The sequence below is a fragment of the Muscardinus avellanarius genome, assembly GCF_963383645.1.
Source record: "Muscardinus avellanarius genome assembly, chromosome: 3".
Lineage (NCBI taxonomy): Eukaryota > Metazoa > Chordata > Mammalia > Rodentia > Gliridae > Muscardinus > Muscardinus avellanarius.
Window position 1 is genome coordinate 173600 of NC_137788.1, and position 67640 is coordinate 241239.

Here is a 67640-nt window from a genome sequence, read left to right on the forward strand (position 1 = left end):
ACACTTGCTGACCATGTGTTTGGGGGGTCATCGGCTATGCAGCATTAGTAACTGAAACATCGGGATGGTCCGAGAGCTGGGCCAGGGACAGTGTCCCTTCTCCCACTCCCCACACCTCCCTTTAGTGACTCCTGGCTTCCCCAGCCACTGTAGGGGCCCAACACCTCCCTTTCCACCTGACACAGCACTTCTGGGAGCCATCAAGGACCAGCTGCTCCCACCTTGGTGGACCACGTCCCAGTGTCCAGTGACCTCAGGAGCATCTCTAGGGTCTACTGATAACTACAGAGGAGGAGGGAACATCCACATGGTGGCTGTGGGGGATAAACAGGGTGTCTTCTGGGCCAGGCATGGGGCTCCAGCCTCATGGGGGTCTCCTCATACTTGGTCCCCACAGCCACATGCCCTCTCCTCCCTCTCAGACCTGTGACCTGGAGGTGGTGACAGCGTCCTCACCTGGCCCCTCACAGTCCTGAAATGCGGGGGGAGGGGAGGTGGCTCCAGAACACCAGAGAGCAGTGAACCCTCATGCCCACTGTCCCTTGTGTCTGCCCTCAGCTCCCCTAGGGCACAGGCTGCTGGGATCCACACTGTAAGATGGCTGGGTTTAGGGTCATCGAGGGTCCTCCACTGGACACTGAGCCTTGGCTGGTGTTTCTTAGAGTCAGGGCTGAAGAAATCTGGGTGTAAGGGAACAGCAGCAGCCAGTGCAGAGGCAGGAGTGCAGGCTGCAGACACTGGTCCCGGGGCCCCAGTGGGGGTGAGGGGCGGGAGTGCAGGCTGCAGACACTGGTCCTGGGGGGGGAGGGGCAGTGGGGCTTGAGGGGCGGGAGTGCAGGCTGCAGACACTGGTCCCAGGGCCCAGTGGGGCTGAGGAGCATGAGTGCAGGCTGCAGAAACTGGTCCCGGGGCCCAGTGGGGCTGAGAGGCGGGAGTGCAGGCTGCAGACACTGGTCCCAGGGGCCCAGTGGGGCTGAGGGTATGTTTCCCGCCTCTGGCCTGAGGTGGAAAGGCCCTCTCAGCCACTGGCTAGATGGTAGGCAATCTGTGCCCTGCCTGCCAGCCAGCCCATGGGTGCCGCCCTCCTCATTTGACCACATCTGTGCAGAGGCAGGTGTGTGGGGCCTCCGTTGACACCTCCCCGATGACTACAGCTTTAAGCGCTGTCCTTAGCCCTTTCCCTTCCTGGGGGTTCTCCTGCCTCCAGTCACTTCTCCCCACTACACCTGTCGTCCAGGGACACTTCAGAGCCCACACGGTGTCTCCTGACCTGGACCTCCTCCCTCGGGTTCCTGTCTCCCTGCTTGGTTGCATGCTCTGCCCTCCCAGGTCTTCTGCCCGTGGGTCCGCCCAGGCCCAGGATCCTCCACATCTCCAGCCTCGCAGGTCACCACCAGCTCCAGGGTCCTGGCACAGGTTCACTCACCCTTGTGCCCCATGTATCTGCTCCCCCATCAAGAGCACCTGTCTGGCAGCCCTGTGGCCGGCGCTCCGGCCCTAACCCTCCAGCTTCACCACATCCACCACCGCCCACAGCAAGCCCAATCCTCTGTGTCCCGGCTGCCGCCTTCCTTCCTCACAGTCGATAGACCTGCCATTGGCCAAGTGTCAACTGAGCTGGCAGGCCCAAAGTGGTACCATGCTGGACACCCTGCCCACTGGGCCCCTGGGCTCTCTGCCCGCTAGCCTGGAATCCTGTCCAACCTAAGCTGCCTTCTTCAGGCTCGGACAACATTCCAGGAGGGTGAAGTGGAGGCCTGGGCTCTGGAATGCATGTAGTGAAACTTCCAGCACATTCCATCAGCCAAAGCAGGTCACAGACCAGGCAGATTCAGGGGCAGGCCCCAAAAGATGCCAAGGCTGCGTATCTCTGCTGCAATGTCCGGCAGCTGCATATGGGAGAAGGGCTGGAGGCTGCCGCTGGCCATCCTCCAGAGGCACAGCAGGAGCCTCAGATGGCCCGACCTGCCCAGGTATCCACCACCCACCCCTGACCAACCCTAAAAGCCTCCATCCCTCTCCTCAGCCTCCCTCTCCAGCGCTCAGCTGACAGGGAGCCAAATATGGGGCCCCAGGTCAGAAGGCCCTCCCGCCAGGCCCCTGTACCCTGCACCCTGCAGCCTCCGCTCTGCGCTCCCTGGCCACCGTGTAGTGGCTCTGGCAGGCTGTGAGGCTCCCTGTACATCTACCCACCCCCTGCATCACGGCTCCTCCTGGGGATCATTCCCATCAGGCAGCTGCTCGTCTTAGGAGAACACAGCAGAGCGCCTGTCCTGAGCAGAATACAGTCGCCTCTGCTGCCACCAAAGGCACTGTCCACCGATCTCCCACCACACACCATCAAGTGCAGGCCCCAAGCCAGGCTGAGCCTGTGGACCAAGCACACCCCAACGAGCTGTGCCCAAGCCTCTGCCAGACGTTCCTTCGCTGAGCTCCCCCTCCAGGACCTCCCCTCCTCCCCAGCCCACTCAGGCTTCCCCTTCCTGCTCCTTCCAGTCTCTGTACTTTCCCAGCAGCTCCAGGCTTTGTGCCTGCCTACCTTCTGTTTCATTGTCCTGGACTGTCTACTGTGTGTATTCTGTCTGCATGAGCCATGTCCCCGACGTCCAGGCCATGACATGCAGGCCATGACACCACCTTTCCACCAAATCCGGGTTGTGACAGCATCTACCAACATCAGGATAGCAGTGCCTGATGCCAAATGTGATTTTCAAAGCAGATGTAATCCTAGTACTTAGGAGGCTGAGACAGGAGGATCACAGATCTGCAGCCAACTTCAGCAACTTAGTGAGGCCCTCTGCAGCTTAGTGAGACCCTATTTCAAAATAAAGAATAAAATAGGGCTGGGGGTGTATGCCAGAGGAATAATAAAGCTGAGTTCAATTGCCAGTATATACACATGGAAAAACAAACTAAAAATAACCTAAAAAACAGAGCTGGGAGCTGGGCATGGTGCCACATGCTTGTAATCCCAGCATTCAGGAGGCTGAGACAGGAGGATCACGATTCGTGGACAGCCTCAGCTACTACTTAGGGAGGCCCTTTGCAATTCAGTGAGACCCTGTTTCAAAATAAAGAATAAAAAAGAGAGCCGGGCGTGGTGGCAAACTCTTGTATCCCCGCGCTTGGGAGGCTGAGACGGGAGGATCGCACAGGTTCGAAGCCAGCCTCAGCTACTTAGTAAGGCTCTCAGCAACTTAGTGAGACCCTGTTTCCAAATAAAATATAAAATAGGTCTGGGAGTATAGCCCAGACATAGAAAAGCTCCTGGGTTCCATCCCCAGTACCACACACACACACACAAAAAGAATAAAAATAGGTCTGGGGGTGTAGCTTGGAGATAGAATGCCCCTGGGTTCCATCCCTAATACCGCAACAACAAGAACAAAAATTAGGGCTGGGGATGTAGTTCAGAATGCTCCTAAGTTTAATCCCCAATATTACAATAATTAATCATCAATGAATAATTATTAATTAATTAATGGAGTGGGAATGCTTGAGTGAGTGGGGGCCACAGTCAGCACTGCTGGGAAGAAGGTTCCAGACTTGGATTTCTGGGCGGGGCCTGCCTGATCCTCTGCAACACAGGGAAGTTGGGCTCCGCCGTGGGAGTTCAGCCTCTGTCCTGGTAACTGAGGGTCTTGTTGCCCCCGAGTCCTTGCGGTCTCGTTTCTGCAGCCCCCGTCCCTTGGGACCTGTGAAGACTGTCCCCAAGTGCCTTTACGTTGGCCAGTTTCCTGGTTCGTGAGCAAAAAACACTCAAGTGTGCACCTTTCCTAAGAAAGTCTTGTTTTGACCTTGAGAATAATTTTATTTTTATTTATTTACTTTTCGGCAGTGCTGGCATATCCTATGCCTGTAATCCCACTCCCCAAACTATTTTATTTTCTATTTGGAAACAGGGTTTGCTAAGTTACTGACAGCCTCTATATGTTGCTGAGGCTGGCTGTGAACCTGTGATCCTCCTGTCTCAGCCTCCCAAATACTGGGCTCACAGGCATGCGCCTCCCTCCTTCCCACTCCTGGAGCCCCCAGGCTCACCTCTGACCTGAAGAAATGAGTGTAGGTCCTTTTCTCTGGCTCAGACTCCAGCACTGGTCCTGGGCAAGTCCCCCTCCGAGGAGGGCCAGGAGGGGTGGAGGGTGGCTGGTCCCTCCTCGTCCCTCCCCTCCTGGCTCTGCCCTCAGACTTCTCTGCTTGTGTCCTTGCTGGCCATTTGGGGGCTTCCCAGTGTCTGAGGGCCAGAGGCTTGCAGCGGCCCTGCTGGAAGTGGCCAGAGGTCTTAGGAGCCTGGTCCGGGCATGGCCCAAGCCCCAGCTGCCCATGGCCCTGACCCCAGTGCATCTGGCCCTGGGTCTCCAAGGGCATCTGAATTCAGGAGACAGGCTAGGGGCAACCAGCTAGGGCTCATGCTGCAGGCAGGCCCGCATGGCCCTCTCAGGCCTGGGGCCAGGTCTCCCGCTCCAGGTCTTTGCTCCAGGGCCTGCTCAGTCCCTTCCCGTTCTTATCAGCTGCCCCTTCTCCCTCACCCCTGCATAGGTCTGAACTTGTCCAGTGCCCAAGGCCTGCTCGGCTGACCGCCTGCCCCAGAGGAGAACAGCAGAACCCCACATTGCAGCCTGCCTCACTCAGGCCTCCCAGCAGACAGCACCCACCCACCCGCAGGGCCCCCAGCCCATGATCTGTTTGGCAAGAACCAGACTGGGAGGTTCTGAGTGGCCCGCTGCCTGCAGAGTGGTGAGGGAGAGCCCTCCTTTGCTTGCTGTTTGTTCTAGGTCCTCCTCTCCCAAGAAGCCTACTCCCAGGAGCTGCGTCTAGGAGGGGTGTGCCAGCCCAGCCAGGGCTGAAGCTCCAGCAGAGAAAGGGTGGGGCCCAGGCAGGACTGGGAAACCGCTCCGGTTCGGGGTAGCAGCTGCTGCGCAGCCTTCCTGGTCACAATGAAGGATTCGGCTACTTTATCAGACCGGCCTGGAAACCCCACCCAGGTCTCTGCACACACCTTCCTGACTGACATCTGCTGGCCACAGCAAACAGTGCGCTCTGGCTACATCTCAGCAGCCGTAATGCACCTGTGGCCTCCGCATGGTCCTGAGGCCTGTGGGGGAGGCCCCACCCATCCTGCCCCAAACTGTAACCAAAGACCACAAAGGCTAGGTGCCTGAGCCAACCAGAGGTCCTCCAGCATGACCCAGTGGGGAGGTGGGGAAGAGGGTCTAGAGCTGAGGCTGGTGGACTCCACTGGATGGGAGAATCTGGTGCCTGGACTTCCGGCCCTGATGCCTCGGTGAGGTGGGGTCCCTGCATGGTGTTAGAGGAAGGCTCTGGCGCCGTCGGAGAGCAGCGAGCACCCAGCCCTGGTGAGCCCGCCTCAGGCAGCTTGTCAGGAGGCAGAACCATCGTTCAACAGGCAAGAAAAGGCCAAAGCAGACCATGTGGCCCGTGGTGACATGGCCCAGGCTGCCCAGCTGAGGGGACTCAAGGCCTGCCCTCTCATCACACATTGCACACCACAGAAAGAAGCCCCCGCTTCAAACTGGGTGGGGCCTGAGGTTTAAATTCAAATGCACGGTCAACAAAATATTCACATTTGTGATTTTAGGCCGAAAGATGGGAAGATGCTATCAAATTTGTTAAGAAGTCAGAATGAGCCACGTGTGAGGGTGCACGCCCTCAATCCCAGTGCTTGGGAGGATGGAACAGGAGGATCTCAAACTCAAGCACAGCCACAGCAAATAGTGCGACCCTCAGCAACCTAGCGATACCCTGTTTCAAAACAAAACAAAAAGCCGGGCATGGTGGGCATGCTTGTAATCTCAGCGCTTGGGAGGCTGAGACAGGAGGATCACACAGGTTCAAAGCCAGCCTCAGCTACTTAGTGAGGCTCTCAGCAACTTAGTGAGACCCTATTTCCAAATAAATCATAAAATAGCTTTGGGGTTGTAGCACAGAGGTAGAAAAGCTCCTGGGTTCCATCCCCAGTACCACACAAAAAGGAAAGAAAGAAGAAGAAAGGAAGGAAGGAGGGAAGGAAGGAAGAAAGGAAGGAAGAAATTGAGCTGGGGGGAATGTAACTCAGGTAGAATGCTCCCAGGTTCATACCTCAGTACCACAATAAATAATTAAATAAGTTTTACTTAAAATTTTATTTATTTATTATTCTTAATATTTGTTTTGGGTAATTTTACCCGATACGTACTATTTATAACAGAAAAAAATTTGGTCAGGTGTGGTGGCACATGTTTGTAATCCCAGCATTTGGGAGGCCGAGACAGGAGGATCCAGGTTCACGGCCAGCCTCAGCTACTTAGTGAAGCCCTTAACAACTCAGTGAGACCCTGTTTCAAAGTAAAAAATAAAAGCTGGGCGTGATGGTGCATGCTTGTAATCCCCGCACTTGGGAGGCTGAGACAGGAGGATGGCGCAGGTTCGAAGCCAGCCTCAGCTACTTAGTGAGGCTCTCAGCAACTTAGACCCTGTTTCCAAGTAAAATATAAAATGGGTCTGGGAGTATAACCCAGAGGTAGAAAGCCTCTGGGTTCCACCCCCAGTACCACCAAAAAAAAAAAAAAAAAGTAAAACATAAAAGATAGGGCTGGGGGTGGAGCTCAAGGGTAGAATGCCTCTGGGTTCCATCCCCAGTACTGCAAAAATAAATAAATAAATAAATAAATAAATAAATAAATAAATAAATAAATGTAACAATAACCTAAATATTCAAGTGCTATTTTTATATATAATGTCCCCTGAAGAGCTCATGTACTCATGTTCAGAGCTGACATAAGTAAGTCAGGAGGGCCGCAATCTCATCAGCAGATAAATCCATGGTGATGAGTTTACTGGGGGTCACCTAGGCAGGTGAGTGTGGTTGGAGAAGGTGGTCCCTGGGAATGTGGCCTGTGCGTTTCCTTTGAGTCCCCTCCCTTGCTGGCTCTCTCTGATTCAGGCCTCCATGATGTTAAGGCAGAGCCCTTCCTCCCTCCCTCTCCCTCCCGCTCCCCCTTTCCCTCTCTCTCTCTGTCTCTCTCTCTGTCTCCCTCTGTCTCTCTGTCTCTGTTTCTGTCTCTCTGTCTCTGTCTCTCTATCTCTCTGTCTGTGTGTCTCTCTCTGTTTCTCTCTGTGTCTCTCTCACTGTCTGTCTCCCTCTCTGTCTTTCTCTGTTTCTGTCTCTTTCTCTTTCTTCCTTTCTCTTTCTCACTGTCTCTATTTGTCTCTCTCTGCTTCTCTGTCTCTCTTTCTGTTTCTCCTTCTCCCCCTGTCTCTCTCACTGTCTCTCCCTCTCTGTCTCTCTGCTCTCTGTCTCTCTCTTTCCTTCTTATCGCCATACCCTGAGCTTCATGGACACCAGCCTTCCCATGGACTGAACCACAAAAATCTCCAAAAACTGAAAAAATAACCCTTCCTCTAATGGTGTGGTTAGTTGCTCTGGATTATAGCAGTAAGAATGTAAGAATGTTGACTGAGACATCAACAGTATGAAATTGGTTAACCAAATTACATTCTGTGCTATAAGGGAGTCACTATTCCAGGAGGAACACATGTAGCCATTAAAATAGTTTGCATAATGGATCTCTAACACCCAAAGATATTGTATGAATGAAGCAAGTTATAAAATCCTGAGAATAATATGTGTGTGTGTGTGTGTGTGTGTGTGTGTGTGTGTGTGTGTGTGTTACTGGAGATTGAACCCAGGCATCCAGAGGCAGTCTTCCTCCAAGCCATACCCCCAGCCCTATTTTACTATTTTATTTATTTTGAAACATAGTCTCACTAGGTTGACAAGAGTCTCACTACTTGTTGAGGGTGTCCTCTAACCTGTAATCCTTCTGTCTCAGCGTCACTAGGATGAGGTGGCCTTTTTTGGGAAGGAGGGTATTAATGATTAAACCAGGGATGTTCTACCTCTGGGCCACCCTCCCAGGAATTTTATTTATTTATTATTTTTTTATTTTTTGGTGGTACTGGAGTTCCTGGAAGCCCTTCTACCTCTGGGCTGCACTCCCACGGGCTACACTCCCAGACCTATTTTTTAACCTTTTCATTTGGAAACAGGGTCTCTTAAGCCAGCGAGGCTGGCTTCGAACCAGCGGGATCCTCCTGTCTCTGCCTCCCAGGTGCGGGGATTACAAGCGTGTGCCACCACGCCAAGCATACCCTCCCAGTAATTTTAAAATGGTCTCGGTAAGTTGCTGAGGCTAGTCTCGAAACTGCGATCCTCCTGCTCGGCCTTGCAAGCACTGAAATGACAGGCCCGCACCACCACATCCAGTCTCACTTTGGGTTTTTATTGAGGTGAAAATCACATAACAGTAACCACTTCAACCACTGGCATCAAGTCTATTTGAGATGCTAACCAGCCATCTCCTCTACCTAGTCTCAAACGTCACCACCTCTCAGAGGCACACATGCACTCAGCAGCCCCGATGCTCCCTCCTCACAGCCCTGCAGCGTACTCTCTGTGGGTCTTCCTGTGAGAGCTTTCCACCCTGTGGCCACACACCTGAGATGAACACCTAAGAGGAGGGAAGGCGCACACAGGTGTGGTGGCACACACTTGTCATCCCAGAACTTGGGAGGCTGAGACCGGAGGATCGCAGGTTCATGGCCAGCCTCAGCTACTGAGTGAGGCTCTCTGCAACTTAGTGAGGCTCTGTTCCAATATAAAGAATAAAAAAGTAGGGCTGGCCGAGTGTGGTGGCGCACACTTGTAATCCCCGCGCTTGGGAGGCAGAGACAGGAGGATTGCGCAGGTTCGTAGCCAGGCTTGATGGCTTAGGAGACCCTGTTTCCAAATAAAAATATTAAAAGATAAGTCTGGGAATGTAACTGAGGTAGAAGGGTTTCCAGGAACCACAGTACCACCAAAAAAATAAAAGTAGGGCTGGGGTTGTAGCTCAGAGGTAGGATGCTCTTGAGTTCAATCCCCAGAACTGCAAATAAATAAATAAATAAATAAATAAATAAATAAATAAATAAACAAACTGGGCGTGGTGGCACACGCTTGCAATCCTAGCATTTGGGAGGCGGAGACCTGAGGATCGCGGTTCGCGGACAGCCTCTGCTACTTAGTGAGGCCCTCTGCAACTCAGTGAGATCCTGTTTCAAAATAAAGAATAAAAAAATAGGGCTGGGGGTGTAGCTCAGAAGTCGAATGCCCCTGGGTTCCATCCCCAGACCCACAAAAAATAAATAAATTTATTTATTTATTTATTTATTTATTTAAATAAAAAATAAAAAAATAAAGCAGTAAACCCAAACCCTAACAACGCTATTCCAGGCTTTTCGTAGACGTCGGCTCCCACACTGCGCGTGCTTTTGCGTTTGGCTGCTACCACTCACCTGCTTCTGGGTTCCTCCCTGCCGCAGCGCCTGCTCTGCGTGGCCTTCTTTATTGCCTTGGATAACATTCCCCTAAATGTGTTCCCATTTTTTACCCATTCATCTGTTGAAGGGCACTTGGGTTGTCCCCACCTTGCCTGTTGTAAATAGTGCTGCTGGGAACACTGTTTCCACAAGTATTTGAACACTGTTCTTCATTCTTTCCGGACTATACGGCAATTCCGTTGAACTCTTTGAAGAGCAGCTGAGCTGTTTTCACTGTGGCTGCTCCTCCTTTCATCCCAGCAGCAAGAATTCCATGTCCCCATGCCCTTGCCAAGACTGCTATTGCCCTTTCTCATCAACTTGGTTGCTCTACTAGGGTGAAATGCTATCTCAAGCTGTTCCTCTTGTGTGTATTTTGGTGGGACTGTTCATTGAGCCCAGGGGCGCTCTACCACTGAGCTATACTTCCAGCCCTTTTTGTTGTTGTACCTCCTGCCTTAGACTCCCAAGCGCAGGGGATTACAAGTGTGTGCCACCACGCCCGGCAGCTTATTTATATTTTGAAACAGGGCCTCATTAGGTTGCTGAGTCTCACTATTTGTTGAGGCTGTCCTTGAAACTGAGATCCTCCTGTTTCAGCCTCCCAAGTACTGAGATCACAGGTGTGTGCGTGCCCTTTTTATTTTGAGACAGGATCTCCCTAACTTGCCTGGGCTGGCCTTGAACTTGTGATGCTCCTGTCTGTCTCCCAGTCTGCTCAGATTACAAACATGTGCCATTGTGCCAGGCTTGAAGTGGTTTTAATTTTCATTTCCCTAATGACTAATTATGCTGAGCATCTTTTCATTGATTCTTGACTATTTGTAGATCTTCTTTGGAGAACTATCTACTGAATTTGTTTTCCAGCAGGGCATGGTAGTGCATGCTTGTAATGCCAGTACTTGAGAGGTTGAAACAGGAGGAGAGCGCAGGTTTCAAAGCCAGTCTCAGCTACTGAGTGAGGCTCTCAGCAAGTGAGACCCTGTTTCCAAATAAAATATAAAATAGGTCTTGGAGTATAGCCCAGAGGTAGAAAGCCCCTGGGTTCCATCCCCAGTACCACAAAAATAAATAAATAAATAAATACACAAGCTGAACTGAATTGGGCATGCTGGCACACACCTGTAATCCCAGTACTTGGGAGGCTGAGTCAGAAGGATCATAGGTTCAAAGCCACCCCAAGCAATTTATCCAGGCCCTCAGCAACTTAGTGAGACACTGTTTCAAAAAATACAAATTAGTATAGGTCAAAGGTAGAACAGTCTTGAGTTCAATCCCCAGCACCCCCTCAAAAAAAAATCTGAGAAAAGCCTGGCACAGTGGCACACACTGGTAATTCCAGTACTTGGGAGGCTAAAACAGGAGGATTGAGGGTAGGAGGACAGCCTCAACAGTGTAGCAGGAATCTCAGCAACTTAGCAAAACTGCTTCAAAACAGCTGGTTCAATCCCTAGTTACACATGTGCCCGCACACACTCTAACGTAAACAAATATTGTTCTAAACCAATGATGGTTATCTCTGGGCAGTTGGACTGTCCCTGCTTTATGGGGTTTTTCCCTGAATCAAACGTGGTGAAACTTCCCAAGTTAATTAGTTTGCAAACTGGTAATGGAAAGTGAAAGTTGCTATCCACTAGTTCCCATCACTGAGACATGTGTGACTTGTCAAGGACCTGGGTCCTGGGGCTTTCTGAGCACACTCTGGCTGGGCTCTGGCGGGGTTGGGTGGCCTGAGCCTGAGCACCTGGGAGCCTGGCCCTGGCCCCTCTGGCTTTCCCCTGGTCCCTGCCACTTGGTTTCGCTTCTTGCCACTCATTCTGGGTCGTGCTTTGGGAAAAGGAAACTGAAACTGACGGCACTAGGCCATTGGTGCAGGCTGTGAGACACCGCCCCCTGACGTACTCAGCCCAGACTCATAAAGGGCTCTGGGAGCAGAGGGGCCAGGGACCGAGGCAGCCTACTCCTCAGTGCTTGCAGTGGACCGAACGCCAAACACAGCCTGCAGCCATGGTAAGCGGGCTCGGCAGGTGTGGGGCAGGGGGGTTGCATTCCAGGAGCCTTTACCCCCCCCCCTTGGTGGGGTCTTGGAGCAAGCAATTGTACTGAGAGAACAGAAATGATCCGAGCCTGGGACTCCCAGGTGTGAGAGGTGGGGAAGGGGCCCAGGTCTGCTCAGTGGCCAGCCCCGGATCCCTTGGGGAAGGGCCCAGAGGGGCGTCTTGGTGGACCTTCTAGAAAAGCCCCTTTCTGTGCCTTCAATGCCTGGGTTGCCTCCCGTGGGGTGGTGAGGGCAGACAGGGGTTCAGAAGCCTGCCCTGGGCCCCGTACCCCGTGCTTTGAGTGGAAAGCTGCGAGCTGTGGTCTGATGGGGGTCTGAGCCTGCCCATGTGATGTCTGCAGGGCTGGGACCTGAAGGTGAAGATGCTGGGGGGAGAGGAGTTCCTGGTGCCCCTGAGCAACTCCCTGACTCTGGCAGAACTGAAGCAGTGCATCAACAAGAAGACTGGGACGCCCACCTTCCAGCAGAAGCTGGCCCTGCAGAGCGGCCAGGTGCTGCAGGACGGGTGCCCCCTCACCAGCCAGGGCTTGGGCCCTGGCAGCACGGTCCTGCTGGTGGTACAGGACTGTTCCAGCCCCCTGAGCATCCTCGTGAGAAATGACAAGGGCCGCATCCAGGAGTACAACATCCTGCTGACGCAGAGGGTGGTGGAGCTCAAGCAGCAGGTGTGCCGGCGGGAGAACATACAGGAAGATATGTTCTGGCTGAGCTTCCAGGGGAGGCCCATGGAGGACCAGCACCTGCTGGGGGAGTACGGCCTCGAGTCCCAGAGCACCGTGTTCATGAATCTGCGCCTGCGTGGGGGTGGGGCAGGTCCTGGGGGGCTGGCTGAACCCCCCAAAATGAAGTGCTAAGAATAAATGACATGCAAAGAAAAGCAGCTGCTTCTGGTCTATGCCGCCTAGATTCCTATCCTGTCCCCAGCTGCTGAGCTGGGGGGCCACCAAAACCCACAGCCTCCATGGTAACCAGGCTTGAGTTGAGGAGCCCTAGGGGGATCCCAGGCATTGACTTTTCTCCCAGAAATTGAAGAGTGACACACCTCCACTCACCGTGGGGAGTCTCATCTAGAGAAGGACAAGGAGACACACTTCCCGGGGGCCAGGCAGGAGCCACTGCAGCCTCCACGACTAGCCTCACCTCTACTTCTGGGTCCAGGCACTTCGCGGGGACTGGCCAGGCCAGGTCCCCAGGGCCCAGCATGAGGCTCCATGAGACTAGCCCCTGCTCAGCCCCTGGAAGCCAGGGAAGGAGGGTCCCTGGGCCTGGGCTGGATGGTCACCTACTCATCTGCTGGAACTGGTCCAAGGAGAGGCGGGGATACAACCTGATTCTTGTCACCATGAGGAGCTGGTGCACAGAGCTTGGGCCAACTTGTAAAACTGCTCCAGGGCTCTGCCTCACCAAGAGGCTGTGGCTAGCGGTAGGGGCACTGGAATTGGGGGCCACCACCACGAAAGAGGGCATTCCACGGGGACACCCAACTCCAACCAGCGCCCCTTCCTCTCGGGTGCTTCCTTTTCTATCTTTCCTCCTATGCCAACTTACCCAGCAGGGCTCACAAGAGCCAGGCTGAGGGATGAGGACACAGGCCAGATGGGCAGGAAGTGCCCCTCTCAGGCCCAGAGACCGCTGCCCATTTCCAGGCTCCTCGGGACGATGCAGTTGTAAACCCCAACGCCCCCCTTCAGGTGTGTGAGATGCCTTCTGGACGCCCAGGGCCAAGAACTACCGCCTAGACGTGGAATGCGAGCAGGGTCGGGACACCACTCCCTCCCTGGTCAAGCCGCGACAGCAGGTGCGAGCACAGACCCTAGGTGCCTCTCCTCCCAGAACGCCCACCAGGGTGGGAGTGGGGCAGGGGTCCTCCCCTGGGGGAGGTCTGCCGCCCACTGCTCCTGGCTCGGCGATCTGCGGCTGGCACACAGCAGACCCCTCCCTGAGAAGACAGCGGGGTCCTCTACCTCTACCTTGGGCCAAGCCGGGCTCGGGCATGGACCCTCTGAGGCTCCGGGACCCCCACACCCAGCCGGCCGGCCGGCCGGCCGGAGCACCTGGCGCAGGCCGCCAGGGGGCGCCCGCTCCGCGCGGCAGGAGGTGGGCGGTGAGCGCGGCGCCCTGGCCCCCCGCGGGCCACCAGCTGGGGGCGCAGCCCGCGCGGTGGGGTCCCGGCCGGCCCGCGGGGGCAGCTCCTGCGCCGGGCGGGCTTGGGGGCCGGCCGAGCCGGGTGCGGCGGAGCTGGGCCCCGGCGCCCCTCCCACGGCCCGGCGCCGCGGAGCCCTTGGGAATTCCCGTCACGTCGCTCTAGATTATGCATTAACCCGACTTCAGCCGCATTTCCTGGGGGGACGTCCGCGCGGGCGGGAGGGGCGTCCGCGGCAGTGCGGAGCGGCGCAGCCCGGCCCGCCCCCTCCCGGCCCGGCCCACCGCCACTGGCCCGTAGCAGCCCGGCCCGCGGCGCGCCGCTTTGTTCGCGCGGCGCGGGTCGGGGTCGCGGGGGCGGGGACTTCGGGGCGGGGGCGGGGCGGGCGGTGGGGGAGGGGCGGCCGCCGGCCCCGCCCCCGCCGCCCGCGCTCCCGCCGCCTCCCGGGCTGCGTCCCGTCCTGTCCAGTCCCGTCCCCGGCGCGGCCCGGCCCGGCCCGCGCGCTCTCCCGGCCGCCTTCCGCCGTCCCCCCGCGCCATGGCCAGCCTGCGGCCGTCCGGCCCGGCCCCGCTGCGGCCGCTGCTGCTGCTCCTGGTGCTGGCCGTGCGCGCCCTGCCCGGCGCCGGCGGGACGTGCCCCGAGCGCGCGCTGGAGCGGCGCGAGGAGGAGGCGAACGTGGTGCTCACCGGCACGGTGGAGGAGATTCTCAACGTGGACCCGGTGCAGCACACATACTCCTGCAAGGTGGGCCCCGCCGGACCCGGCCCGCTCTGCGGCCGCCCAGCCGAGACCCCCGACCCGGGGCGTGGGAAAGCCCGACGCTCCGCTGCCCCCGCGCCCGCGCCCTTGGCGACCGCCAAGCTTCGGGTGGGGCGCCAGGTCCCGGAAAACTCCGCAGCGCCAGGAAAGTTCCTGTGGTGCCCAGCCAGCCCCGAGACCCGGCGGTGGCCGCCCCTCGGCCCAAAGCCCACTCGGTCCTCAGAAACAAGTGCACCTCCCTCCGGAGGAAGAGGGCTGCCGCACCCCCTCCCCATCAGCCAAGGAGAAAGAACTGGGACCCCCGGGGGGGCACTCTTTGCCTGGGGTGGCTGCTACCAGGACGAGAGGGGTGGGCTGGAGAGGTGGCGAGGGAAAGGGCTGCAGAGCTTCTTCTCCCCGGCCAGGGAGCCAGGGGGAGGGGTGCCGCAGCTACTGGGTGTGGGGGCAGGAGCCGGGAGTGGGCGGGGTCGCTGCCAGCCTCGCGTCCGACGGGCAGGTGCTGTGTCCTGCTCCTGGAGGCCGGCCATAGGGTGGGGGAGCTTGCCCTGCTCCTCCTTCAGTTGGACCCGGTAGCCCCTGAAATAGTTGTGGAGGGTTTTTCCCACTGTCTGGCAGGGAGGGATGGAGGACCCAGGGCGAGGCCTCCCTCTGGCCCCCCAAACCACCTCCCTGGAACAGAAATGGAATCATTGCTGTTCTGGGGACACGGAGAGGGTGGTGGCTTCTTTCTGAAGTGGTCTGTTCGGGCTACAGCCAGGATCCCTCAGCGGGGTCCCCTCCCTCACCACCGGGGCACTTTGCCAAGTCCCTGCAGGATTTTCCCGACTTCCTCCCCGCTGCTCCTGGGTGTGGCTGGGGTAGGGGGAGGCGACGACGCCAGGGGCTGGGGGCCTGCCGGGTCCGACCTGCTGGAGCCTACTGTGTGTGCAGGGGAGGCCAGGCTCTGCCCGCTGGTGGAGGCGTCCCTGCAAATGCTGCAGTCGTGCAGTGGACAGGTGGAAAGGCGCCCCATTGTCTTCACCCCCTTCCCAGAAGCCCAGGCCCCGCTCTGGACCTCTTCTGGAGAGCTGCCCTGGGTGGGGGCTGTGTGTGTCAGAGCAGGTGCCCTCAGGGCCCTAGGCGAAGGTGGAGGGTGGGGCCGCCTGGTGCTGCCCAAACTTGACTTTGTGGTTCTTCGGCTGCTTTGACTGCACACTGCAGAGCCCGAGAAGGGGGCTTTCACTTCCTGGGGGGAGGGTGGCCTGGCCCACCCACAGGGCTTCAAGAATCTCAGCTGGCCCCTTGCCTTGTGCATCCCCTTCCCTGCCCTGTGGCTGGCCCTGGCTTTGCCCTGGTGGTGTGGGTGGAGGGAGAGAGATTTGGGAAGGTGGGCCAGAGCTCAGGTGGACACTGGCTCTGGAGGGCTGGCACTGGGTGGATCTGGGGTGGGAGCTGCTTCCTGGGGTGGGGACATGTTCATAGGCACAATGGCGACCAGCACGGTGCTTCCCCACGGCTTCTGCCCAGGAGCCGACCCAGAGATCTCTGTACATCTCTGCCCAGGGCGGCCAGGAGACAGGGAAGGCCCCAGTTCCGCAGTCTGGCACTCTTCCCCCAGCAGGAAGAGGACCAATGACACCTGCTCTGTATCCACCCTAGGTTCGAGTCTGGCGCTACCTGAAGGGCAAAGATGTGGTGGCCCAGGAGAGCCTGCTGGACGGTGGCAACAAGGTAGTGATCAGTGGCTTCGGAGACCCACTCATCTGCGACAACCAGGTGTCCACCGGGGACACCAGGATCTTCTTTGTGAACCCTGCACCTCCCTACCTGTGGCCAGCCCACAAGAACGAGCTGATGCTCAATTCCAGCCTCATGCGGATCACTCTGCGGAACCTGGAGGAAGTAGAGTTCTGTGTAGAAGGTGTGTGGCGGGTCCCTGCAGGGGCGGGGGCAGGGGGGGGGGTTGGCAGTGGTGGCCGAGCCATGGCCAGTGGTCCCCTGGTGGGGCGGAGGGGAGTTTGCTGTGGGCTGGAGCACACACTGTGGCCGTGGGCCCGCCTCTTTCCCTCTTCTGGGCTCCACTGCCTCTTGGCTGCGTTTCTAGGGTCGGGCAGTCAGAGCCCAAAGCCTGGCTTCAGCCATCTTCCACTTTGGAGTGGAGATAAGCCCCAGCCCTGGGAAGGGACTGGCCACCTCCTCTTTCTCTGCCCCAACCCCGTACCCTTCCAGCCTGCCACACTCCCCGTGGAGGGCCCTTTTCCAGGGGAGGGGCAGGACCAGGTGAATGCTCACCAGCTGTCACACTCCCTAGCACCCTGAGCAGCACCTGTGCACCTGGACTGGACCCGTGCCGCTTTAGGGCATAGGGATTGGAGGGCGGGGGCTGCGTGCCCCCGGATGTTGTAGAGGCCTGTTGTTTCTGGGACCAGCTGCTCTCACCTGTCCTTTAGGACAGCCAGGGATTGTGGCAGGCGATGTCGCCCCCACTTCCTGTCTCTTCTCTCATGGTCTCCTGGAAGGGGATGTAGGCTGGGGGACAGACGCTTCCTCCCTCTCCCGGGGCAGTGGGGGGGGTCCTGATTTCCTGTCCTCTGATGTGCTCTGTTCCCAGTGGGGAGCCCTGCCTCCCCTCTGCCTTTGTGCCTTTATGCTGACTCGGACCCTGCCTCATGTGCACCTGGGGGGCACTATGATGGGGAAGGGGCAGAGCTTGGCTCTTCCCGGCTGTGATCAGCTGCTCCTGGGCTCCCCTGCTCAGCACAGGCTCAGCTGCAGGCGTCCGGCCAGGCCATTCCAATGGGCAGAGAGCCTGGCCCTGCTCTGGAAGCTGTGGTGGGAAAAGGCAAGGCAGGGTTTGGAGGCCATGCATTTGGGGTGGGTGGGCTGAGGAGGAGTTGGAGAAAGAGGGTTAGTGCTCAGGCCCCACAAAGAGCAAGAGAGTAAATCATTAACCTTAGGGCGGGGAGGGTCCAGCCCTAGGGGCCATGACTCAGTAACCGAGTTTACTTGGGGTCAGAGGTCAGACAGAAGGAGGGTCACCTGGGCAGATCAAGGTTCTGCAGGCTCTGCCATGCCAGGCCCTGGCTTTGGTGCAGTGAATGCCCAGGCTAAGCAGAGGGTCAGCTGGGAAGGAGGGTCCACAGGGAGAACCCCCCAGGGACTGGGGGTGGCTGGTGCTCAGGGGCCAGTCTGGGCCCCACAGCCCGCATGCAGGCAATGAAGGATTCTGTGAGCCGCTGGCCAGGGGGGACATGAGTGGGGCCTTGCAGGAAGGGCCAGGGGCCTTGGGGAAGCCCCCTGGGTAGAGGAGGCAGAAGGAGGAGTCTGGGTTCCCCTGTAAAGTGCTGGGGGGCCTGGAGGCTTTGAGCAGGGGCCACCTGAATCTCTATTTTGGAAGCCCAGCCCAGCCCTGGGTGGACTTTACTCAACAAAACCCATAAGACCATTGCCCGGGGGTATGCTGGGAAAGGAAACCATGCATTCAGGAGCCAGAGTGAGACCGGTGAGCCTCCTCGAGGTCCTCCCAGGTCTGAGGGTCTAGAGAAGAGAGACTCTTGCTTACCACTCTCAAGCTGGACCAGAGGGTGAGCCGTTGGCTGTTCTGCAGGAGAGTCCCTCCACCCCAGGCCTTTCTCTACGTGGTGATGGGTGAGCAGATGGAGATGGACCAAACTGACCTTCTCTCTGACCCCCATCTCATGCTACCCACCTCTGCAGGGCACAGGGTTCGCCCCAGTGTGGGTAGCCCCTGGTCCGCCTTGGTCACCCTTGTGATTTCTGGGTCCCTCATCTTGTGGGAATCTGGTCCTGGATCATTCCCTCCCTGGGCATTGTCCTGAGGGCACCTGCTGCTGGGCCACACACCTGGCCCCCCTTCTAGAGCCTATCCTCCCTCAGTTTCTCCCCTGGGCTCCCTTGGACTTCCTGGCCCTGTCCAGTCAGCCCCTCCCCCAGTCACAGCCCCCGGGAAGGCTCCTCCTCCCTGTCCTCTGCCTGGGGAGCCACATTCCTGGCATAACTGAGACAGGTATGTGCCCCTCCCTCTGCGTCACCTTTGGGGCCTCCCCTGCTCCTCCGGAAGGAGACCCCCACCCCCTGCTTTGTCTGGGAGTTAGCCTAGCCTCTCAGAGCCAGCTGCTCCCTGGAGCTGACCTGCTTGGGCAGCCCTCTGCCACCTGGGTCTGGTCTGGACACTGCCCCACACTCCTCCCACCCCACCTCTCCCGTGCCTCTCCCCATCCCACCCTGGGAGGGCTGTCTAGGCACCGCCCTGAAGCCCCCCTGAAAGGACACAGGCTAGCCTTCCCCTCTGGGAGCCAGGGGCAGAGAAAGGACGTGTTGTCTGCCCCTGCAGGGCCTGGCACAGGGACAGGGCAGGGGGCCAGGGTCGGAGTGAGCCTGGCGCCTACCCAGTCCTCAGGCTGGGGTCCTGACTGACATGTTCCCTGGGCCAGCCTGGCCAGCCTCTCCTCCCTGCCGGGCCAGCTGTTCAGCCTTTGGGAGGGCAGTTCTGGGCAGGTTAGGGACGTGCTGGGTCCCTGGCTGTGAGGGAGGCATGCTGAGCCCACACCAGGGCCCTAGGCTCCCGGGAATCCTTGGGCCACAGGAGGACTGCCTTCCAGGGGGGCTGGCTCCCTCTGGTCTGCTCAGCTCTGTCCCTTAGCTCTCCCCACTCCTGCTCATGGCCTGTCCTGGACTCCAGGTTCCAGCCTACCCTCGGCCCCACCTAGTCCCCTGAGGGCCCTCCCTCTGGCAGGTCAGGGCTGGAAGCTGCCTCTTGCAGCTGGGCGGGGCTTGCCCAGGTGGGGAGGGGCCTCCTTCATCCCACCTAGGTGCTGGTAGAAGCTGGGGCTTGGTGCCTCCTAGGGTGGGTTATCTGGCCTTGGGTTCCCTCTGGGCCCCTCCCGCAGCCCTGAGGTGGGCTTTGCCCAACAAAACCAGGGAAGCACAATGGGGATGGGCGGGGCGTGCCAGCCACTCTGGGGGGTTGGCTTCCCCTTAGGCTCAGGACTGAGCTGGTGGAAACAGCTCTTGGCTTTTTCCAGCTCCACCCCACTCCCCCAGCCCCACCCAGAGAGGAGCCCCAGCCTCCATTCTCTGCAGATTAGAAGTGGAAAAAACTTGTTTTGAAACTGCCCTCCCCTTCTTCAGCTGCTGGGGCCTCCCCCAGTGGGTGCTGGACCCACAGACTCTGTTGGGGCCTGCCCCAGACCTCACCAGCGCCCTTGTGGGTGTGGGACCCGCATCCTAAAGCTGAGGAGCTATGGGGCCAGGGAGGCGGCATTTGAGGCTGGAGGTCAGCTGGTCAGGGCACTGGCCAGGTCTGAAGCTTACCCCCAGGGCCCCAGCCATAGAAGCAGAGGGGAGGCCCACGCTGTGGCCAGGGGGCCAGCCACAGCTTGCTTCTGGTCTCCATGCAACCCCCTTTCTGAAGGACTAGTCCCAGCAACCCCATGAGGACCAAAGCCTGCCCCCCCCACACCACAGGGGGGTGGGAAACAGCTGTAGAACTACACACACACACACACACACACACACACACACACACACACACACACACATACACACAGCCCTTTACCTCCACTTGTGGGACCCAGGCCAGCTGCTGGCTTCAGAGCTGTGAGGCCTGATGGGCTAGGGTGGACCCCCTCCTGCCCATGCTGGGCTGGGGCCACTGCAGTCACCATCGTAGCCCCGCTACCTAGCAGTTGACCCCCCAGCGGCCACCTGGAGGAGGGCTGGGTCCCTGCACCTCTTGCTTACAAGAGCCTTGGCTGGAGTGGCCAGAGCTGGGAGTGGAGAAGGAGGGAGGCTCCCCTCCAAAGGCCCCTCCTGGCACAGATCCTGAGAACTTCCTCTGAGGAAGGCCCCCTGCAGGGGCTGCTTACAGCTGGACCTGGGAAAGGGGAGAATGCTCCTCCCCTCAACCCCCTGTAGAGTGGAGGCGTGGGAGAGGGGAGCCTGCTCTGCCAGGCTGCTTCCAGCTGTGAGGACTGACTTGAGCTCTTAGGCTGGCTGGCTGCAGCTTCAGTTGTATCTGTGCCCTGGGGTGTGCCAGCGCCTGGCTGGTGGCCCCAGGGTCAGCCTGAGGGTGGGCTGAGGGCAGGGCGCTGAGGTGTGGGTGCTGGGGAGCCTGTGTTGGTGGCTACAGGGCCAGCCTGCCTGTCCATGCAAAAGGAAGACTCCTCTTGCTGACTGCTCTGCTGTGTGAGGTCTCAGCACCTTCTCCTTTGGGGCTCTGTCTCTGGGAGTGCTGAGGTGGTGTGCCCTTCTGAGATGGGGGCACACTTGGTGAGCCTGCTGCCAGGGACAGGAGAGCCCTGGGGCCAATGGATCTCACTGACCTTTATGAGCCCCGAGGGAGGCCAACGCAGGGTTCTCCTTGACCTCTGGACCACCCACGCTGGTCCTAGGAGAAGCATCAGCCTGGTGTGGCTTTGGAGCCCCTGCCTCGTACCCACAGGGTCCGTGCACAGAGGGGAAGTGGCAAGGGGAGGAGAGGAGATGTTAGCCCACTTCTGGGGCAGGAGCGGGGCCAGGCAGCTTCACTCCAGTGATTAGTCCTTCCTCAGGTACACAGCCACTCACCTGGCCTCCAGGCACTGCCACCATCCCCTCCACAGGGCCCTGCGGGGGTGTGGGCTCCCCAAGGAGCTAGGTGTGAACCGTAGATTGAGGGGTGAAGGTGGACATAGATTGAGGGGTGAAGGTGGATGGGGAGCCACAGGTGGTCCCTGCAGCTAGGGGGAGGGATGGAGGAAAGTGCTGTGGGCCTGGCCGAGGGGAGGGCTGGAAGCCAGTGGCTGTGACCCCTGGCTGGAGAGAGCGCTGCTCCTCCCCCACTTAACACACCTCTGCTCTCCAGCAGAGAGCCCCTCCCCAGCCCCCTCCTCCCTGCACCCTGGCCCTTTGGCCCTCCCTCTGCCTTTCCTGAGTACATCACCTCCCCAGCACCCCCAAGTCATCCCTAAGGCCTGTTGTGCCCTCCCCTGTCCCATCTGGTGCCTCTTGCCAGGGTCAGCATGGCTGGCTGGACTGAGCAGGGACTCCCGAGTGGCTTGACCACCCTGTGGGGGGGCACCTGACACCACAGCACTCAGGGCCTGGCTGAGCCAGGTCGGGTGTGCCTGGAAGGGGCCTGCAGAGGACACGGATGGCCGCCCCTTGCCGTCCCTGTGCTTGGTACCTGCTCAGCTCATCCCCTGGCCCCTATTGCAGAGGACCAGGTGGTCCCCAGCAGGTGAAGTCCAAGGAGCTGCCCTGCTGGATCCCCTCACTGCACATGCAGCCTTCCAAGCCCGCCCCATCTCTGGCCTTGGGAGTTGCCTCTTGCCTCTGGGGGCTCTTCCTGTGAACTGTTCAAGCCCCTCCTCCCACTACTAGTGTGTGTGCAAGATTGCCACTAGTGACCCTGGGACAATCTGGGCATGGTTTGCTACTGCCACTGTGTAGCTTCCCCAGGGCAGCAGGAGACAGTGCCCCACCCAGGGAGGTGCAGACGGCCAGTTAGGGCTGGCTGGTGCCGGGGCAGGGCAGAGACGCCAGGGGTGGGAATGAGGCAGGCGGACAGCACCCCTTCGGGCCTGTTGGTTGCCCTGTGAGCCAGCTCTGCGGGGCCACTTCCCAAATCTTCTCTTAAACCCACCGCCTGCATAGCAGGCTGTTTGCCAGGGTGGGGAGGTGGGTGGCCACAGGGCCTAGGGAGGCACCTTCCAACCTCACCTGAGGTGGGAGGTGACCACATGGGCCTGGGCCTGTGGCTGGGGACAGGAACCCTTGGAGTCAGGCAGCCCCCTTGGCTGCTGGCCCAGGCCCAGCAGCGACTCCTGCTGTGAAACGCCCATTGTCTGCTAGGACGAGGGGGAGGGGACAGCGCAGCCTGAGACTGGACACTGGGAGGCCTTGGGATGGGGACACAGCCCCGCCCCCACGGGTGAGGCCTGTATACACCTGTGCAGCAGGGGCAGGCCAATGCGGTGAGTGCCGGCGCCGGCGCCGCAGAGGCAGCTATTTATTTCCCTTTGGAGCAGAGCAGGCCTTGGGAACCCTTGGCAAGGGGGCAGGCCAGCCTTCGTAGCCAGATGGAGGTCTGACGGTGCGTCTGCAGGTGGCGCCCGGGAGAGGCCTCGGTCTGGGAGGTCGTGGGTCTGCGCATGTGCGGTGTGCACAGCTCGGCTCCGTGGGCCCCCCGGCCATCCCGCCCCCACCCACCCCAGCCTTTCGGAGGGAGCCCCTCGGGAGCGGATGGAGGGGTTATCTGCATGAGAATAGACCTGCGGGCTGCCAGTGGACGGGATTTCCCACCCTCTCCAGGCCTGCTCCACCTCCTGGGGCCTAGTCCGTCCACTGGTCTGCGGGCTTGAGGTCACGCCCAGTTGTGTGCCTGTGGGGTGGGGGGCGGGCTTTGTGTTGCACGAGGGTGAAATACTGTGCATGAAGGTTGGGAGTGCTAGTGTGGGCATAAGTGTGCAGTCGCATGGGGGGGGGGATGAGCCCAAAGGGGAGGAGCTGTTTCCTGGCTCGGAGAATCCCGTTCATTCCCAGGGCAAGAGCCTGCGTGGGCTGGTCCAGGCTGAATGATTTTGTCTGAAGATCCCAAAATAGCTTCAGCAGCCTGACCACCCCTCCCCCGCTGGACCTGGCCCTCAATGGCTCTTTGTCTCTAAAGGCATCCCGCCCCTGCAGGGGGCACAGACACTGATTTGGGGCTTGGTGGGGCCGACTGCCCGCCTGGCTCCCCTTCCCACTGGACCGTCAAGGCTCTAAGTCCCACTCCAAGCATTGAACTGAGCTGGGTTCCCCAGAAGATGGGTCCCTGGACGCCCCCTCAGTGGAAGACCCCAGGATCTCCTGGGGGGCCAGGCTCCCCAGTGGCCTTTGACGTTTCCCCTGCCAGGGCTCCCATTACTAAGACGTCCCTCCCGGCTTCCTCCTGCACAGCACGCCTGGGCAGCAGGGTGGGTGTGTGGCCTGCTGGGCACCCTGACGCTTTCTGTGGGTCCTCCTTAGGCTGCCAGTGAGAGGCACTTGGGAAGGCTGCCCACCCTGAGTCTTCCTTGGCTTGCTTTCTCAGCCCTGGGCCAAGCCTTGCCCTGGGAGTGAAGGCCTGGACACTGCCAGTGGGCAGTGCCAGGGCCCAGAGGGTGCTCAGGGCAGGAGGCAGGCATAGGGGCCATGGCTGGGGTGAGGTCTCCCGTGGTTTGAGGAGTTACTGCCCTGCGCTTGAGCTGTGGGGATCCACTTTGTTTTCCTGTAAGGATTCCTTAGAATGGTGGGTTTCAGGGCTACCAGGGATGAGAGGACCCCTAACATAGGTGATGGGCGGGGATGGCTCCCCTGAGAGATGTGCTCAGTGCTGGGTACCAGGCGGCTGTTCCCACTGAGGTGGGATCGGTAGGAGGCAGGGGCAGCCAAGCTTTTGAGGAACCTGCCTATCCAGAAGGGTGTGCCAGGAGGGGACTCCAGGTAGAGGTTTTTTCTGACCCATGGGTGCAGGTTTCTGGGGCAGCAGGGAGAGAGGTTGGGTCTTTCCCCCACAGTAGACTGAGATGAACCGGGGAGGATCTGCTGACAGCAGATTCTGAGATGTAATGAGTGTGCGTGGGTGACTGCGTGTGCAAATGCTGGGGTAAGGAGTGTGGTGTGGGTCCGTTGATGTCAGCTGGGGTGGAGGTTCGGTGAGTGCGGGGCGGTGGGGGGGAGTGGGGGGGGTGTTCCTGGAAAGGTGCAGCCGGCCCAGAGGACCCTGCAGGGAGGACGTGGTACCCATGGAAGTGGTGTAGGCAGTGTGCGGGCAGGTGGTGGAGGGAGAGTGTGGAGGAGAGTGTGGAGAAGCGCAAGTGTCTGCCCTGGGGCTGGGTCCCTATGGAATCCTGGCCAAGGAGGGTGGAAGTGCCTGAACTGGTAGCCAAGGCGCGGAGGTTCTCAGCCGCGAGATCTCTCCGATCCGCGGCGCCCCCAGGTCTACCAGGAGCCGAGGTCAGGGAAAATGGCGACCTCAGGGGCCGGATGTGGAGACGCCAGACTCTGGGACTGGGGTCCCAGAGGGGCCCCGCCACCCACAGTGACGTCACGTCCTCGCGTTCCCACGGCGGCCGCTGGGGGGCGCGCCAGACTCGCGGGAGCGCGCTGGGAGTTCCGACGTTATTTGCATACGGCTGATTTGCCTGGGGCTCCTTTGCAGTTTTCCTGGGCTCTGCGAAGTGAGTTGGAGGTGCGGGGTTGGTTCAGGTGTTGCTGTCAGATTCTGGGAGGGGGGTGGGCGAGGCGACTTCTGGACCCGTCACCTCTCACCCAGCTCCCAGCTTGCGCCCACCTGGGATATCACCCACACACACATACCCTGGTGGAGCCAGCGGGATAAACACAGGCACCCGGTGACAGGTACACACGGACTGAATCCCAGGACCTGGTCTTGCGTGCGAGGTCCAGCCCGCGGTGGTGACTCGAACAACCTCACAGCCCCGCCGGGCCCTGGGGCCACCTCGACTGAGCGAGCCGCTCCCACCACGCCCTGGGCCGTGCCCCAGCCCCCCAGTTCCTACCTCAGGCGCTCCGCTCCCCTCCCCGGGGGCAGCACCAGCCTCCTCTCCAGCCCTGGCACCTGGCACGCCCTGACCCTTCCCCGCACCCTCGCTATTTCCAGCGCCTACCTCCCGCCCCTCCCCAGCCCCGCCCTGGCCCCGCGCCCTTCCCTAGGGCGCCCCCCGCCCCTGCCCAACCTGATCCCCACCCGGCGCCGCCTTTCATCCCTTTCGGCGCTCGGTCATTGCCTGCCCGTCCTCTCTGCTCCAAGCTGCGACTCCCTACGGACCCGGTCCCCCGAGGCGTCTTCCTTTGTCTCTGGTCCCCGCCCTCCCTCCGCGGCGCCCCTCGCCCCTCACTCACCGCCCCAGCCCGGGCGAGGGCCAGGGCTGCCGCCGCTGCCTAAGGCAGGCGCCTCTGCGGCCAGCTCTTTATTCTCTCCCGACGCGATCGCTCCTCCCGCCTCTGCCATCGCGCCCGCGCTCTCCCAGGCGCGAGCAGCAGGCTCCGCGCCCGCGCCCCGCGCCCGCGGTCCCGTCGGCCTCTCCAGCAGCGGGGGCTCCGCGGACAGCGCCGGCTGGCGGGAGGAAGGGTTGCGGCCCGCCAGGGTGGCCACGGCCCTGGGTCCTGCTCCTGCCTCGGAACCTGCATTTGGGATTTCTATTCCCGGAGAATTCTGCACACCTCCCATTATGAGCCTGGAGGGCTGGGGAGGGCCCGGCGTCCTTCGGGCCGTGGCTGGGGTTGAACTTTGAGAGCCCAGCTGCTGTCTGCTGCCCCAGGGGACCCAGGATGGGGGCAGTAGCCCCGAAGAGGCCTAAGGGTGCTCCGTGAGGCCCCCCACGCCCGGCAGGGGCCAGAGTCGGGCCATGCCTCCTTTGCCGCTGGAGCGAGGCCCTGGGCAGCAGCCGGGCGCCTCCCTGCTGGTGCGCTACTTCACCATCCCCTGCAACATCTGCCTGATCCTGCTGGCCACCTCCACGCTGGGCTTCGCTGTGCTGCTCTTCCTCAACAACTGTACGTGGCTGCTGGGCGGGGCCCAAACGGGCCCGTGGCTGCTGGTCATTCTGCTTCCCAGCCGCCTGGGGTACTGAGCAGGTGGGGTCACCGCCAGGCCAGGGGCCACCTGTACTTTCTGAGTACAGTGATGGGTCAGTCTGGACCCCTGGGCCCCTTGAGCCTGTTCTTGGGCTCCTGGCGGTACTGACCCTCAGCCTGAGGGGCAGACACAACTTTCTGTGGAGTTGGGAAGGGGTGTCTGCACTGAAAGTGGGGCCTTGGGAGCAGGAACAGGGCCTGGGTGGGGCTCATCTGGGGAAACAGCGGGCTGTCTGATTTTGCTATGGGACCCCACTTGACAGGTGTCAGGCCCTCACTGTGCAGCTGGAGGGGCAGAGGAAACAAGGGCCTTGGTCCCCATCCCCAGGTCTGCCAGCTCACAGCTGCCCTGCCTGGGGCTTGGGCTGGGGCCAGGTCAGATGTGGGAAACCAGGTTCAGAGGGGACTGACTCGGAGTTTGTTTTTTTGTTTTTTGTTTTTTTTTTCCAGACAAACCTGGGACCCACTTCACACCAGCACCTCTGGTGCCTCCTGATGGTGAGTAGGGCCTCCACGTGGGGTGCCAGATGGACAGGACACTCTTGGGGCTGGGCACACCAGGACTCTTAGATGTGTCTGAGGAATGAGACTGGGCAAGGAGCCTGTTCTCCCTGGGGAGTCTGTGGGTGTGGGCAGTGCAGGACTTTACTGTCTCTGCCTCAAAATTGGGAGGGAACATGTCCAAGACCCCAAGTTAAGAGATGCTGTCAGACAGCCCAGGTGAGTCAGGGGGACTTCCTCTCCTTTGTCCAACCTCCTTCCTCAGGAAGAGGTGGGGCTGGAGACAGACAAGCCCAGAGCTGAATCTGGGCTGGAGGGGAGTGTCTCTGTAGGACCCCGGCAGCTGTTTGAGGAGGGGCCTGTCTGTCCCTCCCTGATCGCAGAGAGAGGGCGTGGTGATGGAGGGGTGAGCTGACCTCTTCTTTGACCCCTTTGTGGGATGGGGCGGGCTTCCCCCAGGCTGCCGGTGCACAGGCCTCTGTAATTAAGTTAATGTCTGAGGACAAGTGCGTCAAGGAGCAAGGACCACAGCTTGGCCTGCTGGTGCTCGGCAGGCTGCCCACTGCTCGGCAGCCCACTCGCGGTCCTGCTGCCGCTGGGTCTTTGCCAGGTGGTACCTGCCCAGGCTCCCAGAGAACGAGTCCAGAACTGCCTTATGTGGGGGAGGGTACATGTGGCTGTGTCCTGAGCAGGACATGGGTGGAGAGGACTGCTAGGGGAGAGACCCCTGGCTGGCCTGGGCTGCACGCTTTGTCTAGGGCACTTCTGGGTCTTGGGGTGGGGAGGGGGCCTGGTAGGGTGGGGTCTTCCCTGGGAGTGAGAGGCTTAAGCACTCAGAAGTAGGAGCTGAGCCAGATGTGGCAATCCTAGCACTTGGGAGGCTGAGACAGGAGGATTACAGATTAGAGGCCAGCCTGGACAATTTAGTGAAATCCTATTTCAAAATAAAAAGGGGGACAGCCAAGGGTGTAGTTTGGAGATAGAATGCCCCTGGGTGCCATCCTCAATACCACACACACAAAAAGCAGGAGCAGGATTGAGAGGTGTGCAAGATGGAGGGGCCACTCTCCCATCTTTCAGTGGCCATCCGGCCCGAGGCCATGTGTAACCAACTGTCCTTGCTGGGGGCTGTGATGCTGGCAAGCTGGCTGATGCCCTGGGCTACTCTGGGTGGGGTAAGTAGGTGGGTGAGCAGCCCATTTGTCTCAGACCACTGTCCCCTGCTGGACTGGGGACAGACAAGTCCCAGGTCCTCCCAGTGGGGTGGACTGTGAGGAGAAGGCAGGTCTGTCCTGAGCTAGGCACTGAGGGTAGCCTGTGGGCAAGAGGCGCGGCCATCTGGGCTTGGACCAGGTTGAGGACACTTGCTCCTCTGAGCATCTGAAGCCCAGAGGCTGTGGGGTGTCCCTCTCCCCTACGCCGCCTCTCCCTCATCCACACCCAGACATCTGTTGCACACGGCCACCACCACGTGGACACATGAGGCCCTGAGCAGGGCCTGGGGCATCTGCTCCCTCCCCCAACCCACCCGAGACCAGGAGGAGAGTTAAATATACTAGCAGCAGCCATGGCTATAAAAAGCCCCTGCCACCTCCGCGCTGCAGCGAGAGATTGCCTGGGCGGGAAGCTCAGTGGCCAGGGAGAAGCCCCACTGGGGACTGAGCGGGGCAGCGTGGTGGGCCCCAGAGGTGACCCACCAGCTCTGGCGTGCCACCTGCATTGATGAGGGACAGCTCTGCCATTTCTCAGCAGTGTGACTTGGGGGCTGCGCTGTCCCTTGGTTTCCTCTTCTGCCCAGTGGCCTCGAGGAGGGCAGTGCACCACAGTGTAGGGTGGTGCCCGCTGCGGAGGGCATGGACGTTATGACCGGCTCTGCCGGGCCTGCGTGCAGGTGGGCTTGGTATGGGGTCGCTGTGCACGCCCATCTTCCTTGGGCTCTGAGTTGGTGCCTGTTCTCAAACTCAGTCGAGAACCTTGTCTTGAGCCTCCATAGTCTTCTGGTCCCGGGGCCTCGGGAGTCACATCAATGGCGATGGTGGCACAGGGACAGTGGTAGCGGCCCTCACTTGTCTAATGGCTCGAGTGTGGGAGGAAGCGGGCTCTTCCGGAGGTGACGACTGCCGACCTGACTGCTGGCAAGTTCCTTCGTCTGGAGAGGGGACAAATGCAGGGACCAGCACCGTGTGCTCTGAGCTCAGCTTTGCTGCAAAACCGCATCAGGTGCTGGGGCCAGGTGCAGGCCCCAGTGGTAGGGACAGATGTCTTTGGCTGTGGGTCAGGACCTGGGTAGAGATCTGGCCGGGCCGGGCCGCGCAGATGGAGAGGTGGCTGAGCCCGGAGCACAGGCACACAGCAGCTGGCCCAGGTGCAGGGAGGTGACCGGCCTTTGACCCTGGAGTTGAATCCTGGAAGAATCCTGGGTCAGCTGGTCCAGCTGAAGCTCCGGAGCACAGCAGGCACCAGTAGGTGCCTGTCGGGCTTGCCTGGGAGTCGTAGGAAGCTTGGACAAGAGAGGGCTGAGTGTGAGAGGTGGGGGCCATTGGGCCAGGGGGCCATCCAGGCAGGAAGGGGACACTTGTGGGTGTGGTCTGAGCGCAGCACACACTCAGCACCCTGCAAGCTGCAGGCATGGGCCCTCTTCCTCTTAGGCCCATGGCCCTGGAAAGCAGCTCCTGTTGTCCCCACGCACAAAGGGACCACTGAGGCACAGGGGGACAGCCTGGCTCCAGTATCTGAGGGAGCCTGGTGAAGTGGGGGCAGGGAAGCAGACTGAGACCTCTGTACCCTCAGCCTTCTGGGGTGGGGGAAGGGACACCCCGACCGGCAGACAGGAGACTGGGGTGGGCTGTTGCCATTAGCAACGGTTGGCTGCAGACCCCGATGCACCCCATCCCTCCTAGGAGATGGGAGGAGACTTCCGCCTCATTTCCCCAGCCTGCCGGAGTGATAGGGGCTCTACCCCCATGACTTATTAATGTTAATTGAACTAAATTAAACATTTATTAGATTCAGACAACTCCAGCCCCTAATGAGCCCACCTCTCCCACAATGCTCTGTCTCAAGTGGGGGCCCTGGGGCCCATTGCTGTGATCGGGATGGCTGTCCTGGGCTGTCCCTGACGTCCCTGCTCCCCCTTTATGTAGCACTCAGTGGAAGGCACAGGCAGGGCCTCTCCAAGCCCTCTGCAGATTGTGACACTGAGCTGAGAACCAAGATGTCAGGATGTCAGGGAGTGAAGTGACGGGGCCTGCTCTGTGCTGACAGGTGCTGAGGCCCCAAGGAGCAGCCGAGCCAGGGCAGGGCTCCGGGAGGGCGGCTCCTGGTTCCCCAGGCCTCAGGAGGGCACTGAGGGAGGTGCCCAGCCTCAGGTCAGCTCAAGGCTGGGGGCCGGGGTGGGGTGAGGGCACACAAGGGCCATGGAAGGTGGGGTGGCCAGGGAGTAGTAGCTGGAAAAGGACCTGCAGGCAGGCAGGGCAGTGCTGGGGGAGTCTGGAGGAACAGGCGTGGAGGGAGAAGGGGGCCTGGAGCCAGGCTTCGGGTGCTGGACTGGGCTCCTGGAAGGTGGAGGATGGGCGGGGAGCCAAAAGGTAGAGCAAAAGGCTGGCCTTGGAAGGCCTGGAGCTGACCCTCTAAGGAGGCAGGAGCAGCAAGGTCTCATGGCTTGGGGTGGGTGGGTGGGTGGGAGGTGAGCAACTCTCCTAGGTGAGGCTGGTGTGGGAGGAGTCTCCTGGGTGGAGCTGGGCACAGCCATTGCCCTCTCCTGCTGGAGCGGGCTGCGAGTGGGTGACCTGCCCTGCCTGGGGACACATGTGCCCCTCTCTAGTGTGTGGGCGATGGGCAAGATGGACGTGGGAGAATGTTCTTCTATGTGGCGGTGTCCCAGGGCTGGTGGGGCGCCCTCCAGGGGCGGGGTGAGGGTGTGTGTGAGCGGGTGGCGGGCCCTGAGCTCGGGCATGTGTGGGCACGGCTGTGCTGTGCAGATGTGCCGGGGTAGTTTATAGAGAATGGGCTGCCTGCCTTGCCAGTGTTCTGACCATCCCTTCTCGGTCCAACCACAGCGTGCAGGGGGATGCTGTGCGGCTTCGGCGCTGTATGCGAGCCCAGCACCCAGGATCCAGGCCAGGCCTCCTGCGTGTGCAAGAAAAGTGCTTGCCCGGCAGTGGTGGCGCCTGTGTGTGGCTCTGACGCCTCCACCTACAGCAATGAGTGCGAGCTGCAGCGTGCCCAGTGCCGGCTGCAGCGGCGCATCCGCCTGGTCCGCCGGGGGCCCTGTGGTGAGTGCATGCGTGCGGGCAGCATGGGGGGCGGGCCGGATGGCCAGCGCCAGCGTGACCCCACTCTGCCCGCCCGCAGGGTCCCGGGACCCCTGCTCCAATGTGACCTGCAGCTTTGGCAGCACTTGTGCACGCTCGGCGGATGGGCAGACCGCCTCCTGCCTGTGCCCCACAACCTGCCGCGGGGCCCCCGAGGGCACAGTGTGCGGCAGCGATGGTGTTGACTACCCCGGCGAGTGCCAGCTGCTGCGCCGTGCGTGTGCGCGCCAGGAGAACATCTTCAAGAAGTTTGACGGTCCCTGCGGTGAGCTCTAGCCTGTGCGTTTCGCACAGCCCCTGCTGTGCTACCCCTCCCTGCCGGCCATGGCCCCTAACCCCGGCTTCTTTTCCCAGATCCCTGCCAGGGAGCGCTCACAGACGCGGGCCGCATCTGCCGAGTGAACCCACGCACACGGCGCCCTGAGATACTCCTGCGGCCAGAAAGCTGCCCATCCAGGCACGCGCCTGTGTGCGGGGACGATGGGGTCACCTACGACAATGAATGCAGAATGGGCCGGGCAGGAGCTGCCCGGGGCCTGCTCCTCCAGAAAGTGCGGTCTGGCCAGTGCCAGCCTCGAGGTACGTGGCCCGGGAGGCCCCACTGTCTGCCATGGATGTTCTGCAGCAGCTGGCGATCGGACAGTCTGGCCTGCAGTGGGCAGTCATGAGTTCCCTCACGAGGCAGGGCCCCTGCTCACCACCCCCATACCCAAGGGTCCCCGGTGCACCTGGGCCTCTCTGTGACCTCCTTGCCCACCCCAGACCAGTGTGCCGAGGCTTGCCAGTTCAACGCAGTGTGCCTGTCCCGCCGTGGCCACCCCCGCTGCTCCTGTGACCGGGTCACGTGTGACGGAGCCTACAGGCCTGTGTGTGCCCAGGACGGGCACACCTATGACAACGACTGTTGGCGCCAGCAGGCGGAGTGCCGGCAACAGCGCGCCATCACTCCCAAGCACCGGGGCCCGTGTGGTGAGCACCGTGGCCCTGTCCCGGCCTTGTCCACCATCACATCCCATCTCCCTCCCTCCTCATGGCCTGGGTCGGTGGGGCGGGGCCCTCTGGGGAGGCCCCAGGTGGGTGCAGGCTATGAGGAGGGTGCCTGAGACATGGGGAGGGGGTTAGGCCAGCCTGCACCTAGCCACGCTGATACCACGAGTCCTTCGGTCTGCCTGTCCATCATCTCTGAACCTTGGGGGGGTGGACCACCTGGGCGGGAGGGAGTGGGCACAGCGCCAGGGTCCTGCACTCGGAACACACACAGCGCCCACCCACCAGAAGGATCTCAGTGGGATCTGAGGGGCCAGCAGGGGGGGAGCAGCTGGTAGTGGCTAGCATGTCCTACGGGGACCAGGGCTGCTGCCCTGTGTTGGTCTCAGTTAGTCCCTGTCCACCTTTCTGGTCTGTCTTTCTGCGTCTGTCTCTTCTCCGTGGGCCTTCTCTCTCGGCCTCGCCTCTTGTGTCTTCCAGCCTGACCTACTGGCAGGATGAGGTGCCGCGCCTGCCCGCCAGGAGCCACAGCCCGAGGTCTGCCCCTGGCGCGGCTGGGGGGGGTGGCTCGCTGCTGCCTGGCCTTGTGGTCCTCAGAGCAAGTGGACAGACACCTCCTCCCCCTGCAGCCCTGGGTGTGACTCTGGGGTGCAGGCGCCTCCCTTCCTGGAGAGCGCCCACGAGTGTGGGTTCCCGGGGCTGCTGCTGGTGGGGTCAGTGGCCTGCGGTGGGCAGTCAGGAGGCTCCTGTGTCCCCATCTGCCTCTGTCGTGTGTCTGTCCCTTTCTCTGCTGTGTCCTGCGCATCTTGCTCTTCCTCCACCACCCCACCCCGGGAAAGGGATGCTTTGTGGAGCTGGGGGCTGGGCCCGCGGCTGGGAGCGGCGGGGGGCTGAGTGCCTGTCTCTCCCAGATCAGGCCCCATCCCCATGCCTTGGGGTGCAGTGCGCATTTGGGGCGACATGTGCCGTGAAGAACGGGGAAGCTACATGTGAGTGCCAGCAGGTGTGCTCTGGAGTCTATGACCCCGTGTGCGGCAGCGACGGCGTCACGTACGGCAGCACATGCGAGCTGGAGGCCATGGCCTGTGCTCTCGGCCGGGAGATTCGGGTGGCCCGCAAAGGACCCTGTGGTCAGTGGGGGGCGAAGGAGTGTGGTGGGGGGGCCTTTCTGTTCGTGTGGTGACAGAGCCCCCTCCCCAGACCGATGCGGGCAGTGCCGCTTTGGAGCCCTGTGTGAGGCGGAGACCGGGCGCTGTGTGTGCCCCTCGGAATGTGTAGCCTCCGCCCAGCCCGTGTGCGGTTCTGACGGGCACACCTATGCCAGCGAGTGTGAGCTGCATGTCCACGCCTGCACACACCAGATCAGCCTGCACGTGGCCTCAACAGGACACTGCCGTGAGTGGGCATGGGGCCAGGCGTGCCGGGGTCCCGTGACACCCAGCCAGGGTCTGCTGACCCCCGCTTGGCTCCGTGTGCTGCAGAGACCTGCGGAGAGGCAGTGTGTGCCTTTGGAGCTGTGTGCTCAGCAGGGCAGTGTGTGTGCCCGAGGTGTGAGCGCCCTCCGCCCGGCCCCGTGTGCGGCAGTGACGGTGTCACCTATGGCAGTGCCTGCGAGCTCCGGGAGGCGGCCTGCCGGCAGCAGACACAGATTGAGGAGGCCCGGGCGGGGCCATGTGAGCAGGGTAGGTTGGTCGGCTGCGCGAGCTGCTCGGGGCCAGCTGTGGATGAGGACACCGCGGGCGACACAGCCCTCCTTTCCCACAGCTGAGTGTGGCTCAGGAGGCTCCGGCTCTGGGGAGGACAGCGAGTGTGAGCAGGAGCTGTGCCGGCAGCGTGGCGGCGTCTGGGATGAGGACTCGGAGGACGGGCCATGTGTTTGCGACTTCAGCTGCCAGAGCGTCCTGAGGAGCCCAGTGAGCCCCCCCGTCCCTCTGGCCCTAGGCAGGCAGCGCAGAAGGGGCCGAGGTTGCCCACACTGACCATCCCCCTCCAGGTGTGCGGCTCAGATGGGGTCACCTATGGGACCGAGTGTGACCTGAAGAAGGCCAGGTGCGAGTCACAGCGAGAACTGTACGTTGCCACCCAGGGACCCTGCCACGGTGAGTGCCCAGGCCTGTGGCGCATCCTCCTGGATTCTGCCGCAGCCTTGGTCTTCCTGTGTGTGCACCTGCAGTTAGGGGAGTGGGCATCAGTGTACTACAGTACGCTTCTGCACATTTCAAGCGCAGTATAGGCACGTGTTCTCACGTGGGAGGCTGAGGCAAGATAATCAGTTTGAAGTCAGCTTGAACAACCAGGAGAGGACCCCCCGATCTCAGAAAAACAAGTGTGCACTGGGCGCTACCGTGCACCAGCCTGGGCTTCATGGCAGGACCCAGCGGGGAAGCACGGGGCACTGCTGGGCACTGCCGCTGCTGTGGCCAGAGAGTGTGTCACTTATTGAGGTTTTCCATGCGCAAGCTCACCTGTATGCTTGTGTGAGTACACAGGTGTGTTTGCACAGGTGTTGATGGCAGTTTTGGAGAGTCAGTGTGTGTGTACACACAAGACTTGATGTGTAGGCATAAAGTAGGTATATATGTAACCGTATGGTTGTGTGTGCACGAGGCTATGCATGACCTTTAGGTATTCTGCACATGTGGCCCCATGTGTTTGGTTTGTGGACATGCCTTGTATGTGACGTGGTGACGTGGCCTCAGTCCCAGGTTCCCAGACCCCAGGGGGATGAGTAGTCTCCCTAGAGGCTGAGATGGGGGGTGGGCCTGGGTGGCCATCCAGCACTGCATGAAGTCTGAGCCCTGTGCTGCTCCCCACAGGCCCCACCTCGGCCCCACTGCTGCCTGGGGCCCTCCCACACTGTGCTCAGACACATTACGGCTGCTGCCAGGACAACACCACTGCCGCCCGGGGTGTGGGCCTGGCCGGCTGCCCAGGTGAGTACGCGCGCCTGCCCATCCTCAGCACGTGAGCCAGTGCAGCTCTGGTGATCTGGTCCCTCCCCTGCAGGCACCTGCCACTGCAACCCCCATGGCTCCTACGGCGGCACCTGCGACCCAGCCACCGGCCAGTGTTCCTGCCGACCGGGTGTGGGAGGCCTCAAGTGTGACCGCTGTGAGCCTGGCTTTTGGAACTTCCGCGGCATCGTCACCGACGGCCGAAGCGGCTGCACTCGTGAGTGACAGGGCAAGCATGCCTGTTCACCCATCGCCACGTGTAGGCCCAGCCTGACCACTGCTGCGGGCTCTGAGCAGCTGCCAGCAGGTGCTTCCCTCTCCCCAGCCTGCAGCTGTGATCCCCGGGGCACCGTGCGTGATGACTGTGAGCAGATGACCGGGCTGTGCTCCTGTAAGCCGGGCGTGGCTGGCCCCAAGTGTGGGCAGTGTCCAGAAGGCCAAACGCTGGGCCCCGCTGGCTGTGAGGCAGGTGAGGACAGGTCCATCCTGACTGGGTTTCCTGTGTTGGGGGAGGTCTGAGCTGGTTTGGTCTCCCGTGTCTGTCCCAGATTCCTCGGCACCCGAGACCTGTGCGGAGATGCGCTGTGAGTTTGGAGCGTCCTGCGTGGAGGGGGCTGGTCCTGCCCGCTGTGTCTGTCCAGCCCTCACCTGCCCAGAGGCCAACGCCACCAAGGTGAGGGGCGGAGCACGAGATGGGCAGTGCTGGGGGAGGCCTTGCCCGAGCACCCTTGCCCTGCGCCCAGGTCTGCGGGTCGGATGGCATCACCTATGGCAGCGAGTGCCAGCTGAGGACCATCGCCTGCCGCCAGGGCCTGAACGTCTCCACCCAGAGCCTCGGCCCATGCCAGGGTAAGAGCTGGAGCCACTCCCAAGCCGACCGGGAAGGCCTGGCTGTGGTTGGACTCCATTCCTCCCTCTCCTTGTCCTTGCAGAGGCTGTTGTTCCTGGCGCCCGCCCGATGCTCACGTCTACCACCACCCCTTGGCATTCCCCAAGCGAGGCACTGCCACCCCCTCCCAGTGCCCTCCCCCTGGCTCCCAGCAGCAGGCCCCGGAGCCACCGGCCCACGCCTCCTCCCACATCACAACCTCGGACCACAGCCAGCATCCCCAAGACCACTGTGCGGCCCGTGCTGACTGTGCCCCCCATGGCACCCTCTGTGGCGAGCAGCCTCGCCTCGGCAGCCTTCAGTGAGTCTGGCAGCGCGGATGGCAGTGGAGACGAGGAGCTGAGCGGGGACCAGGAGGCCAGCGGGGGAGGCTCAGGAGGTGAGCGAGGCCCGGGGCCCGGCACAGGCCTGGGGTGAGCGGGGCTCAGAGGCTGGGGCTGGGCTCAGACAGCGCCTCCTCAGGACCAGAGGCCCCCGCAGTCAGCAGCGTGGTGACACAGGGCCCACCCATGGAGAGGGCTTCCTGCTACAACTTGCCTTTGGGCTGCTGTTCTGATGGCAAGACGCCCTCACTGGACGCAGAGGGCTCCAACTGTCCTGGTGAGTGGGCAAGGGGCAGGGTGGAGCTTGAGGAGCCGCCTGGACAAACCAGGGGAGCTGCCCCATGGCCTGGCAGCAGGTCGGTATCTGGGTGTGTGGTCCTCTGGCTTCAGCACACGGTGTGGAGTCGTGGGGATTCAGCACACATGCACATATGTGGTCTTGGCTCCCAAACATGTGTGTGCCTAGGACCCTATACCTAACCCATCTCTCTCCTTGCAAGCCGGCCTGGGGCAACCGCTCCGAGGAGTCCTGGTAACTGACACCAGCCCTGCCCTGGGGTCCCCACTAACCTCATGACCATCTGACTAACACCCACCTGCCTCTGCGCCTTCCGTGGCTTGCTGCAGGGGCTTGTGATGTGCCTGGCCCAGGAGGCCAGACAGTGGCCAGGCAGGGCCTCACTGCCCCTCCCCCACAGCCACCAAGGCGTACCAGGGTGTGCTGGAGCTGGAGGGGGTCGAGGGGCAGGAGCTGTTCTACACAGCCGAGATGGCCGACCCCAAGTCGGAGCTGTTCGGGGAGACGGCCAGGAGCATTGAGAGTGTGGTGAGTGGTGGGCAGCCTCCTAAGGCCAGGAGCGCTGCGGAGTGCCTGCAGCCCCAGGGCACCCATCTCAGCCGGGTTTGCGTGCTGATGCCCAATATCCTCACCCCTCCTGTCCACAGCTGGATGAGCTGTTCCGGAACTCAGATGTCAAGAAGGATTTCAGGAGTGTCCGCTTGCGAGACCTGGGGCCTGGCAGATCAGTTCGAGCCATTGTGGATGTGCACTTTGACCCCAGTGAGACCCCATCTGGAGTCCCTCCTAGGAGGTAATGGGTGGGGGCTCCAGGGGGCGAGGTCATGCTCAACATCCCCTCCTCCCCAGCTACAGCCTTCAGAGCATCCGACGTGGCCCGGGCCCTGCTCCGGGAGATCCAGGCATCCCGGCGCCGGGCCCTGGTGGTAAGGAGGCCTCTGCAGGAGCACGTGCGATTCATGGACTTTGGTGAGCTCCAGGCTGGGCCAGGTCAGCCTGTCCCACCCCTTCCCAGCCTTCACCCCTGCCCTCCCGCCCAAGCCTGCTCCTTGCAGACCCTGGCAGCTCCCCTTCCCTGCAGACTGGTTTCCTGCGTTCTTCTCGGGAGCTACAACAGGAGCCACTGCCGCCGCAGCCACAGCTCGAGCCACCACCGCAGGTCGACTGCCTTTCTCTGCTGTGACCCCTCGGGTCTCCCCCAGCCACACCAGCCGGCCTGTCAGCAGGACCACAGCACCACCCACCACACGCCGGCCCCCTACCACCACCCCCAGCCATGTTGCCGGGCGCTGGCTTCTGCCCCCGAGGCCCCGGCAGTCCCAAAGGCCCTGTGATTCCCAGCCCTGCCTGCATGGGGGTACCTGCCAGGATGAGGACTCGGGCCGGAGCTTCACCTGCACCTGCCCAGCAGGCAGGGGAGGCTCTGTCTGTGAGGAGGGTAAGCCTGGGAGGCTGACCAGGGCCAGGACTGAGGGTGAGGCCGATCCCCCGGAGGTGCGGAGGGGCGCAGCCTGGGGTGGCCTCACCTCCAGGTGGTGCTCTCTGTCCCTGCAGAGCTGCATCCCCCTGTCTCTGTGCCCGCCTTCGGGGGCAGCTCCTTCCTGGCCTTCCCCACTCTCCGTGCCTACCATACGCTGCGCCTGGCACTGGAATTCCGGGCACTGGAGCCTCAAGGGCTGCTACTATACAACGGAAATGCCCGTGGCAAGGACTTCCTGGCGCTGGCGCTGGTGGGGGGACGCGTGCAGCTCAGGTGGGAAGGGCATGGGCATGGCCTGCTGGAGCTCTGGTGGGAGGAGCATGGGTGTGCCCTGCTGCTCTGGTGGGAGGGTGTGGGCCTGGCCTGCAGAGACTCTGGTCAGAGGGCCTTCTGCCACTCTCAGGCTGGAGGGAGGAGTCGGGGTGTGGGCAGGGTCTGGGCCAGCCTGCTGGGGGAGCCTGCCCAGCATCCTGACCACCTGCTGTGGTGTCCAGGTTTGACACAGGTTCCGGGCCAGCAGTGTTGACCAGCTCCGTGCCTATAGAACCAGGCCGGTGGCACCGCATTGAACTGTCACGGCACTGGCGCCAGGGTACACTCTCTGTGGATGGTGAGACCCCTGTTCTGGGCGAGAGTCCCAGTGGCACTGATGGCCTCAACCTTGACACGGACCTGTTTGTGGGCGGCATCCCAGAGGACCAGGCTGACATGTGAGCTGCAGTGGGTGCTGCTGGCTAGCACAGACCCAGACCCTGCCCTTGACCTTGGATCCTGTGGATGGTGGCTGTGACCCTGTCCCTGCCCGTGTACTGTTTGTGTACTGTTTGTGGTGGCATTTCTTGGGGCCACCACCCAGGAGCTGGGATGGTTCCTACCTCCGGCCTGACCCTTACTCCTCAACCCCAGCTTCTATCTGTGGGACTGGATACCTTGTGAACACCAAAAGGGATGTGGAAAGCTGGGCGCAGTGGTGTGTTCTTGTCATCCCAGTACTTGGAAGGCTGAGATGGGAGAATCACAGATGGAGGACAGCCTCAGCAACATAGCAAGGCTCATGGCAACCGAGCGAGATCTTGTTTCAGAATAAAAAGGGCTGGGGGTGCGTGCGGCTCAGAGATAGAATTCCCTGGGTTCAATCCCTAGTATTGCAAACAAGGGAGGTATGTGAATGGAGTGGCCTTGGCCCCAGTGGTGGGCGTGCCACTGGCCTCAGCCCCTGACCCTCCCGGTGGCAGGGTGCGCGAGCGGACCTCCATCACCGTCGGCCTGAGGGGCTGCATCCGCCTGCTGGATGTCAACAACCAGCGTTTGGAGCTCAGCGGCTGGCAGGGGGCTGCGGCCCGAAGCTCCGGCGTGGGAGAGTGTGGGGACCACCCCTGCCTGCCCAACCCCTGCCGTGCTGGGGCACCATGCCAGGCACTAGAGGCCAGCATGTTCCGCTGCCAGTGTCCACCTGGCCACTTCGGTGAGGCGGGCTGGGGCCAGGCATGGGCATGAGTAGCCAGGCGTCTGGCAGGGGCCTCCTCATGGGACCCACCTTCCTCTCCTTCCAGGCCCAACCTGTGCCGACGAGAAGAGCCCGTGCCATCCAAACCCCTGCCACGGGGCAGCACCCTGCCGTGTGCTGCCTGAGGGGGGTGCCGAGTGCGAGTGCCCCCTGGGACGTGGGGGCAACCTCTGCCAGACAGGTGGGACCACGCACCAGCAGGTGGGACAGGGGACCTGGGGCTTAGGATCAAGGTTCAGGTTGAGTTGGGGTCGAGTTAGGATTGGGGCTCAGGTTACTGTTGGGCTTGAATTAGGTTAGGTGCAGTGGGGGGATGGGACAGTGGGGGTGCCCGTGACCTTGGGGTCAGGCCCCATGTATTGGTTGTCTGGACCTTTACAGTCTCTGAGAGGGACGACAGTTCCCGGCCCTTCCTGGCTGACTTCAGTGGCTTCTCCTACCTGGAGCTGAAAGGCTTGCACACCTTCGAACGAGACCTGGGGTCAGTAGGGTGGGAGGGTAGGAGAGGGGGCCACCCTGTGGGGAAATGGGGCACGCCTCAACCCCATGTGGCCCCAGGGAGAAGATGGTGTTGCAAATAGTGTTCCTGGCCCGTGGCCCCAATGGCCTACTTCTCTACAACGGGCAAAAGACAGATGGCAGGGGGGACTTTGTGTCTCTGGCCCTGCGTGACCAGCACCTGGAGTTCCGCTATGACCTGGGCAAGGGAGCTGCTGTCATCAGGTGAGCCAGCGCAGGGGTCCGGGCCCCAGCCAGGGGAGGATGAGGCTGGGGTACACGCTGCCCTTCGGTCCCTGGCAAGCAGAGCCCAGAAATGCTCATGGAGAAGCCTTCCCACAGGAGCAAGGAGCCAGTAGCCTTGGGCACCTGGACCAGGGTCTTGCTGGAGAGGAACGGCCGCAAGGGGGCCCTGCGTGTGGGCGACGGGCCCCGCATGCTGGGCGAGTCCCCGGTGAGTATCTGGGGTGCGTGGAGGAAGCCGGCCCTCCTGCCCCGCCCCTGCCGCCGCCTCCTCCTCCTGGGGGCCTGGCAGTCATCATGCCAGCTCTCACGGAACTGTTTTCTCTCGTCCGTCCTGTGCCTCGGTCTGTCTCTCTGCTCCCTCGCTCTCTGGCTCTTGCTCTGCACCCCCACCCGCTCTCCGGATGTCAGAAATCCCGCAAGGTACCGTCTGCCCCCATCTGCTCACTGTTTCTTGCATCCCTAGAGTAGCTCTTCCCCTTAAGACCCGCCGTCTTCCATCTCGTGTGATTAACTCCACCTCCTGGACGTGGGAGGCGGGCGCAGGGTGAGGGCGGCAAGCTGTGGGTGACCCCGCACAGCCTCACCTGGCGCCCCCTGCCAGGTGCCACACACCATGCTCAACCTGAAGGAGCCGCTGTATGTGGGAGGGGCCCCTGACTTCAGCAAGCTGGCCAGGGCGGCCGCGGTGTCATCCGGCTTCGACGGTGCCATCCAGCTGGTAGGGGTGATGGGGCCACCTGCAGGGGCTCTCCATGGGGGGCAGTAGGAGGGCCCCTCCTGGGGGGTGGCAGTCCCTGAGAGTGTCACAGCCAGGACGAGGCCCCTCCCTCCATGTCCTGCAGGTCTCCCTGGGAGGCCGCCAGCTGCTGGCTCAGGAGCACATTCTGCGGGCAGTGGATGTCTCCTCCTTTGCAGACCACCCTTGCACCCAAGCCTCAGGCCACCCCTGCCTCCACGGGGCCTCCTGCCTCCCGAGGGAAGCCGCCTACGAGTGCCTGTGCCCCGAGGGCTTCTCAGGCCTGCACTGCGAGAAGGGTGAGCATGGCAGCTGCGCCAGGCTGGACATTGCCTAGAGACATGCCCCGGGCCTGCCTCACCCCCTCACCCCTCCTTTCTCCCAGGACTGGGAGAGAAGTCGGCGGGGGACCTGGAGTCACTGGCCTTTGATGGGCAGACCTACATCGAGTACCTCAACGCTGTGACTGAGAGGTAACGCACTACCTGGGAGTCGGCTCCATCCGCCTTCTGCCATCTGTCTGGTCTTGTCTGTGCACGTCATAGAGTAGGGGAACGGACCCTCCACACCTCGAACTCTGTGGCCAGGAGGCCACCCTGCCTCCCCTCTCCCTTCTCACCGTCTCTGTCTCTTTGTTTCCAAGCGAACTGACCAATGAGATCCCAGCGTAAGTAGCCCCTCAGCCCCCACCCACAGCTCTGCACTCATGCCTATCATTCTCCGCTCCCGCCCACCCATAGCAGTGCCAGGCCCCCCAGGGCCAGAGCCAGGGGTCAGCTCCCGACTGCCCCTCAGAGACACATGTGCCCAGGGCTAGCTACCTCTCCATCCCTGCCCTTGCATCCTCTGCCAGAGGCCAGCACGAGTGTGTTTTTGCCTATGCGTTGCGCGCACACACTCAGATGTGTTTGTGTATGCGTGTTCTCATGTGTGCATGCATTTTCTGTGTATATACACACACCTGTGTACCAATGTGCAGGCTGTATTTGTCATGTGTATACGTTCACATGTGTGTGAGCATGGTCTCTGTGTGTCCATGCTTGTGTGTGTGCGCGTGCATGCACGTGTGTGGTAGGGCACCCCAGGCGGCCCCTGGAGGGTGGTGAGCCCTCTGTGGGTTCCACGCCCCGCCTTGCTGCCTGAGCCCTGCAGGGCCTAGGCCATGCCGCCAGTTGTGCCACACATGCATGTTGCTTGTCTGCCAGCCCTCGGGTGGGGGTCGATGGTGCCTGGGGTCTCCGCCTGCTATGTGGGGAGGGGGCTTCAGCCTGCGCACCACTCGTATGTCCCTCGCTCACTGCCTCCCTCTCTTCCTGCTTCTAAGCCCCGAAACTCTGGATTCCGGGGGCCTTAACAGGTGAGCGCGTGGCGGTGCCTGAGAGGCCCGGGCTGGGGTCGACCGGCCATGTGCCCGCATTGTCTTCCATCTTCTCTGGCCATCTCTCCGGCCTATTGTCAGTGTTGCCCTGCCCGTGGTCCCCAGGCCCCTGGGCCTCCCCCCACCCGTGAGGCTGACTCGCCCCTTCCCTTTGCCTCCAGCGAGAAAGCACTGCAGAGCAACCACTTCGAGCTGAGCCTGCGCACTGAGGCCACACACGGGCTGGTGCTGTGGAGCGGGAAGGCCACCGAGCGCGCGGACTACGTGGCGCTGGCCATTGTGGACGGCCGCCTGCAGCTGAGCTACGACCTCGGCTCCCAGCCCGTGGTGCTGCGCTCCACCGTGAAAGTCAACACCAACCGCTGGTTGCGAGTCAGGGCTCACAGGTCAGTGGCCCGCCACAGTGGCGGTGGGCAGTGCCCAGGCTTGCCCAGCTGGCTGTGCCCGGCCCATATGACCAGTTGTCCGAGCCAAGGTTACTGCCAGCAGGGAGGGGCGGGGCACAAGAAGAGGCAGCTGTGGCCAGGGGTCACATGCCACGTGCTGGGCTCGGGTGGGTGACTTGCAGTTGGTCCCTAGGCGGCGGCAGCAACAGGTATGGGCAGAGGGATAGGGGGTCAGACCTGGAGGAGGCAGGGAGGGGCCCTGATGATTTCTCCTGACTCTATCTACCCGTAGGGAGCAGAGAGAAGGCTCCCTGCAGGTGGGCAACGAGGCCCCCGTGACTGGCTCCTCCCCGCTGGGTGCCACACAGCTGGACACAGACGGAGCCCTGTGGCTAGGTGAGCGGGGGAGCCCATCAAGAGTCTGCGTATCTGATGACAGAGTTCATTCCTTGGGGCTGGCACCTGAGTCTGCCCTGTCAGGACAGCAGATGGACTGGCCAGGCGAGGCCGAGTCCTCTCCCCCTTAGCCCCTCCGTTCCCGGGACATAGGGCCAGGAGACAGGAGCGTGCACACACGTGTGTGTGTGTGTGTGTTGTGTCCACTGGTTTGTCCCCTGGGGTACCCCTCCCCGACCCATCAGAACCCCGGTGTCACAGCCCGCTGATCTCCGCTTCTGTCCTGCAGGGGGTCTGCAGAAGCTGCCCGTGGGCCAGGCCCTGCCCAAGGCCTACAGCACGGGCTTCGTGGGCTGCCTGCGGGACGTGGTGGTGGGCCAGCGCCCACTGCACCTGCTGGAGGATGCAGTGGCCAAGCCAGCGCTGCGGCCCTGCCCTGCCCCCTGAGCCGCCACTGGAGCCCCTACGCCCAACTGTAATTATTTTCTATTTTTGTAAACTCGTTGCTTTTTGATATCATTTCCTTGCCTGCGTGTTGGCCAGAGGGACTGCTGGCCCGGCCCCGTTTCCGTCCAGGCAGCCCTGCTGCAGACAGGCTGCTGCGTGGCGGGCAGAGGCCCTAGGGCAGTGGCTGCCTCAGGACACGACACTGCCTCGGGGCGCCGCGCCCCTGCCTGTGCACTGTGCACCCGAGTCCACAATACCGGGCCCCATGTGTCCCCTGGCCTCCCAGCACCCCTGCTCTCCCCCACCCCCTGCATCCATGCACCACTGGATGAAGCAAGAGGACCTGCTGGGGCCTGGGGGCTTCCTGGGAGCATGCCCTGGGGGCTGAGGCCTTTCTAGGTTCTGACTTAAGCTGCTCTTCCTGCCCTGAGGGTTAGCCTGGACCCCTGGGCCCCTCTGCCAATACTGTGACTTAGATACAATGTTACCACTGGGCCAGTCTGGTCCCCCCCCCCCATCTGTCAGTCCCAGGGTGCTGGGGGCAGGCACCAGGCCTGTCTAAGGTGGCCCGACAGTCCCTCAGACATCCCCACCTGTCCAGCCAGCCACCTTGGACATCGCCATTCCTTCCCCAAACTCCCAACCCCGCGAGGGGCTCTGGGAGGGAGTGGGCCGCGGTGTGTGATGTGGTCGGCCGCCTCTGCCTGCCGGGCTGGGCAGCCAGCCATGTCCTCCCTTGAGGGACAGGTGTCCAGAATGGCCAGCAGCCATGCTCTTCGAGCCTTGGTTTTATCTGGCCCCCAAGCAGCGGGGCTGTTCTCTCCCGTTCTGGCCCAGAGCAGCTGAGCGCTGGCTGAGAGGAACTGAGGTGGGCTGGCCAGTATCTGACCAAGGCTGAAGGGCAAGCGCAGGGGTGGCAGAGATGGCCCCAGAGCCAGAAACGCCTTAACTGCTGCGTCCGTCCCCACGTCCTGCACTCGCTGTCCATCGGTGCCCAGCCTGCTCCTCTTAGGAGCAAGCAGATAAAGCTGGGAGGTGGCAGGCAGCCCCCCCTCCCCTGGGGAAATGGGGAGCTACAGGGAGCAGCCGTGGGGTCTCGTTACTAACTCCAGTATGTGTCTGTGTCAAGCACCGTGAAATAAAGTCTGAAAACTTTATAAGAGGGGCTGTGTCTGTCCTCGGAGGGCCAGCCGCTGATCCCACAACACAGGTTGGAGCTTCCTGAAGCAGACCCTGCACTGGGGGTAGGCTCCTTCAGGGGCCCTTTGGGGGTGGCGGCAGGTTGGGAGAAGCTGGGGGCCCGCTGCCTGCTCAACTAGGGTGAGGGGGATGGGATGGCCTGGACAGGAACGTGGGGAGTGGGGGCAGGAAGCCCTTTTCCCTGGCTTAGGTGCTCAGGGTCAACCGCCCGCAGTCCTGGGAACCCTGAGGAGGGGTACCCACAGAGGACATATGGCGCCCCAGCTCAAGCTTCTCACCAGGAGCCAGGAAAGGGGGGCTTTGTGGCCACCAGGTGGCACCACCTCCAAACCAGAGACTTCAAAATGAAACTATGCCTTTTTGATTTTGCATTAATGAAACCTCCCAATAAAGAAAAGAAAAAAGCTGGGCATAGTGGCGCAAGCATGTAATCCCCGCATTTGGGAGGCTGAGATGGGAGGATCACAGTTCGTGGCCTGCATAAGCTACTTAGTGAAGTCCTTCCCAACTCAGTGAGACCCTGTTTCAAAATAAAGAATAAAGCCAGGCATGGTGGCACACTCTTATAATCCCAGTGGTTGAGAGGCTGAGACAGGATGATCACACAGGTTCGAAGCCAGCCTCAGCTACTTAGGCTCTCAGCAACTTAGTGAGACACTGTTTCCAAATAAAGTATAAAATAGGTCTGGGAGTAGAGCCCAGAGGTAGGAAAGCCCCTGGGTTCTGCCCCCAGTAGCAAAAAAATAAAAATAAAGAATAAAAAATAGAGCTAGGGGATGTAGCTCAATGAGACCCCATTTCAAAATAAAGAAGAAAAAATAGGGCTGGGGGTGTAGCTTGGAGGTAGAATACCCTTAGATTCCATTCCTAGTACCACAAATAAAAAATAAATAGATAAAAGAAAAATAGACCGATTGCTGAGACAGGAGGATCACAGGTTTGAGACCAGCCTTGGTAACATAGCAAGGCCCTGTTTCAAAATAAAAAAGCTGGGTGTGGTGGCACACTCTTGTAATCCCAGTAACTCAGGAGGCTGAGACTGAAGGGTCACAGGTTCCTGGCCAGCCTCATGTACTTGGGCCCTCCACAACCAATAGGATGAGGTGCAGGTCCCATGGGGGGTCAGAGCCCAGGCTCAAATGGGCTGTGGAGCCTCCCAGGAAGGCCTGCTGTGGCTCCCTGCATGGAGAGGCTTGTAGCTTGGAAGGGTGGGGAACAGGTCGTTTTGGGGGTGGAACATGCAGCCTATGGTGGGCTGGCTGGAGGCTGCAGCTCAGAAACGGGCATGTGCGAGCTGGGCACATGTCTATAATCTCAGTACTTGCTAGGCTGAGACAGAAGGATCACAGGTTCAAGGCTAGCCTCAGCAGCTGAGTGAGACCCTGTTTCAAAATGGGGGCATAGCTCAGAGGTAGAAAGCTCCTGGGTTCAACCCCCAGCATCTCTCAGAGAGCTGGGGGGGGGGGCTCATGCAGCCCTTGGACAGGACGCTTGGTGCCTCTGGATGGGCTGATGTGGGGCGCTCCAAGTCCCTTGGAGGCCAGCAGGTACAATCCCCTCTGAATGGTGGGTGTGCTGAGCTGGAGGTGGCCAGAGGAGAGAGGATGGTGGCAGCCAGACTGGAAGACCAAGTGAGAGGGGCTTCTGGGAGCAAACGCCCCCCCCCCAAAAAAAAAACCCAGCAGGACCCAGAGCATGCAAGGCTTGGATAGAGGTCAGTGTGTCGCATGAGCCTGGGCGAGCAGAAGAGGAAGGCAGGACCTTAGTGTTGGGGTCATGTGCTGGAAGCAGGGGTCTTGGAGGTCAACCACAGGCCACCATGGGCCACTCCTAGAAGACAAAGTGTCCCTGGGCGACTGGGACTCTGGCTTTGGGCCCCAGGAGACAAGTGGCCTGGGAGCTGCAGATGCAGGGCGCCGCCAGAAGCTGGGGCAATGTCGGGACAGGCTGGGGGGTTCTTGGAATGAGCTGCCTCCAGCGCGGGGGCTGATCCATTATTAATCATATTTACTGAGCAGAGAGGCTACACTTGGGACGCGGGACCCCTTTGCCTGGAAGCCCGTGATCATTTCTTTGTTCTTAAGTCAGGGCGCCCTCAAAAACTTGCACCTTTATCCGCACTTCCTTCCTCTAAGGCAGCTGGGTGGGGCGGGGCCTCACGGTGGGCAGGCCTTTCCTTAGTGGCCTGGGGGGCGCGGCCCCTGGAGCAACCTGAGCGCTGGGCAAAAGGGTCGCTGGTGGAGACCTGGCCTCGCACAGGTGAGCCCAGACCCCACTCTGGCCCAGAGGGTCCACACTAGGAGATGTGCTTCAGCCCCAATGGGTCCCTATGTGGTGTCGGGGGCAGCGACCCAGGACTTCCCCGCACTCCAGGTTCTGACCCTTACCTTCTCCAGAATCAGGCGTGTGTGTGGGAGCACTCAGTCTGGCCCCTGAGGCCTGGCCTTGCTCAGGTAGGTGGGAAGTAGGTTTCCTCCAGAGGCTGCGCCTGGGTGGAGGTCAGTGGCACCCGACCCTAAGGAAAGTGCCCCGCAGGTAGTGGGGGTTGGCAACAGAAGGCAGTGAGCTCTCTTCCTGCCTCATCTGGGGCATCCCTGGGCCCCTGCCCTGCTCAGGCTCCCTTTTGGCGGCCACAAATGCAGTCTACGGGGTCACCCCTCTTTCCCTAGGCCTGAGGGCAGCCCTGGAGGTGTAGAGGGCAGACCCCACACACGCACTCTTGGCCAGGCCATCTGCTAGGACCGGCCCTCACTCAATAGACTCGACCCCCAGGGTCCCAGTTCAGGGGTGAGCTCCCCAGCTGGCTGGAAGCTCCTTCCATGCAGAGGGAGGTGGAGTGTCGAGGAACCAGCACTTCCTGCTCTTGCTGCCGGATCCCTGCTCCTGGGTGTGTGCGTGTGTGCACACATACACGTGTACACGCAGACTCCAGTGTACATGTGGGCAAGAGCAGGGACCTGTGGTGATGTGAGACACAAGACACTGCTCCTGTGCCAGTCGGTCCCACTGGACCCAGAGTGGCCACTCCAGGTCAGCGGAGGACTGGACAGGGTCTTGCCTGTGGGACCCACAGGGCTTCCTGCCTGAGCTCAAGGTTGTAGTGCAAGGCAGAGACCACACACACACACACACACACACACACACACACACACACACACACACACTGTGGACAGGAGAGGGCTGGGGTCTCTGCGTGGAGAGCAATGTGGGGTCCAGTGGGGAACAGGCGGGCAGCCTGGCCTGGTGCCTCCCGGCAGGCTGAGGCACTATGGAAGTGAATTGGATCCCTTAAGGGTCATGATTCCAAAGTTTAATGTCCAGTGGGAAACCAAAAAGCAGGGGCTAATCGTGTACTGTCCCTTTCAGAAGCAGGTTGGAGGGCCCCCTGGGCCCCTGGCTGTGTTTATGCTTGTCTCATGAACAGCGCCCAGCTCAGAGAGCACCGTGTCTGTGTCATCGGCCCATTACCAGGGCTTCCCCCACCCTGTACCCCTCTCTGCCCCATCCACGATGACCACCCAGACAGTGTCTCTTCAGGCCCTCAGCCCTGCCCACACCCCACCAGGCCTGTGGCTTGAGGGACATGGGGCACTGAGACAGCTCCCTGGCCCCTGGGTTCAGAGCAGCAGGAAGGCTGGGCAGCCTGTGTCTGGGGCTCCGTGTGCCCACCCTGGTGCCAGGGAGAGGCTGGCTCCCATGAGCTGAGCCTGCTGTGCCCTTGGGCTCCTCTCTTCCCAGTCTTTGAGGAACGTCCATCTGGTTCACTTTGTCTTACATAGTCGGGGCAGACCTTAGGAAGATTCACCTGGGTCCCAGGTCAGAACTGTCCCATCTGTAGATGGGACATCAAGACCCAGGCCACAAGAGGACCTCCACCAGACAGTGGCTATTCTGAGTTCAGTTGGACCTCTTAGTAAAGGCCACCTTTGCTGTCCCTGGGTTCCTGAGAAACCATTAGACCTGTTAACCTGGGGGACCCAGACCCAGCATGCGCCCATGTCTTCTCCCATCCTGCCAGCAATGTCACCAGGGCAGAGTCAAGTCACCGGCCCATTGTGCAGCTGGCCAACCCCTGAGCAGCACCCAAGGGTGGGCAGGGACTAGAGGCAGGCATCTGTGATCCCTCCCTCCTTCCCCTGACTCCTCTCTGCCAGGTGCAGAAGCCCATGACCTGTTGGACCTCACTCCTCCAGGGTCCTGTCCCAGCCTGGGGTTGTGGTGGGCTGGCAGGGACACTAGTGTGAGCTGCTGCAACCCCAGCCCTGGGGATTTCCATGCAACAGACTCACGGCAGCCAGGTGGAAAGAGAGGGATGACAGGAAGTATGACTGAGAGTCCCCCAAAGTACAAACAAGGCACCCTTTCCCTCTGTGGCTTTGCAGCGCCCCCCACACCCACACTCTGGTGTCACCTGTCTGAACTAGAGGCTGAGGCTGGAGGCAGCCAGAGGCCAGTGTGGGCAGGTGGGCAGGTGCGTCTTCGACAGTCCTGGGGGGGGCCACTGAGGAGCAGGGGCAAGCAGCTATGATACACATTTTCCCAGCATTCCTGCATCTGCCACAGCGTGCCATGGCACCGCCCAGGAGAGCGCCGAGCTAGGTGGGCAGAGTGGGAGGCGCTGGCCAAGACAAGAAGGGCTTGGATCTGGACTCATGAAGGTGGGACCAGAGGGCACCAGGGATGGGCACTGGGGCCTGGGCATCAGGTGGGTTGTGCCCTCCACTGAGTAGAGAGAGGTAGACTGAGTTTGGGGCAATATCTGGAGTTTTGAATTCTGCAGGCCTTGAGAAGGACACTGTTAATCTTTCCAAACAGAAATGCTAAGAAGGTGCCTATGAGCCCCGGGCAGAGCCAGGGCTGGAGGGGTGGGCAGCGCAGAAGGCCAGGAGCTTCCGCACTGAAAGGGCAGGGGCAGGGCCCAGCAAAGGAGCAGCGGGGAGCAGGACAGCAGGCAGCGTGGGCTCCTGGGAAAGGCCAGAGCTGGAGACTGGAGAGCCTGGAGGGTCTGGGTGTGGCTGGGCAGGGCAGGCCAGGGGGCCAGCCAGAGGGGCCTCTGGAGGACTGCAGAGGGCTCTGCAGACGCCCCTCCCTGCCCTTCCAGGGGAGCCTGGCGGGCTCTGAGGTGCACTTTTATTTTTTGCTCATTTGCACTCAAGCCACAGAGCTCAGGCACTGGCCAGCAGCTCTCTCCAGGAGCCCTCTTCCTGGCAGATGGCACTAGTCCTCGTACATGGGGAGGCTGAGCCTGAGACAGTCCCGCCCCCCAGGCAGGGAAGGAGACAGGGCAGGGTGGGCAGCAGGCATCTCCAGGGAGGGGCCGCCCCTCCCCTACCTTCCCAGCACCTGCTTCCATCTTACCTGGCCTGGGCCTTCCTGCCCTGCCCCACCAGGCCCCTGCAGGACATCTGCCCACCGCTGTCTTCGTCCTGAACGTCACTATTCAGATGCACGTATTTGCTGATCCCGGGCGTGTTTTCAGCCCAGGGACAGCAGCACACACAGTTTCTACCCTTGTGGAGCTCAGATCCTTGAGAAGGAGACAGCAAACTAAAGGGTAATGTATATCAACGTGCAATAAATACGACTGAGAAGAAAATAAGCCAGAGTGAACGGGAGAGTGCAGGGGCCACCGGGCCTGCGTCAGTCGGCGCAGCCTCTGTAACAAGTCACCAGGGGCCAGGGGGGCTGACTTCCTGGTGGAGGGACGCAAAGTCCTCCAAGATCAAGGGGTGACCAGGGTGGGGCTGTGCGCTTGTTCTAAGTGGGGGGTCTGAGCAAGGGCTGGCACGCATGGTGGCACCTCCGTGCCCTGCCCTGTGGAGCTGGCCCCTGGGGAGGGACACTCCTGACACTCCCTGTGGATGTGCTGAGGGTTTGCCCCCCGCACCACCCCCGCAGAACTCCTGGCATGTGCCTGGCCCCAGGGACCAGAACCCTGACCATGGCCGTCATAACTCTGAGACCTCCAACCTGCCGTCCAGGCCAGGAGGTCCCACATCCGTACCAGAGGCCCAGCAAGAGCAGCCTGGGGGCTTCATGCTGTCTGTCCGGCGAATGGCCACAGCCAGGCATGAGGACACTCCGCTGTGATTGCACCCTGGCAGCACCCTGGACAGGGACCCCAGAGCTGCCTGCCATGGGGGAGCCATGGGGGATCTAGGCAGGAATGAACGTTTAGCCAGCTGTGGGGGCCATGAGGTGAGGCAAGGGGGAGCCTTGCCTGCCCTCTGGGGCCTGGGGCAGAATTACACTTGCCAGCTCCTGGCCTGCTGCCCACTTGAGGTCTGGCCAGAGCCCTTGAAGGGGCCATTGTGTGAGGGGCAGGGTAGGGGCAAGGTGCCTTCCCTGAGCAGGGCAGGCTGGCCCATGAAGGAGAGGGACAGCCAGAGGCTCCCAGGGTCCCCTCTGCAGGCTCTCACCTAAGCCCAGGCAGGCCAGGCTGAGGCCAGCTTGCAGGCTGGGCTCTGGTGCCTTGAGAAGACTTTCTTTCCTAGAGCTCCACGCCCTGCTGTGGGCCTGGGATGCTGGGTAAGCGCACAAGGAGTAGGCAGGGGCTGACCTGGGGTATGGAGTGCCCGGGCAGGGCCATTCAGGGGCCTTCCCCAGCCTCAGCCTCCAGGGCAAGGTCCCAAGCGTGGGAGGAGCAAGGGCCTTGGCTGGACTGGAGCTGCAGGCAGAGGGGACTGCCGACTGCTCCTCGCAGGACTGGCAGCACAAGAACTCAGCAGGAAAAGCCCAGAGAGCATTCCAGAAGCAGAGGGCGGTGACAGAGGGAGGCCCTGCCACTGCCCCTGCCCTTCCAAGCACCACAAGGAGGTAACCCACATCAAGATTCAGAACCCTTGGGCTGGCGTGATGGTGCACACTTGTAATCCCAGCATTGGGAGGCTGAGACAGGAGGATCGTGGTTCGAGGACAGCCTCAGCTACTTAGTAAGGCCCTTTGCAACTCAACACAACCCTGTTTCAAAATAAAGAATAAAAAATTGGGCTGGGAATGTATCTCGGAGGTAGAATGTCCCTGGGTTCTATCCCCAGTATTGAAAAAAAAAAAAAAAAAAAACAAGATTCAGAACCAGGCGTGGTGGCCCACTCTTGTAATCGCCGTGCTTAGGAGGCTGAGACAGGAGGATCGCACAGGTTCGAAACCAGCCTCAGCTACTTAGTGAGGCTCTCAGCAACTTAGTGAGACCCTATTTCCAAATTTAAAAATATATAAAATAGGTCTGAGAGTATAGCTCAGAGGTAGAAAGCCTCTGGGTTCCACCCCCAGTACCACCAAAATAAAAAAAGATTCAGGACCCTGGTGACTACTATAGTGGGGCGTGGTGGCACACGCTTGTAATCCCAGTATTTAGGAGGCTGAGAAGGGAGGATCACAGTCCTCAGGACGGCCTCAGCCACTTAGTGAGGCCCTCAGTAACTTACTGAGACTGTTTCAAAATAAAGAATAAAAAATAGCGCTGGGGTTATAGGAGGTAGACTGCCCCTGGGTTCCATTTCCAGTACTGGAAAAAAAAAAAAAAAAAGAACCCTGGAGACTACTGCAACCTGCACAGAAGGGAGAAGCCTGCCACACTGGTGGGGCTAGCACGACACTACATAGGCCTGTGTGGGGTCTTCTCCAGGATCACAGGGCCCCCGTGGAGCTCCAGCACCCGCTGAGCTGCCAGGACCCCACAAGCGAGTGGAGAGCGCTGGCTGGCCTGTTCCTGCATCTGAAGGGCCTGGTCTTCTGGGCGTGGCCTCCTGGTCATGGGGCTGCCACGCTGAGGGGTCTGCAGCCCCGCCCTGTGCTTGGGGAGCAGAGCCGGAGCTGGGCGCACCTCCCGCTCCTGGATGGTGCCCGGCTGAGGACCAGGCCGCCGCCTGGTGGTCACTGCTACACAGTGCGCCTGTGGGGCTTCCTGCAGCTCCAGGGGAGGCGGGTCAGGGTGGGCTGTGTGTCCGCCTCTGGTGACGGTCTCCTCTGGGCCTTTGCCCCTCACCTGGCCGGCCACGGCCTCCAGCCTCACTTGCACTTCCCTCCTGGGCCAGGTGGCAGCACGCGCGCTCGTCCAGCAAGGAGGCCGGGAAGCTGCTCGTGAGAAGAGGCGTCAGGGCAGCTTCCTGGTGCAGGAGAGCCACGCCGCCCCAGAACCTCACACTAACAGACAAGGTGCTGCATGCCGACTGCCCGCCACACGTCCCCCATCATGATCTCTTTCTGGGTAGACAGTGGCTGGAGGGGCCATGGCCCTGGGAAGGGGGGCTCCACAGCCAGGCCCCTCACTGCCGCCCCACAGCCAGATGGAAGTACTGGTCCTCAGGGCCCATGGGCCAGAGAGCTCTCCAGAGCCGAGGCAGCAGGAGCCGCTGAGCGGCCCTAGGAACCTGCGGGCCGAAGGGAAGGGGCCCACCAGGCCCTGTGGGCCCTGGGTGACTCCCGGGTGCAGCAGCATGGAAGTGAGGACCCGCCCTGGCAGAGGTGCCAGGGTCCTGCTAAGTGCAACGCCAGTCTCTCCCCACAGCCCACTCAGCACTAGGAGGATGCGTGCCCAGAGCACCAGGAACCTCATGCTGTGTGTGGGAGCTCAGCCAGCCATGCAGAGATTCTGAGAGGAGTTTGGGTTGCTCCCACCCCACTGCCCACCTCCAACTCCTATCTTCTAGGTCTGGGGCAGGGCCCGAGGGTGTCAGGTGAGGGAGGCGGGCGGGCATTGAGGGCTCTGGGGGACAGGCCACAGCTGACACCTCCACCCCCATGGTGCAGCCGCAGGAATGTCAGCTCCTGTACCCCCAAAGGAGGAACACTGGCTGGAGAACAAGCTCAAGAGCCACTGCAAGAACTTCCTTCCCTGTGAGAGCTCCATGGGGGCCCAATCTGGCAAGGAGATGCCTCCTCACCACAGGACCAGCAGGCAAGGAGGCAAGGTGGACCACGAGCTTCCTACTTCCCCCGAGACCTGACTGGCATCCTCCCCCTCCCAGGTGACACCACGGGGTCACCCTGCAGGATGTGGACAGCAGCATCCTGAAGCCAAGTGCGTCAACGCCAAGTACAGGGTGGGTGCACAAGGGAGGTAGGTGGGGGAGACACGCCTGGGTACATCCTGAGCCATATCTAGCCACACTCCAGTCACCCCAGCCCCTACTAGGACCTGGAGCCCTTGCAGGTGATAGGTCGAGTCCTCTCTTCCCCCACGGGACCCCACAGCGGGGACAAAAGGCAGAACCCTGGAAGCCAGAAGTGGAGACATCATCGCAAGAGGACCACCATTCCCACGCCGCTAGCTCCACCTCAGATAAATACCCTCACTTCCTCTCTGCCACATGACTCTGCCGGCCAACCGTGACTCTGCTGCTCAGTCATCGGTCCCTTCCCCCATGGTCGGCAGACCTCGCCCGAAGGTGCCAGTTGATTAAAGAGGCCTTTAATAACTTGGCTGGTGTTTGCCTCCTTTGCCACCCCAACTCAATTTCAACGCCAATGTTTCATGCTCGGACATCATCCCTCAGTTTGGCCTCCTTACAGTCTGATAATGGACCAGCTTTTATTTTTAAGGTTACTCAACAGGTAACACAAGCCCTTGGCATTTCTTAGAAGCTCCACATCCTATATCGATCGCAGTCCTGAGGAAAGCAGTTCCTCGTCTTAAAGTTTATTTGAACGCACATTACCAAGCTGTCCAGGGTAACCTCCAATCAACTCCCGCTGCAGCTATACTCCCACTTGCCCACTTCCGAAGGACCTGACCTCTCCTGGCCAAGGGGCCCCCTACGACGCCCCGTCAGCAGTAGATCATTGTGGACTCAGTTGTCGCCCAATATCACCAAAAGGCCAGGAGGATAGGTTGGGTTCCTCTCTTCCCCCACGGGACCCCGCAGCGGGGACAAAAGGCGGAACCTTAGAAGCCAGAAGCAGAGACATCGTGAGACTCCAGACATCACAAGATCCAGACATTGCGAGACTCCAGATATCAGGAGACTCCAGACTTCGTGAGAGGGCCAGCATTCCCACGCTGCTAGCTCCGCCCCAAGATAAGTACCCTGACCTCCTCTCTGTCGCATGACTCTGCCGACGGCATGACTATCGATCGACTGTGACTCTGCTGACCACATGGCTCTGCTGCTCAGTCACCGGTCCCTTCCCCCACCGTTGGCCGACCTTGCCCGAAGGTGCCGGTTGATTAAAGAGGCCTTTAATAACTTGGCTGGTGTTTGCCTCCTTCACAACCCCCAACTCAACTTCAACGTTACAGCAGGGAGGTGCTGGAAGAGCCAGGACCCAAGGAGGGAAAGTGTGGAGCCTGGCAGGACTGAGGCTGTGGATAGCAGCAGTCCCCCAGGGGGCTTAGAGCAGTCTGAGCCTGGCATTGGTACCAAGACCTTGCCTGGCCTCGAGCCTGAGGAACCGTGAGACTTCTGGGCTGTTCCACACAACATGTGAGTGGACTTACGTCCATCCTCTGGAGTTCAGTTCTGGAAGCCTCATGTGGTTGACCCTTTCAGAGTGACGCAGAGGAAAAGCCAGGCTGTGGAGTGAGCAAAGTGTGCATCGCCATGAAGGGCTGTCTGCTGACCACAGTGGCCACCTCCTGGGCCATGGTGTACCAGGAGAACACACATGTAATTGTCATGACCGCTGGGGAAGTGGAGCGAGGCCGGGTAGGAACCATAAGTCCCTCTCTGCTGTGTCTGGCCCAATCAGCCAGGGACATGGCCCTTCCTGACTGAGAAGGAGGCTGTGGCTGTGGGGACGAGGGTTGCCAATGGCCCCTTGACTGTACCTGCTCACTTGTGTCTCTGCAGGGCTCAGAACAAGGGCTGTGGGCCGCCAGGCAGGTTGGTCCAAAGCACTCTCCCCAGAATAAGTGTTTCTAATACTGGCCACAGCTGCAGGGCAGCCGAGAGTATGTCCATGTGCTGTGTGCAGCGTGGCCGAGCGCCGGGCCCAGGGCTGCTGCGTGCGGGAGCTTCAGGTGTGGCCACCGGGCAATGGGTGGGTCTCAGGAAGGCCCCTGTCTGCCATGGCAGAGCAGACCCCGAGCAGGGGACACCCCTAACTTGGCTTCAGCCCACTCACTGCCTTGTGGCTTCCCTGTCCCTCGACCGCTGAACAATCCAGGCCACATTCACGGAGGAGGAGGACTGTGCTGTGCCGCCCCAGACCCTGACCCAGGCTCCAGGCGGCCTCCCCTCATACCTGCCTCCCCCAGGCACCTTTCAGGCCCAGGTTAGCAGCCGGTTTCCTCTGTATTCCAGTGGTGCCTATTGCTGTCCCAGACAATTCCCTTACCTTTTCCAGCAATACAGATGGGTCTCTAATCACCTGTGTGTGTAGGAGGGTCCTGCAGCCCACCACCCCATCTCTCTGTCCGGGTCTGGCTCTTCCCAAATAGAGCTCACTGTCCCCACCCCAGCCCCACAGCCCACAGCCCCAGCTCCTGGGCCTCTCTGTCCTGCCCTCCTTTCTCCTTTTCTCCCTCTCCTGCTTGCTCAGCTCATGCCCAGCTCATGTCGCAGCTCAACCCGGAACACCTACGCAGGCAGGTGGGGGCGGGGCCAGGCCTCAGAGAATCGGACCCGCTTTCCTGGCCAAGCCCCCAAGGAGCGCGAGTTTCTGGACGAGGGTGTGGAGTCCCCCCACATGACCCGCGCTGTTCCGGCCACCCCCGGTATGAGTGAGGGCAGAGGTCGGGTCCAGGCACATCCCATCCGGTATGGGCGGGGGTCCTGTGGGTGCCGGCTGACCCACTTCTCCGCCCGCACCACCCAGGAGGCCCCTTTGGGAACCTGCTGAGCCTCGGGTGGTGAGGGCCAGTGTCCCCCAGGTTCTCCGTGTGCATTTGACGTGCCCCCACTACTGCCTGGGAGCTGCCTTCCTGCCTGCACCCTGAGGCTGCAGCTGAGGCCAGCTGGAGCCCCGGCCCCTGCTCCTCAAAGGACTAATTAAGGAGGAGACTGGCGCTGGGTGGGGAACCTGCCCCTCAAGCCTCTGGCCCAAGCCCAGACCCCACAGTGGGAGGCAGTGGGGACGTCCTGTCTCTGCCTTTCCTGGGCCTCCAGGGTGTGGGACAAAGGATCAGGGCTGCAGGGCTGTGAGCAGGACCACAGTGACCGTGCCTGCCACAAGTCCAGCCACTCGGCCTGGGCCTGGGGGTTGTGACAGGAGCTATAGGGACACGCCCGCTCCAGCACCGCTCTTTGGCCCTGCCCACCCCTGGGTGGTGGGACAGCACAGCCTGACGGCCCTGTGGATAAGGCCGGCCCTGTGGATAAGGCTGGCCCTGTGGATAAGGCCGGTGGAATGAGGGCGTGCACAGCACCCATGTGACCACGTGTGTACTCACCGCCTGGCCCTTCAGTGACCAGGGTGTGGCTCCATGTGTGTGACGGGGCGTGACGCACCAGCCCCAGGCGCCGCCCTGTCACCACGGTCTGGGTCTCTGGCATCCTCAGTAAATCTCCATTCTCAGCTCTGTGTTTCTGCTGGGCCTGGCCAGGACTGCCTGTGGCCTACAGCTGGACCCAGCCGCTCCAAGGTCTCCCCGGGCTCCCTTGTCCCGGCCAGAAGCCTCGCGGGTTAGAGCAGGAAGCACCTGGGCTTTGGGGTCAGAGGTGAGGCCTACCCAAGCTGGAACCGGCCTGGCTCTCCTGGCAGAAGCAGGTTGGGGTGGGCAGGCTGCCCGGCCCTCCTGAGGCTGCAGTTTATAGTCGGAGGCGGGTCGGCCCAGGCGGGCTGAAGGCCACCGCCGGTCCTCACCACGTCATCCTCAGGGACCCCGAGGCCTCGCTTCCCACAGGGGCCATGGTTCTGTGGCTTTCTGAACAGGACTCCTAGCAGTGCTACGGGGCCTTACTTCTCAGGGGCATCCAAGAAGGCCTTGGTGGGGGACAGGGAAAGGAAAGTCTCCTTAGAGCTGCCCGAGGCTCTACCCATCTCCCGGGGGAGCTAAGTGGTGTCCCTAGAACCCACCAGTCACCCTGGGGGTGACCCTGGGGGAGGACAGGCCGGGTGGCCAAGCAGGCAGGACCCTTTCTGGAGGGAGGAGGCACACAGGCTGGGACATCTTACCAAACATGGATACAAAATAATTTATTTAAAAATGTAGACTGGCAAAGGTGGGGAGGGCTGGGATGCTTCTGCAGTGGCCTGGGTACGGGGCTGTCCTGCCTCAGCACTGCGCCCACCGGGCAGAGTCGAGCTGAGCCCGGCACCCAGTGGAAGGCACCCAGAGGAGGGTGGGAGCTCACTCCTGGCAACCTGAGACGTGCGTGGGGAGGGCAGGCCTCGCCAGGCTCTCCTGGGCCATCCCCTTCTGCGAAGCAGGGCCAGGGATCTCAGGGACTGGGGGAGCCTGTGGCGCCCTTTCATCCATCCAGTTGGGATCCAGCCCCAGAGGTCCTCGCAGGAAGTGAGTGAACCTCACCTCCAGCGGCTGCTGAGCCCTTGGCCCACCCAAGGGCTGCTTGGCCTTGGGCTAGAGACCCTAATTGTTGGCAGGGGGCCTGAGGGAGAAGGCGGCGGCCGCGGCGGCCGTGCTAGTGGCCACGGGCGGCCGGGACAGGCAGTGCAGGTTTCCAGTCTTGAGTGCACACTGCACGGGCCAGAGCACCACGCAGAACAGCAGCAGCAATAGCGCCGACACCAGCGCCACGCGGCGCCAGTCACCGCAGCGAGCCCAGCAGCGGGCCAGGCGGCTCCGGCGGGGCGCGGGTTCCGGCGCCACCTCTGGCACAGGCGGGGCGGGCTCCGCGGGCTTGCTCAGGCCCACGTCCACACACACGAAGGCAGGCGTCTCTTGGCCGGGGGTGGAGGGTAGAGGGCGGCAGCACAGCTTGGTGCCCTCCAGCCACACTGGCTCCTCGCGCCGCAGGTGTGCCGGCATCTTGGCCTGCAGCTGGCGGCTGGTGCGCAGAGCAGGGGCCCCAGCCTCTGGCACAGCTGTGGGCTTCCGGCAGAAGGGGCAGGGCACGGCCTCGCTCCCAGGGCGGCCTGCAGGCTGGGCAGCTGCCAGCCGGGCCAGGCACTCCAGGCAGAAGACATGGGTGCAGGAGAGTTCCTTGGGTGTCTTGAAGATGTTGTCATAGCCCAAGAAGCAGATGGAGCACTCCAGGGGGGAGGCCACCTTCTCCGAGCCGGGGGTGCCAGGAGACCTGGGCGTTGAGGCCATGGAGCTGCTCCGCTGGGGGGGTGGTACGGCTGTGTGCCACACCTGTTGGCCTGTTGACATGGTTCTGGGCTGTGGGACAGAGACCACCATGAGCAATATCAGCTGCTGGCAGCAGCCCCACCTGTGTCTCCCTGGAGGCCCCTCCACCCACCCATGCTGTCTCCTGCTCTCCCCCCTCATCCAGGGCTGAGTGGCCCAGGTCCTGGGAACAGCTCTGGGAGCAGGACATGGTGGTGCATGCCCATAATCCCAATGTTTGGGGGGCTGAGATGGGAAGATCCCAGATTCACAGTCAGCCTCAGCAATATAGTGAGGCCTCCTGCAACTTAGTGAGACATTGCTCTAAAATAAAAAATAAAACAGGGCTGGGAGAGTAGCTTGGAGGTAGAAGACCCCTGGGTTCAATCTCCAGTAACACACACAAATGCATACACACACATGCGTGCACACACACACACACACACACACACGTACGCACACACATGCGCGCGCATTCTGGGTTTGAAGGCCATGTGCACCATGCTAATGGCTCAGAGGATCTTGTCAGCCAACCACTGCCATCCCTGCAGATAATGACGAGCCCACGACAGTTGCTATTTGTGTGTGTCTGAGCCCATGTCCTTCAGTTCCGTGTGGAAAAGGCGGTATCTCACCCAGCCCAAACCAGGAGGCTGGCCCTTAGGGGCTGGCAGCGCCAAGGTGAGTTCAGATCCCCGTGGCACAGTTTGGATCGCACATCCTGAGATGCAGGCTGCTGTGGGCGGGTGCCTGGGGCCTCGGGGCAGCTGCGTGCTCTGGCTGAGGGAGGACCGGGAGGGCTGGAGCAGGGTCCTCAGCGAGGTTTATTCTCCACTGCAGCTGGGACCCTGCAGGGCCCATTGTTTGGGCTGGTGGCCAGAGTCTGGTGCCAGTGGCCAAGGATTGAAAATGCCCTGTGGCCATGTGCTGGGGGCGGGGCAGGCAAGCTTCAGCCATCCTCTCTGCACCCCTGAATGTGCCTATCAAGAAGGAAGTAAGCCAGGCGTGGTGGCATACACCTGCCATTCCAGCTCTTGAGGCCGAGACAGGAACAGTGAGGTTTAAGACCAGCCTCAACAATTTAGCAAGACCATTTCAAAATTTAAAAATTTAAGCAGGGTATGGTGGCGCACGCTTGTAATCCCAGTACTTGGGAAGCTGAGACAGGAGGATCGCAGATTCACGACCAGCCTCAGCTACTTAGGTCTTCCACAACTTAGCCTGTTTCTAAATAAAGACTAAAAAATAGGACTGGATGGGTAGCTCAGAGGGAGAATGTCCCTGGGTTCAATTCTCAGTACCCCAATACCAAAAAAAAAAAAAAAAAAAAATAAGAAGGGCAGAGAGTATAGCTCAGAAATAGAATGCCTTTGGGTTCAGTCTCCACATACACACAAAAGCAGTGGCATGGTGGAAGGCCAGGCTTTCCTTTTCTGTGGCTCCACTTCCCTGGCAGGTACGGCAGACCCTGCCGACCTGGCCTGCCTGTGCTCCTCGCCTGGGCCAGCTCTCCAGCCATACCAGAAGTGGCCCTCAGCTCCTGGCTCTGACCCAGCTGGTTGCTGGTCCTGGGGGTGGGCGGATGGCACGGATGTTACCAGACTGTCCCTGTGACCATGTGAGTCACCTGCCGTCGCTGATGTCACGAGGCCCCAGGCTCCTGTCACATGCTGTCACCGTACCCTGGATAGTGGCATCCTCGGCGGGCTTGGGGGCTCTGGACTGCCCTCCCCACCTTGCCCCACAGAGCTAGTTCCCTGACTTCAGCCTCATCCTCCACAGAAGCAGCCACCCGAGCCTGTGCGGCGAAGGCGAGGACAAGCCACGCTGGCCTTACCTGGTGGCCGGGGGTCAGCGGCTCCGGGGCATGATCCTCTCCGCCTGCCACGGTTGGGCTCTGCACCGCCAGGGTCCCAGCTCCAGCGGCGTTCGCTCCCTCTCCTCCCGACCTGGGCTGCCTCTGCTCCACCTGGCAGGTGTCCCTCTGTGGGCCAGTGGCCAGCAACTATCCTGTGGCACTGGTCTGGCAGGCACACCCTCTGCTCTGTCTGGGGGTTAGGGAGATGTGTGTGTCCGTCTGTCCGTCCAGGCACAGAGCTTGCCAGCAGGTGTGAGTTCTCAGGGCGTGAGCTCCGAGCAGGTGTATTTATACCTCCAGGTCATACCAGCCAAGGGGTGTGGCCCAGGACCTCAGGAATTGGCTGGCCTCCCTCTTTCCCAGGCCAGGGCAGGCATGGCAAGGCAGGGAGCCACATGGGTCTGGAGGCAGCTTGGGCCTCTGCAGCCTGGCTGGGGGGTGGCCCAAAGCCCCTCCCCTAGCAGGAACCTGCCCACCCTGTTCCAGGTCCCTGCTGCCCATAGCTCCAGGTTGGGCACCCTCAGTGAGTGAGAGGTGAGGGTTGGGCAGGCCAGCAACCTGGAGGGCGGAGTTCTGTTATACAGTGGGGTAGCTCTAGCTGGACCAAGGGAGTCCAGTGCAGAGGGGGTACAAGAAACTTGAGGGATGGAGGGCTACTTGGCCAGTCCGTGGGGCCCTAGCAGATCTCGGGCAAGGCCCCGGGGGCCGGTGAGCAGCTGGGGCTTAGGCTGTGGAAGCAGGGGCTGCACTGGAGGGGTTGCCCAGCGGTGACTGGTGGTACAGACAGCCCATCAGCCTGCCGGTAGCCCATGGGCCAGCCTGCGGCCAAACACAGTGGACCTCAGTATACCAGTGAGCTGGGTGCTGATTCCCAAGCACTGAGATGGAGCCCACACACTGCCCGTGGGGAGGGGACATTGTGGAGGGGCCTGTGGGGGTACCAGTACCCAAGGCCTAGACTCCCAGGGGTATCGGGGGACAGTGCCCTAACAGAAGAAAAGGACTGAGGGTCCACAGCCTTTTCCATGATGGGGAGGAGTCTCAGGAGGAATGGGCACAGGGAAGGAACAGAGGAAATGAGGGCTCAGAGGGGCATCCAAAGAGGGGATGAAGCCAGGCGTGGGGGCGCACGCTTGTAATCCCAGCATTCAGGAGGCTGAGACTGGAGGATCACAATTCACGGGCACCCTCAGCTACTTAGTGAGACCCTCTGCAACTCAAGTGAGACCCTGTCTCAAAATAAATAATAAAAAATAGGGCGGGGGTGTAGCTCGGAGATCCAATGCTCCTGGGTTCCATCCCCAGACCCACAAAACAAAGGAGGGGGTGAGTCCAAAGAGAAGAGGGACAAAAGGGGGATATGGGGCCCAAGGTGTGGGGAACCAGAGCAGGGGGTGGACCCAGAGGCAGGGGTGGGACTAGAGAGAACGGCGGGAGGGGGGGGCAGGGTGAAGGGATAGAGAGGGAAGGGGCTATGGCCCCAGAGGCAGAGGGTAAGCCCAGAGAGAGGGGTGTAAGCCCACAGGGGGAGTGGAGATGGAGGTGTAAGCCCAGGATATGATATGGGGGGGGTGGGCCCAGAGAAGGGGGTAGAGCCCAGGGAAGGGGATGGGGGTACAGGGAGGGGGGACCTAGAGGGTAAGGGTGGGCCCAGAGAAAGTGGGAACTAGGGAAGGGCCTAGAGCTGGGGCCCCAGAGCAGAGGTGGGGCTCTGGCAGAGGGAGGGATTGCTAAGAGTCTGGAGAGGACCCCTACGGGGCCGGGCTGCATCACACCCCACTGCTCCGGAGGTCCTCCCAAGGGTTCCTGGGCATGCCCCAGCGCTGAGATCACGGGCTCCTTGGCAGGCATGACCCAGGTCTAAGGAATGCGGCAGGCCTGTGTGGGAGGCGGGGCCAGAGCCCCCTGGGAGAGCGGGGGTGGGGGGAACTCAGGCCCAGCAGCAGGCAGGCAGCAGGTGGGGCCCACCTGGTGCCCATCCCAGGCAACAGGCAGCAGGTGAGTGGCAGGAGAAGCCCCACGAGCCACCGTGTGGGTGTGCACCCAGGCCCAGTGTGGCTGGCCAGCAGGCACACACACGTGACGTGAGGGCGTGGGCATGGGCATGTGCAGGCAGGCCTCACTCCTCACCTTTGGCCCACAGCCCTGGGACTTCCTGGCCGTGACCGCTGATCTACCTCCCTGCGCTGCTGCTGCTGCGGCTAGACACAGAAGATTGGCCAGAACAGGCCCCAAGGCCCACTTGGCCAGTTCCCCATTGCCAGGGCTGTGGTTCCTGGTGCTGTCCCATCGGGGGCCCCAGCTCCTCTGCCCACCCGGCACAGGACATCCTGCTGACCAGCCTGTATCCTGAGCTGCTCCTGGGGCCGGGACTCCTTCCCATTACCGAGGTGCATGGATGGCAGGCCGGTGTGGGGGGCTAAGGGCCACAGCAGGTGGGTCTGTGGTGGAGGTGCACTGTCCCTTTGGGGCCCAGCAGTGAAGTCCCCAAGGACCAGCTGAGAGCCCTCACTCAGGCCCCTGGCCTGGGGCATCCTGTGACCCCTGCGGAGCACCTCCCCAAAGCCACTCCCAGGTCTCCTTCTAATGGGACTGTGGTCACCTCCTCAGCTGACCCTTCAGGACTGCTCAGGAAAAGCTACTGAGTTAGCAGTCGAGAAAAGAGATGGTCAGGGCTGCAGGGAGGAACAGGAAGGTGGCTGGTGCAACCCTGGGTTTCCAGTGAGGGGCCCACAGGAGCAGAAGAGAAGTGCAGGAGCCCTGGCTGGGCCCAGGGGCCTGGCTAGCTGTCCCCCCATTTGCCTTCTCTGGCTGCCTCCCCCCATAAGAAATCATACTGGGTCCCCAGTGCTGAGGCCTCTCACTCCGCCTGCTACAGAGCACCACCCTGCTGTAGCGCTCGGGACTGCAGGGCCCTGGGGAGATGCTGGATGTGAAGTGGGATGCTGGGGTCAGACTCTCCCCATGCATGCTACTCCTCACGCCCTACCTTCAAGCAGCACCCTGGCTTCCAGAACCCTGGCCTGGCAGAGGCCTTGCTCCTGAACGCCTGTTGGGTGCCTCCTGGGTGCCTGGGACCAGAGGCAGCAGGTCTGAGGGCATCGCCCCCAGGCCACAGTCCATGCAGAGGCTGAGGGCGGCACAGGGCTCCTAGCGCCCCAAGTGTGGTGCTAGCTCTCTCTGTGGGCCCTTGGAGCTTGGCGGCCTGCCAGCACGGCCCTGCTCCAGCTTGGCCTCCTTGGCCAGTCCTTTGAGCAGCCAGGAAGCTCCCTGGCCCACCAGCCCCTCCAAGGATCTGCCCGCCCTGGGCATGAGGACTGCTCTGCTGGCTCAGGTGGCCAGGACACTGGGAACCCACTCTCCCCTAGGGATACTGCCCATTTGCAGCCCATCGCAGGCCTCTTGGGTGAGTGGGATCGGGCCCCATGGTTGTGTACATGCGGCCGCCAGGCCTGGCCACTCTCAGGAACAGCCTGGCAAGGGCTCCTCTCTTCCCATCTCAGGTGCTGAAGAGCGGGGTAGGGGCAGCCTCTTCCCAGCACATCCTGAGAGCAGAGGGGCTGCACTGGGGTGAGGCAGGGTCCCTTGGCAGGGGTGTAGTCGGAATAGCCATGCTCTCTGCCATCAGGCCAGACTCAGACCCTGTCGAGGGTCCCTCCACCCTCTGCCTGTCCCACTCGTGGCGGGGAGGGCGGCGTCCCACACGTGTGAGAACAGATGCCCCCGGGCCACGGGAAGGCAGGTGGGAGAGCCTGAGCACGGTTTACTCAACCCAACTCCATCGACACCCGCCCTAGCTCCGGCCTCGGGGAGTGAGCTCCAGTCAGTGTCCACGACAGCGTGGACAGTGAGCTCCATGTGTCCCCATGCCAAGAGTGGAGAGACCCCACACAGTCTCAGAAGGAGGCCGGACTTGAAGACGATGCTGGATCCCCCGGCGCCTGCCTGCCACGGCCCACGTGCGCTGACCCAAGGTGTCTCCTCTACAGAACAGGGCTGCTGGGCAAGCCACACACCAGCACCCCAGAGGCCCAGGAGGCTAGCGACCTGCAGGTCCAGGCATGGAGGCCCAAAGGTGGACTCCACGGTGGGTGCCGATCCCCGGGTGGACGAGGGTCTGCGGTGTCTGGGGCTCATGGCCTGGGATCAGGACAGCAGCGCCTTGGGGGCCGGGCACATGATTAATTTCTGCTTAAAAACAGGAAGATGTCAGTAGGAACCAGGAAACTAAATTCTGCAGCTCCTGGGGACGTGTGGTTCTGGCCTGGGGGTCTTGGCCCTGCAGGAGCCTCAGTGTTGGGCACCAGTCCCAGGCCATGTCCTCCCCACTGGCCAGGCCTCACCCTTGCTCCTCTTGGAGGGGGCCTACCTGCCATGGGCTCCAGGGTGGGGATCTCCTGGCTTTTGGAGGGACATCACTGGCCCCCAGACTGGGCCAGTTTGGGCCATCTGTATGGGGCCTGCATTTCGGCTGTAGCTGCGGGGACTGTGCTGTCTCCTGAAGGACCGAATGCCACACACCTCACTCCTAACCCCAGTCTCATGAATGCCAAGCCGTGTGGTGGGACAGAGGGACCTTCAGGGAGCTGGCAGGTCGGGTGCCCACTTGGCTGGCCACTCACTAGGAGCCCCGTCTGGCTCCCCAGCCCCAGGCGACACAGGCCCTTGTGTGCTGGCCTCAGGCCTCTGCTGCTGCAGGGTGGTGGAGTCCCAACCAGCTTCCACATCACACATTGCTGATGCATGCCTCTGCTGCGGAGAAGACAGAGGTGTCCACGGCCCTGTCCAGAGGCCGCTCACGCCGGACGTATCTCGGCTTCCGCACTGAAATGGGGTAAGAGATGGGCTGGGTCTGAGCCAGGGCGAGCTGGGTCTCAGTCTGCATCAAGGCTCTGGGGCAGGAAATGCAGCTGCACTGAGGCCCATTCACTGTGCCCCTGAGCTCTGCCAGGCTCCCACGCATGCAAAGGCACGGCATGTAGCAGACTCTGGGCCCTGGCTATCCCTTAAGACAGAGGTGCACACCACATCTGCATTCTACATCTCAGGGTGCTAGCTGTGCCCCCCCAAACAGGACCACATCCTGAGCCCCAGGGCCTAAAATGTGGCTTTAGAAAAAAGTCAAGCCGCCGGGCGTGGTGGCGCACGCTTGTAATCCCTGCGCTTGGGAGGCTGAGACAGGAGGATCACGCAGGTTCGAAGCCAGCCTCAGCTACTTAGTGAGGCTCTCAGCAACTTAGTGAGACCCTGTTTCCAAATAAAATATAAAATAGGTCTGGGAGTATAGCCCGGAGGTAGAAAGCCTCTGAGTTCCACCCCCAGTACCACCAAAAAAAAAAAAAAAAAGAAAGAAAGAAAAAGGTCAAGCCAGCCATAGTGGCTCATGACAGGAGGATCAAAGGTTTGAGACCAGCCTCAGCAACTTGATGAGACCCTGTTTCAACATAAAAATAAGTAAATAAGGGATGGGGGTGCAGCTCGGAGGTAGAATTCCCTTGAGTTCTATCCCCAGTACCACAAAAATAAAGAGCTGAGGAGAAAAAGAAAAAAAAAAAAAAAGCTTTGAGCTGGGAATGGCGACATACACGTATAATCCCAGTACTTAGGAGGCAGAGACAGGAGGATCATGGGTTCCCAGCCAGCCTCAACTACTTAGTGAGGCCTTCTACAACTTAGTGAGATCTTGTTCAAAATAAAGAATAAAAAATAGGGCTGGGGGCCGGGCGTGGTGGCACATGCTTGTAATCCCAGCATTTGGGAGGCTGAGACAGGAAGATCGCAGTTTGCAGACAGCCTCAGCAACTTAGTGAGGCCCTTTGCAACTCAGTGAGACTCTGTTTCAAAATAAAGAAAAAAAAAAATAGGGCTGGGAGTATAGCTCGGAGGTAGAATGCCCCTGGGTTCAATCCCTAGTACAGAAAGAAAGAAAGAGGTCCATGCCAGATGTGATTAAGTTGGGTGCTCAGCTGAGATTATCCTGGACCAGCCAAGGGGACACTAGATCCAACGGCCTGTGTCCTAATGGGGAGGTCAAGGGGAGAGAGGGACACGGAGAGAAGAAAACTGAGGAGGAGGCAGAGATGGGCAACTGGCCAGAAACCCAGGGATGCCTCAGCCCCCAGGAGCAGAGGCGGCAAGGAGGAGCCCAGATCAGCATGTCGGGATCAGCATGCTGTAGCCCTGCACCTTGACTCCTAAATTCTGGCCTCTAGCATCATCAGAAAACATACTTCTGGGCGTGGTGGCGCACACTTGTAATCCCAGCGCTTGGGAGGCTGAGACAGGAGGATTGCACAGGTTTGAAGCCAGCCTCAGCTATTTGGTGAGGCTCTCAGCAACTTAGTGAGACCCTGTTTCCAAATAAGGTATACAATAGGTCTGGGAGTATAGCCCAAAGGCAGAAAGCCCCTGGGTTCCACCCCCAGTACCACAATTTAAAAAAAGAAAAGAAGCTGGGCGTGGTGGCGCAGGCTTGTAATCCCTGTGCGTGGGAGGCAGAGACAGAAGGATCTCTCAGGTTCGAAGCCAGATGCGCTGGCTTAAGAGACCCTGTTTCCAAAAAATAAAAAAGTATAAAATAGGTTTCCAGGAACCCCAGTACCACCCAAAAAAATAAAGAAAAGAAAAGAAAACAAACTTCTGTTGCTTGCACCTGCCAGTGTGCGTGCTCCTTGCTAGGGGCTGGCCATCCCAGCCATCTGTGCTACCTCTGGAGCGAGACAGATGCTGCTCCGAGCAGGGCAGCTCTGCCTTGATCAAGGCCACCCTGTGCTGGGTCCTCCTCGCTCAGAACCAGCACCCGAGGAGGAAGGCGGCCAGCGCTCCAGCCATGCAGGCGAGGGAGGGCTGCAGAGCGCCTGTCCCTGCCCCTGCCTGGAGAGGTCCTGGGACCCTGGAGATGGCGGAGATCCCAGAGGCAGCAGCATGTGTCAGGATAAAGACCCACAAAGAGCCCTGAGTATAGAAACTGGCTCAGAGGTGATGGGACCTGGCCTTACCTGAGGACTGTGGTGGGGGGATCATCGCAGCCTTGAAAGGAGAGGAAGGCAGAGTAAGAACGCGGGTGTCGGGCACGACCACGCGCGGGCAGCCCCAGACTCTCAGCCGGCCTCCGCAGGCTACTTACGGCTTCGCTGGGCTGCAGGGCT

The 67640-nt window shown here is 60.9% G+C and overlaps 3 protein-coding genes across 6 annotated transcripts in view; 1 reads left to right on the forward strand and 2 right to left on the reverse strand.

Annotated features, from left to right (window-relative positions):
* Positions 1 to 14099: 14099 nt before the first annotated feature.
* AGRN (agrin) lies at positions 14100 to 43261 on the forward strand (the record flags this gene model as incomplete). Of its 4 annotated transcripts, XM_080690405.1 has the most annotated exons (39): positions 14100 to 14306; positions 15960 to 16221; positions 26373 to 26420; positions 30482 to 30697; positions 30777 to 31001; positions 31091 to 31315; positions 31499 to 31705; positions 32635 to 32853; positions 32924 to 33118; positions 33205 to 33405; positions 33488 to 33636; positions 33717 to 33822; positions 34540 to 34656; positions 34730 to 34894; positions 35003 to 35146; positions 35226 to 35350; positions 35421 to 35526; positions 35610 to 35945; positions 36029 to 36166; positions 36588 to 36715; positions 36835 to 36949; positions 37037 to 37156; positions 37269 to 37625; positions 37742 to 37940; positions 38162 to 38377; positions 38903 to 39132; positions 39221 to 39355; positions 39556 to 39659; positions 39737 to 39897; positions 40015 to 40126; positions 40327 to 40338; positions 40520 to 40636; positions 40761 to 40953; positions 41040 to 41127; positions 41298 to 41321; positions 41979 to 42011; positions 42194 to 42418; positions 42711 to 42814; positions 43104 to 43261. In XM_080690405.1, 39 exons carry the CDS (start codon positions 14100 to 14102, stop codon positions 43259 to 43261), a joined length of 6222 nt encoding a protein of 2073 aa, XP_080546531.1. The 4 variants fall into 4 exon arrangements, with proteins under 4 accessions (XP_080546531.1, XP_080546532.1, XP_080546533.1 ...); XM_080690407.1 differs by lacking the exons at positions 14100 to 14306; positions 15960 to 16221 and adding an exon at positions 25694 to 25841; XM_080690406.1 differs by lacking the exons at positions 40327 to 40338; positions 41298 to 41321; positions 41979 to 42011.
* Positions 43262 to 57932: 14671 nt separating this feature from the next.
* RNF223 (ring finger protein 223) lies at positions 57933 to 58676 on the reverse strand (the record flags this gene model as incomplete). The annotated part of the gene is made up of 1 exon (XM_080693155.1): positions 57933 to 58676. The coding sequence occupies one exon, from the start codon at positions 58674 to 58676 to the stop codon at positions 57933 to 57935; it is 744 nt and encodes a 247-aa protein (XP_080549281.1).
* Positions 58677 to 61145: 2469 nt separating this feature from the next.
* Positions 61146 to 67640, reverse strand: part of LOC308261033 (uncharacterized protein C1orf159 homolog) — a gene marked incomplete at both ends in the record, with an annotated part of 13131 nt that continues 6636 nt past the window's right edge. Inside the window, 8 exons of the mRNA XM_080692700.1 lie at positions 61146 to 61263; positions 62623 to 62693; positions 62808 to 62911; positions 63482 to 63563; positions 64540 to 64632; positions 65225 to 65316; positions 67491 to 67521; positions 67619 to 67640. The exon at positions 67619 to 67640 is cut by the window's right edge and continues 4 nt beyond it. Of these exons, the coding sequence (XP_080548826.1) occupies positions 61146 to 61263; positions 62623 to 62693; positions 62808 to 62911; positions 63482 to 63563; positions 64540 to 64632; positions 65225 to 65316; positions 67491 to 67521; positions 67619 to 67640 (613 nt within the window). The remainder of the gene's footprint in view (positions 61264 to 62622; positions 62694 to 62807; positions 62912 to 63481; positions 63564 to 64539; positions 64633 to 65224; positions 65317 to 67490; positions 67522 to 67618) is intronic.